Source organism: Salvelinus sp. IW2-2015, linkage group LG7, assembly GCF_002910315.2.
Source record: "Salvelinus sp. IW2-2015 linkage group LG7, ASM291031v2, whole genome shotgun sequence".
Taxonomy (NCBI): Eukaryota; Metazoa; Chordata; class Actinopteri; order Salmoniformes; family Salmonidae; genus Salvelinus; species Salvelinus sp. IW2-2015.
Window position 1 is genome coordinate 7,700,603 of NC_036847.1, and position 72,089 is coordinate 7,772,691.

General features: G+C 42.1%; 4 protein-coding genes and 2 pseudogenes across 4 annotated transcripts; 3 read left to right on the top strand and 3 right to left on the bottom strand.

Moving 5' to 3' along the window:
* The first annotated feature begins 363 nt into the window (after positions 1–363).
* Positions 364–6,236, top strand: LOC111966305 (protein-S-isoprenylcysteine O-methyltransferase). Its single transcript, XM_023990828.2, has 5 exons — positions 364–674; positions 1,052–1,140; positions 1,244–1,413; positions 3,038–3,255; positions 3,357–6,236. The coding sequence occupies exons 1-5, from the start codon at positions 456–458 to the stop codon at positions 3,540–3,542; spliced, it is 882 nt and encodes a 293-aa protein (XP_023846596.1). The 5' UTR covers positions 364–455; the 3' UTR covers positions 3,543–6,236.
* A 159-nt stretch (positions 6,237–6,395) lies between these two features.
* On the bottom strand, positions 6,396–20,501 carry rnf207b (ring finger protein 207b). The gene is made up of 18 exons (XM_023990827.2): positions 20,396–20,501; positions 19,895–20,085; positions 15,031–15,163; positions 11,398–11,542; positions 11,149–11,230; positions 10,979–11,054; positions 10,685–10,810; positions 10,243–10,289; positions 9,275–9,347; positions 9,065–9,133; positions 8,852–8,920; positions 8,380–8,504; positions 7,947–8,124; positions 7,561–7,746; positions 7,250–7,301; positions 7,043–7,160; positions 6,750–6,860; positions 6,396–6,634 (listed from the first exon to the last, which is right to left on the bottom strand). Exons 2-18 carry the CDS (start codon positions 20,083–20,085, stop codon positions 6,490–6,492), a joined length of 1,926 nt encoding a protein of 641 aa, XP_023846595.1. The 5' UTR covers positions 20,396–20,501; the 3' UTR covers positions 6,396–6,489.
* A 3,717-nt stretch (positions 20,502–24,218) lies between these two features.
* On the top strand, positions 24,219–31,221 carry LOC111966306 (large ribosomal subunit protein eL22). The gene is made up of 4 exons (XM_023990829.2): positions 24,219–24,326; positions 24,873–24,995; positions 25,754–25,878; positions 30,014–31,221. The coding sequence occupies exons 1-4, from the start codon at positions 24,315–24,317 to the stop codon at positions 30,156–30,158; spliced, it is 405 nt and encodes a 134-aa protein (XP_023846597.1). The 5' UTR covers positions 24,219–24,314; the 3' UTR covers positions 30,159–31,221.
* A 380-nt stretch (positions 31,222–31,601) lies between these two features.
* On the bottom strand, positions 31,602–47,743 carry LOC111966308 (protein RCC2 homolog). Its single transcript, XM_023990830.3, has 11 exons — positions 47,620–47,743; positions 38,521–38,966; positions 38,209–38,302; positions 37,814–37,957; positions 37,231–37,451; positions 35,389–35,503; positions 35,070–35,236; positions 34,279–34,459; positions 33,322–33,500; positions 33,088–33,165; positions 31,602–32,956 (listed from the first exon to the last, which is right to left on the bottom strand). The coding sequence occupies exons 2-11, from the start codon at positions 38,944–38,946 to the stop codon at positions 32,852–32,854; spliced, it is 1,710 nt and encodes a 569-aa protein (XP_023846598.1). The 5' UTR covers positions 38,947–38,966; positions 47,620–47,743; the 3' UTR covers positions 31,602–32,851.
* A 3,197-nt stretch (positions 47,744–50,940) lies between these two features.
* LOC111966905 (protein RCC2 homolog) lies at positions 50,941–57,495 on the bottom strand (annotated as a pseudogene).
* The window catches only part of LOC111966907 (rho guanine nucleotide exchange factor 10-like protein), a 38,923-nt pseudogene continuing 23,608 nt past the window's right edge, over positions 56,775–72,089 (top strand).

Consider the following 72,089-nt stretch of genomic DNA (forward strand, 5'->3'; position numbering starts at 1 on the left):
TTATTTCATACTGTTGATGTCTTCACTATTATTCAACAATGTAGAAAATAGTACAAATAAAGAAAACCTCTAGAATGAGTAGGTGTGTCCAAACTTTTGACTGGTACTGTCCATAGTACCTCAATTACCTCGACTAATCTGTGCCCCCGCACATTGACCCTGTATATAGCATCGTTACTGTTATTTTCTTTATTATTATTATATATATATTTTTTAACTTCAGTTTATTTTAGTAAATACACGTATTTTTCTTAAAACTGCATTGTTGGTTAAGGGCTTGTAAGTAAGCATTTCACTATAAGGTCTACAACTGTTGTATTCGGCGCATGTGACAAATACAATCTGATTTGATCATCTGCGCAGCGTCACCCCCTGGAACTGAGCCAAGATTAATGAAGAAATTCTGTGATTGTGGAAAACTCGCGAGAGCCCATAGGGAGTAACGTCACTTCATCATGGCAGGCAATAAGTTGGCATTAGAGGGAAAAATAAGTATAATAAGCTTTCTTTTAGGTCTTGGTGTTGTTATAATTCCCCTTATTAGAACATTCGCTGGACATCTTGACTGGGTATTCGACTATCTCACTGGAGTGAGGGGGAAAATAGCTATTGCGGTGTACATCGCTGTTCTCAATGGCTTCTTGCTAATCATATATAAGGGACCTCTATATAAGGTAAGCGCTACAGTAGTAGCTAGCTAGCTGGCTAACGTCTGAAATAAGATTTATGTTGTATTTGCCCATCCAAAACGTCAGTCAGCTAGCTAGGCTTAATCTAAATGATCAGTTATATTAATTGGCGCGCTTCTTTCTGACAATGTATTGTGCTAACGTTAGCTGGCTAATCCTATTAGCTGAATTGGATTGAGACAGCTGTCACCTTGATTGCCTAAAGTAGAACCCTAATTTAACGATAAGCTAGATAACACTATTGAAGTTAAGTGGGCCATGCCTAAGGTTATGTTATTGTCTTAGCTGTTGATTTGGAGCCAGCTTTGTAGTTTCACAAGTTCAAGTTAGAAAGGTTATCGAAGCATGCTCTTTTCTCCCAGGTTGCTGTGCGAGCCTGCTTCCTTGGTTTTACTTTTGGGTGTGGCTTGATCATAAGCTTTTCTCAAACTACATGGACACACTTTGGCTGGTAAGCATCCAACACCTGTACTTTCTCTGTCACACACAAAACTAACTGATGTTAGTTCGATACCTGTTTATGCATAGTTCTCAGTCAATTAATGTATTTGCAGGTACATGTGTTCCATGTCTTTCTTCCACTACTCTGAGTACTTGGTGACGGCCATCATTAACCCCCGCAGCCTGTCTCTGGACTCGTTCCTGCTCAACCACAGTGTGGAGTACACCGTGGCTGCTGTCTCCTCATGGGTGGAGTTCACTATAGAGAAGCTCTCTGTCCCAGGTCTTGCCTCATACCACACTTGTGCTCAATGGTTGCGTTCCAGCCTGACTACATTGCTGGTATTGCATTGCATCAACCAATGGTTGCGTACCACGTCATTCTGCGCAGGCAGGCACCTGCAATGTAGGCTCAATCCCAATACCCCCGTTAGCCCTCCCCTTCGTTTTTGAGTGTCCCTCATGTGGGGGTGAGTGGCACTCGAAAATGGAGCAACTAGTGGTAGGGAGATTAGGCCTAGGGAATGGGACATCACTACATCACTCGCGTCGATGACATGGATGTCGATTTAAGGGAGCCCCCCGCACCTCTGATTCAGAGGGGTTGGGTTAAATGCGGAAAGACACATTTGTTGTACAACTGGCTCGGTATCCACCTTTCCCMTTTCCCTTTCACTCGCGCATGTCAGATACTGCCAACAGATACCACACAATTAATTGACGATGAGCCAGTACTGGCTGCAGTAATAGCTTTTCTTATATTTCTCATGCAACAAATACATACTTACCATACGAGCATCAAATGAAAAACAACGTGCCTGTAATGTACCCATCCTCTGGCTGTGGTTCAATGTGGAGTAGTACTGAAGCAGGACTTTAATTCCATAGCAGTTTGACATGTAACAGTTGCGTTCCCTTCACCCAGTCCTTAACAGTGGAGGCATTGTAGCTAGAACAATTAAAATCACTGTTCTGAACAAATTTTTTAAATAATTTTTTACCAAATGTGTAAGGGTCCATACACCGATAGGCTACACATCCATAGCATACTGGTCTTTTTATCCTCCACTATACAATAAGGAAGAAAATAGTTAGCTACAGCTACGTTACCTCCATTGGCAAATATCTTCAGTCTCTGTTATGTAACTAGCTACAATTACAAGTGATTGAAGTATTATTATTATTTTTTTAATGAACAGGAAGGCAAGCTTACAAAATMGTACATAAAATTTGCAGTAGATGCTTTCGTTAGCTAGATTCTTTACATACATTGGGTTTCACAGATGACAGCCTGGTTTGCTCAGGAGTCCCTACAACATGAATTACAATTCATACAAATGTAAAACGCCTGTATAGAAAGCTAAATGTATAGCTAGTTGGCTAATGTTAGCTAGTTGTTGCTAGCTTGTTAAATAGTGATTTTTGTAAATTAACTTTATGATCAAGAAATGTGCATTATAATTGTTCTCTACATTAACTAACATATTCATCTTAACTGTAAATACTTTGCATGATTCGTTGTGAAGTTATAATGAATTACATTTCCTTCCATCCTAGTATTTTTGTCAGCCATCTTCCTGAAGCAACTTTAGAGTCTTGGGTTGCAGGACTTTATGGTAGTTTTAATAAAAACTCGATAGGAAGTCTGCATGTAGATTTTTTTCATTTGGAGGGCTGAAAAGGCACTACCCCCCCCCCCCTCGCTCGAAGTTGAATTGGAACACCACTCCGACTCAATGTGGCTCGCGGGATGGTGCAAAATGGAGGGGAGGGCTAGGGGGTATTGGGATTGAGACGTAGTCAGCCTGGAACGCAGCCAATAACTTAATGTCTCAGTTGAAATGACATGTTGTCACAGGAGGAGTAAAATGTCTCAATTGGCTGTGAACTTTTCCCCTCTGTCTCAGAGCTGAAGCAGCTGAGCTGGCTCAGCCTGGTGGGCCTGTTGATGGTGCTGTGTGGGGACTTCCTTCGTAAGTCTGCCATGCTGACGGCTGGCTCTAACTTTAACCACATCGTCCAGAACGAGAAGGCTCAGAGCCACGTGCTGGTCACCGATGGGGTCTACGCCTTCTTCAGACACCCGTCCTACGTGGGCTGGTTCTACTGGAGCATTGGCACACAGGTACATGCCTAAAATGTGAAAGTTACTAGAATTGTATTTCTTAAAAATGTTACAATCAAGCCCACTCCACTGATTTCACTTTTCCGTGTCCAATGTTCCAGGTGATGCTGTGCAACCCTGTCTGCATCGCAGGCTATACCATGGCCAGCTGGCGCTTCTTCCGTGAACGGATTGAGGAGGAGGAGGTCTCTCTCCTCCATTTCTTTGGAGAGGACTACCTGGAATACAAGAAGAAGGTGGGCACCGGCCTGCCCTTTATTTCAGGCATCCGCATCAACAGCTCCTAGGTGTGAGAGATGGGGTCCTGGATGTATGAACATGGCAGACAGACAGGCACTGTGAGGGGCAGCCCCTGTCAGCATACTGTGGATTAGCACTTGTGGTCGCCCGCCCTGGGGGGGGGGGGTCTAGAGCTCACGGAGACTGACACCTATGAGCGTGGTAAAGGGCTCCCCAAAAACCTGGGTAGACGGACTCACTCAAAAATAAACGACACCCCCCAATGTTGTATATCTATTGCACACATCCAACCGCCTCTTTGGTTTGGTTAGTTTGACTACTAGAGATGTTCTTTTGTTTTTTTCCATCTTCATCTCCAATGTCTCCCTTTTCTGTGTTTTCCATAGGGAGGAGTTGAGTTTCTTCAGTGGATGCTGAATGGATTTTTAGCTTGTGTTACTGAATCAAAGTGCTGTAATGAGCCTGGTCGAGTGTCTGCTATTCCTTGTTTGTCTGGCTTATCACTAAGTCATCATTAGTCTCTCAGCGTTTACAACAATAGTTTTACACAAGATTAGGGATGCACAATTTCATCTGCCCCCGTACATATTCTTTCCCAGTAGGTAAATCTGCGCTAAGAAGCATTTATTTCTGTTTGGCTGTTGTACATTTACAAAAATTTCCTAAAATGGTGGCAAAGTGGTTGCTTGCAACATGGTCTTTGCCCCATAAGTTAATGAACTTTTCATAAATTATAAAATGCCTTTTGATGGTAATCAAATGTCAAAATATGCCATGAGAAAATATTGGTTATAGGTTACAGCCCAGAATTTCTATAATGATGCATCCTTACCCAAAATGATTAATTTACCGGTTCAGGGAACAAAACTGTAAAATAACATTTTTAATGAACAGAAACTGAATCGGGAACGAAAGCGATCCATACTGTTCCGGAACAGAACTGTTATTTTAAAAGCATGCAAACCGGTTAATAAGATTATTTTACGTTCTAGACATTTTTTTTCTAGTCCCACAAAAGAAACGCAACAAAGCGCATGTGCAAAGCCCTCACTCTGTCACTCAAACTTATTCCAGCGTCTGCCTGCAAACTGAAAATCTTTGCCTGTGCATGTTTAGGCTACCTGCCCCTCCCCCATCTGAAGCATAGGCTACTGTACTGACCTTAGAAGTGTGAGAAGATAGGGAGAGATCTTTTTAATTAGCTAGAGAAGCGTGGATCAACTTTTTCAATGCTAGTTAAGGATACTAWAGGCCTAGTTGAGTTTCAGATTGGATTTATTAACTACAAAAAAGTAAGATGTGTGTTTAATTCTGGTGCTGCTCTTTACACACAAGCTTGTTAGCTAGCTATCTCAAAGGACATTTGAAGCCTCTCCTAGGTATAATTCTGTGAACCTAATTCAGATAATGCATGTCTTAGAGGGCCAGCGCTTCAAGCCTGCTCCTCAAACCTCTCGCTCTCTCCCCACCCATAAAATTTCAGTAGCATCTTGCGCCATAGCCTACACTGGTCTGTCCATCAGGCATGTAAACAACTAGCACGCATGTAAACAACTAGCTTGCCTGCTCTATCCGCACTGATTGCTGAAGTCATTTTAATGAGCTAAATGGTAAAAAAAAAAAAAWAATTAAAAGGGTTTCACAGGTTTCAAACCGGTTCAGAACTTTATTTTGCTGTTCGAAACAGTGGAATAGAATGAAAAAAGAAAAAAAAAGTGTTTTTTTTGTTGAGAAAATAACTTTGGTTCCAACCCCTGATTTTAAATTCACATATCCCATGTCCACTCAGGATCAAAAGGCTGTACAATCAGAAATCTTTTGCTAATTTGACAACCTGAGCAAGTTGCAGCCTGGTTCTCGGATTTCTCCAATTGGTACGGCGTAATAAATCAGAAATCTACTTTGTAAGTAATTTAAAACATAATGAATACTGACAATCCGTTCACTGTTCTATTCCAGTCTGCTGTAAGCCTTAAAATGTCCCCTGGGTGTAGACTATGAATCAGGGGTGTTGTTTCTCCATAGGGTTTTAGTAATAGGGGCACTCACTAATAGTCATCTTTTAAAATGCAATCGCTTTCACACGGTCTCTCTCTACCCCCACTTGATCATCACTCCATCTATTATTTATTTGTTCTGTGCGCTTGTCACCTCATGCTCACTGTGTATTAAAACCAACCAAAAGATGCATTCCTATGGCTAAGGGGTTCAGAGAGCTACACCCAACATGGCTTCCTTCTGAACTACCGCAGCTCGTCTCAGGTGAAAGGTCGCCTCTGCCCTCCACTCTGTATGCCCAGACTGTATGGAGTGCAAGAGGAGTATGTCTGTGAGTGAAAGAGAATTTGTGAAATTAGAACAGTCAAAAGCACTAACTGTTGTGCAAGATGAGTGTGTGTGTTAGTTTCTGAAATGAGGACAGTCTAGAGCACTGTAAAAGTGATGTGTTACATGAATCAAGATGAGATTCTGTAGATTAATTAATATAAGAGCACATTCAGTTGGCTGCAGACGTATGATAGTTTGCTGCTCCAAGCATGATACAGCTGAGCTGAAGGTGGAAAAAGCCAGTTGTGTTGCACTACAGTATAACAATACTACAGTTTATTACAGGTAAATTAAAAATGTATCATGCAAAGGGTGTACTTATCTAACTCTTGGTTGATAACTTTTTTTCACTTTACTGACATTTTCTGAATTGAATGAACACCATTGTCCTGTCAAATAAAATCAAAAGTTTATCCTAAGAAAATTGTCTTCCTCATTAGGTTGTCTTTCATGTTTTTGCCAATGTAGTCCTAATATGGATAATGGATGCATGCTTAAATTACTACAAGAAGCTAACCTGAACACAGTGACGGTGTTACCATAGCATACATTACACCTTGTTACACACAATGTGAAAATATTGGATTTTATATTCAATATAATTGACATACAGTAAGTCAAGGGTGAGCACTTTGTTGGTGAAGTCCCATGCCCCTATCCTGTTGTTTAGGGATACATCTCCTTCCAAATGGCTATCTCTGTGGTCTTCTGCTTCCCTGGCCAGTAGAAATTATTCTTGAGGGCAGCCTCATCAGAGATGTTGCTGAGAGTGTGGCTGTCATCTGTGGTAGGCTGACAGGTCAGGTCATTTCTGTTGAGGTAAAGCATAAAAGTAGAGGTTTAACAGAGACGTTGTATAGTTTTCATTGAAATCAATCAGATCAATTCTCCCAACAAGTTATTCAGTAATCTCCTCACTAGCTTACGTCAGTGTTGTTGAAATGGTTTGTTTAGTATCTGTGGCCGTAGTGGTGTCCTCATAGATCTTCAGCATGGCCTCTGTACGGTCGTCTTTCAGCTCCTTAGGCTCTTTCAGTCTGTGGGAACATTGAAAAGGGAACACTTCGTGGGAAACCATGTCTTGCACAGTCACCACGACAGAAAGAAACGTCTCAGTCTGTGACCCCTCGTCAGAGTAAATTGTACATTTGCCAAACTATCTTGTTAGTCAAGACATTGTAGTTTGTGATATTGAGTTCCAGTGACTGTGCTCCAGTACCTGGGTTCAAGGCGTTCCTTCACCTTGGCGATGGATCGGATATACGGGCCAATTTGCCTGGCGATGGTGGTCAGATAATTGTTCTCTTGCCTTAGCTGGGTCAGATCATGAAGCTGGGCTGAAACCAGAATGGACACATGCAGTATATAAAACACCAACTTGACCATATCTATCTTACAGCTAACAGAAAAACTAAATCCCCATTACCTTCATAGATTTCCTGTTCATTTGCAACCCTCTGAAAGGTTGTCTCCCAGACCTATGGTGAAGGATAACAAGATGGAAATGAGCTCTAAAAGGTAAGCCAGGTTACATTTATAAACAATGTTGTGGGAATACTTTTTCATAATCCTAATTTCTAGGGAGTTTTTCCTAGCCACCGTGCTTCTACATCTGCATTGCTTGCTGTTTGGGGTTTTAGGCTGGGTTTCTGTACAGCACTTTGTGACATCCGCTGATGTTAAAAGGGCTTTATAAATACATTTGATTGATTGATTGATTGCTTTAGTGATTCCCACCTCCTCAAACATGGCCCTCATGAGTTCCACTGCAGAGTACTCAGAGGAGATCTGTCTGTCCATCTGCACGGAGGTATCCAGGATGTCTCCCATGGTGTCTGTCTTGATGAGGGAGTGGTGCTTGGTCAGATCCCTGTGGGTCTCCTGCACCTGGTCCTTCAGCTGCTGAATGGACATCTGCAGCGTCTGGAGTCAGGAGAACACAATGTTTTTATGGTCTACATCAGGGTATAGTAATCAGGGTAGCGCCTTGATTGAAATCAATAKACCATGCATCTCTAATGTATTTCAAATACACATACCAAAACATTGTGTTTGGCTGTGAAAGTCCTCAGTAATTTCGTAAGAGTTGTACAGTAACTGAAAAGAGTCGTAGAAGCTCACACCCTGTAGCTGGTCTCATAGTTGCGACAGTGCTCGGTGAAGGGGGTCTCTCCGCCCTCAGCCAGGAGGACCTTGGTGCTGATATAGCGGTGGGGGGTGGGCTTCCGCACCACGGACGAGCCCAGGGACATGTCACTGATGGCTGGGGAGTGGCAGGGCATGGARAGGGACGATTGCAGGCTGAGGGGACAGTTACACAAAACAATGAATAAATCAATATCTTTACATAACATTTTGGGCATCAGGCACGGGGGTCCTCATATTTCCGCTGGATATTTTAGAACATGACAAGCGCATACTTGGGAAGTACAAGCATACTGTCTTGAAATTTGAGGTTTCACTCATTGGGAACACCAATAACATGCTGATGACATTTTCCCTTTGAGCGTGTAGGTCTGCACTATTTCCATATGGTAGGAGTGAAATATGACTCACAGTCCGCTGGCATTGCCCAAACTCAATCCAGTCACACTCCCAGCAATAGACACAGAGCGTCTTTGGCCCAGCAGTAACAGAGACTCAAGGCAACGAGCAAACTCGGACCGATACTCTGTGTTGATCTAAACCAGAAACATAGAATAGGGTGTATATTTGGGATGTGATATGACAAAACATCAGTTGAAAAGGCATATGACAAGAGAGGGTCTTTTCATTAACCGAAAGGTCACTAGTTCGAATCCCCGAGCTGACAAGGTGAAAAATCTGCCGATGTGCCTTTGAACGAGGCWCTTTACCCTAATTGATCCAGAGTCCCCGTTGATAATGGCCGACTCTGGCCGTGACCCCACTCTGCGAGGGTGTCTCAGGTGGAATTGGGATATTTCCAATTCACACATGCATATTAATACACACGTATACATGTGTGAAATAGGACAAATATAAGCACCCACCTAATTATTTACCTTACCTTGCTACTCTGAGCTGGTCTCAGTCTGTGTGGAAGTTTGACAATCTTCTTCAGTCTCTCCATCAGTTGCTGGATAACATATATTAAAGTCAAACACATTTGCTTCAAAACGGTATTCACAATTGCTAGTATTACATTTCATGTTTTGGTATGTGCTCTTCTGGATTCATGGAACCAGATTGGGCATGATTTATCATACTGTATTGTACATACATATCCCATGTCAAGAAACTCAAACTTGTTGGCTGAACTTAGAAAGGCTGAGCAAGTGACCAGATGAACCTAGAGACAGGAAAGGCAGAGAACATTGGCTTGAGTTGAGCATGTTACACCTGCTCAAGATGGGCCATCCGTTTGGATGACAAATACAACAGATGTATCACTACTCCAGGATAGAAAGGCYTGCCATAGACAGGACATTACCTGGAGAGTGGGTAAGAGTGCAGCCAGATGAGACAGCTGTTCTTTGAAGGCTCTCTCTTTCTCCTCATGCTGACTGTTAAAAACAAGAGAGAATCCATTTTAAATGGATCTCTTACAGTATCTAACTGGAACAACATGCATGATCTTAACCCACATGTCAATAGCAAGAATCTCATGTGAGTATCATCCTTACTCTCTAGCTTTTGCAGCATATGCAAAGCTTTTCGGGAAACATTTTTGCTACAGGGTTCAAAGTGGTGCCATGCAAGCGTGATGTAGCTAGTTTGACACATTATTATCATTAATTAGGCTTTTATCTAGATTGGTCTGCTGCCATGGATACCTTCATCTCCCAGCAGGATCTATAAATGTGGAACAGGATACATAGGCAGGCATTAGATGAGCCATTAGCCTGTTCAATATCTCTGGGTGCATCCCAAATATCCTGTATAGTGCGCTACTCTATGGACCCTGGTAAAAAGTAGTGCACTTTAAAGGGAAAAGGGTGCCATTTGGGATGCAGGTGGTGTCTGTCTGTGGAAAGACTTCCTGCCCTGAGAGTTCATTGAGTTTACAGTGATTTGTAATGGCTATATGCAACCATTGAGGCTGAATCTGTGTGTTCTGTATTCGAATGGCCCATTCAAACAATGACAGGTAAATACCAAATATTTCACAGTTTCTCTGAGCATAGGCTATACATTACATTATAGACATGATTGACTCTGCGCCCAGCAGTGGAGGCTGCTGAAGGGAGAACAGCTCATAATAATGGTCGGAACGGAGCAAATGGAATGGCATCAAACACATAGAAACCATGTGTTTGATGTATTTGATATCATTCCACTGATTCCGCTCCAGTCATTACCACGAGCCTGTTCTRTCCAATTAAGGTGCCACCAACCTCCTGTGGCACCCACCTTTACTGGTTTTCAAGCAAGGTAGCCTGAAGTAAAATTAATTCTCACCTTTGAGCTGCTTTCAGAAGAATCTTTTTTCTTTCTGCCAGTTTTTCCTTCAAAAGAGGACAATATTATCTGTGTCAAGATTAAATGATTCAATTAAATTAATTAGACTGCCCAATTAAAACTATTACAATGAAAAATTACATTCATTTCCTCTCAATGTTAAGTTTGTAAATGAAAGCACTACTTGAGCATTCCAATTTGATCCAATTTTGCTCTGATGTCATGTGCAATGTATTGAACTTTCAGCAACTTTAGGAGATAAGACACGAAGGGTGACACCTTGTGGTAGAATAAACTGCAGTCAGAAAACAAAAAAAACATTCAACAATTTTTTTAAAGAACATTGATTGATTGAAAAAAACTGTCATTGGAATGGAGGGGAATTTCCGGCTTTGAGTTGAGTTGAATGTTTTCAAAATGGCCGATGCCTGTGTCAGCTCACCTGCATGTTGTTGAACAGTGTGCTGATAGCGCTCTCCTCCTCATCCACGTTCTCTCGAACCTCCCTGATCATCGCCTTCAGCAGGATGATGGCTTCCCTGGCAGACGTTTGTAGCTCTTTTACCGCCTAGGGGTCAGGGGTCACATCATGAGAGGGCACTGGACACCACCACATACACACACACCCAACAAACTAAACTTCGCCATGTTCCCCCATATGTATTGTCTATAGGTATACTCTACAGCAATATGGAATAAGTAGATAATACAGAGTTAATGAAGAGAATGCACTCACTATGACAGCTTGGTCCAGCCTTTCACAGCCTTGCATATATGCTGTCTCAATATCAATGCAGTGTGCTCTGCTCTCCCTGGAGGACACACACAAAAAGCAATTGCTTAATGGTTGATTATTTAATTACTTAAGTGATCAAATATTGGGGATAGGAGCTGACTGTAACTCACACTTGCATGTCTCTGAAACAGTTGATACACAGCATGGACTTCTTCTCTGTGGAGAACATTATGTATAGCTCGTCATGGAGGGCTGTGGGTAGACAGACAGACAAACAGACAGGCAGAGACAATCATTACAATGTAATCTCAGAGGAGAGAATATGAGCTGGAGAGCCTTGGAAAATGTTCTGTGCACCTGCTAGTTTATTCATAAAAGGTATCTAGCTGTATTTGAAGAAGATTGGACTTTTAACACACCACACTTTTTGTGGACCTCCTTTGTGCGTTTGGCAAGGGAGACAATATCATGGCGGGCAAACATTTTGGCCTTGTGGGTTGATTCCCTGCAAGCTCCACACAACGGCTGGCTACAAGTGTTGCAATAATACATTGCTTCCACATCCTGTCAACACACAAGACCACAAACATATTCAAAAGCTTGTACTGCAGACAAAAACTACAGGTATGAACCAAAACAGTTTTTTTTTAAGGGGTGGATCAGCTTTAATATTGCGGAGATTGTTGCTTCATCAATGTAATTGATGTCATTTCCAATCCCCCATATTTTGGGGGGGTAAATATATATATCTATATACATACATACAGTGGGGCAAAAAAGTATTTAGTCAGCCACCAATTGTGCAAGTTCTCCCACTTAAAAAGATGAGAGAGGCCTGTAATTTTCATCATAGGTACACTTCAACTATGACAGACAAAACGAGAATTTTTTTCTCCAGAAAATCACATTGTAGGATTTTTTTTTTCTCCCAGTTTTCCTGGATTTAAAGGCTTTAATTGCATCAAGAAGTTCCTCCTCTGTAATTTGGCCTTCACATGAGTCTTTCTGTACAGCTGTTAATTTTACATTATTAATAGGAAAAAAATCCATACAATTAGCTTCGGTTAGTGGAGATGGAGGAATATTCTTAAAGTACTTCACTTCCTCTTTCAAAATATTGTTCGGTGAATCATGCGTGACTCCATTTGTAACAAGTTTCAATACATTTTTTTGGTAGCATTTCTATGNAAAGGATTCAGTACCAAATATTAAGTTCTGCTTTTCTGATGTATCAAATACTTATGTCTTGCAATAAAATGCTAATTAATTACTTAAAAATCATACAATGTGATTTTCGGGATTTTTGTTTTAGATTCCGTCTCTCACAGTTGAAGTGTACCTATGATAAAAATTACAGACCTCTACATGCTTTGTAAGTAGGAAAACCTGCAAAATCGGCAGTGTATCAAATACTTGTTCTCCCCACTGTATATAACATTAGATTGGTTGCATTCTATGGTACAGCTGTCAATTTTTTGGTCCTTAAATGAAATTTATATGTATTTTTATTTATCACAATTTTCATGAACCATTTTTGGTCTTTAATGCAGGGCCGACAGACAAGTTCCTTACTTTTTCCCCCTTCCACTTGCCTCTTCCATTTTTGTGGTAACGCTGCAATTAGTTGGTTGTAATTTTGGGTAGAGCAGACATTTCCATATGTATGTGTTAGCTGCTTGTGTGACATAACTCCACCAGTCCTATTTATGATATAATTTACAAAGATTATACCTTTAAAAAAAAGAATCTCGAAAAATAGTTTTTTTTAATCAATTAGTATATTTGAGTTTAACCACAATATTTGTTGTATTATTTGTTCTGTCTTTTCAGGTGGATTAAAATGAAATTGCAACCAACTTTCTAAGGCTTGTTTAAAAAATAACAATATTTTGGAGATTATTTCATTTTCAAATAACCTAAAGTGAGCAGTTGTAATCTGAATAAAGGGAAAAAGGCCATTCTTGAACATGGGGTGAGACATTCTTACTAATTTACTAGAGAACCATTTCAGATTTAAGTATACATTTTGTATGACTGATGCCTTTAGTGAGAGGTTTAATGCTTTAATATTTAATAATTTCTGCCCTCCGAATTCATATTTGTTAGGGCTTTTTAATTTTGTCTGGCTTGCCATTCCAAATAAAATTGAATATTTTTTGTTCATATAATTTAAAAAGCAGGTCTCTAAGTGTAGGCAAAAACCATAAGCAAATAGGTAAACTGTGATATGACTAAAGAGTAAATCAGGGTGATTTTTCCACAAATAGACAGGTATTTTCCTTTCCATGGTAGCAAGATCTTATCTATTTTTGCTAACTTTCTATTAAAATTGATTGGAGAGAGATAATTTCTTTCTTTCGGATATGTATCTCGAGTATGTCCACATCCCTGTCAGACCATTTTATTGGTAAACTACACGTTAATGCAAAAGACCCAATACATAATATAGTACACTTATCATCATTTGGTTTTAATCCAGAGAGGTTAGAAAAAGTATCTAGATCCTCTATGAGGCTGTGGAGGGATTCTAATTGTGGTTTTAAAAGAAAACATGAATCATCAGCGTACAATGACACCTTTGTTTTTAAGCCACAGATTTCTAATCCCTTAATATAATTGTTGGATCTGATTTTAACAGCTAACATTTCAATGTCAATAATAAATAGATATGCCGATAGTGGATAACCTTGTTTTACTCCTCTTGACAGTTTAAAACTTTCTGAGATGTAGCCATTATTTACTATTTTACACCTAGGGTTACTATACATAACTTTATCCCATTTTATAAGAGATTCTCCAAAATTGAAATATTCCAGGCATTTATATAAATTCCAGTCGTACTTTATCAAAAGCCTTTTCAAAATCAGCTATGAAAACCAGGCTTGATTTCCCCAATATTTCATACTATTCTATTGTTTCCAGTACTTGTCTTATATTATCTCCAATGTATCGTCCATGTAAAAAACCTGTCTGATTAGGATGAATAATATCTGACAATACCTTTTTAATTCTATGCGCCAAGCATTTAGCTATAATTTTTATCACAACAGTGAAGTGTAAGAGGGCTCCAAGTTTTTAAATGGACTGGATCTATATATATACCACTTGGATCCTGCTTCAGTAATAATGAAATCAGACCTTCTTGTTGCGTGTCCGTTAATCTACCGTTTATATAGGAGTGGTTAAAACATGCTAATAATGGTCCTCTGAATATATCAAAAAAGGTTTGTTATACTTCCACTGGTATGCCAACCAGCCCTGGAGTTTTCCTGGATTTAAAGGCTTTAATTGCATCAAGAAGTTCCTCCTCTGTAATTTGGCCTTCACATGAGTCTTTCTGTGCAGCTGTTAATTTTACATTTTTAATAGGAAAAAAATCCATACAATTAGCTTCGGTTAGTGGAGATGGAGGAATATTCTTAAGGTACTTCACTTCCTCTTTCAAAATATTGTTCGGTGAATCATGCGTGACTCCATTTGTAACAAGTTTCAATACATTTTTTTGGTAGCATTTCTATGTTGATGATTTAAAAATAATTTGGTGCATTTTTCCCCATATTCCATCCAGTTCGCTTTATTTTTTGAAAATATTATACTGGATCGTTCTTGAATAAGTTCCTCCATTTCTTTTTGTTTTTCCTCTAACTTATTCTGTGCCTCTATGGTGCAGTTTTTATTGCTATCTAACTGTACTCTTAGTCCTTCAATTTCCTTTGTTAATATGGTCTCTTTTGACCTAAATTGCTTTTATTTTATAGATGAGTACTGAATTGCATAAAGGCATAATTAAAAGTGTCCCATACAATAAGGGGATCTGCTGTACCTATGTTATGTCAGAAAAAGTCAGTTATAAATTATTCTGTCCTAGTTAAAAACAAGTTAAAAACAAGGCTTTGATTACACTTCCAATATCCTCGCCCACGTGGAAATTCTGTAAGAGTAATATATATATGCCAATTATGTGATGATCCAAACCWGTGTTTGTTAGGAGAATTTTTGCATACATGGCTAAGGTTCAAATAAATCATTCAGAGTTAATAAAACCTTAATACCTGCTTCTTGCACTCCAGATCACAGTTGGAACACTGAACAGTCTCCTCACAGTCAGTAGAGTTATCCACCAGGAACTTGAGCAGGCGGTCCTCCTGGGGTAAGGCACTTAGGCCTTTGACAATGGACTGTTGTCTGTACCAAAACCAAGAGTGGTTACATAAAACTTACAAATAGGATCCAACACATTTAGCTACTAACAATCTTAAAGTGAAGAGATCCCTGAAAAGTAAATGGAAACAAACTKATATATTTAAAAGTGATTGTGTTTGCAGTTTTACCCTTTGTTCTGTGTGGGTTGGATATCTTATGCTACAGCTGTTGAACTATTGTCCTCGTGTAGGCTATTGCCTCTCCCATTACCAAGTATTCACCTAGTCTTCACGGTAACACAGCCACAAATAGCATCGCTCTGAATTCTGATTACACAAGGTAATGTCAATGACAAGAATAGCAACAACGACACTGCATATTACTTTATACCAGTGTGATTTCCCATGTCATTAATTTAGTAAATGTCACAAACAAACAGTTTGCTTAAAGCAAATTTCCTTTGTTTAAAGGGGGGCTAGATTATTGACTAGGTGTGTCCTACACTTAGGTAAGGTCCATTGTAGGCTCTCACCCTTACATAAGAAGACCTCCAATGAATACTTCATCTCAAATGTACAGGCTGTCATAGAAAGCAAAGCATGTAGCCTATATTACAGAGCATGTACTAGTTGAGCTTCATGTGACTCAGGCAAAATAAACTCATAGGCATCCTGGAAATACCACCACAATCTCATCTAAACTAGTTTGTACTTACATTACCATATCCATATCCACAGTACTCCATAATGACAACACTGTTACATAATCCAGTCCTGGAGGGCACAGCAATTAACGTAATCTGAGCCTAGAGGGATCAATCATTCAAATGTCAAGGTGTCCAAATTCTCTTTATCTTCTTACTAAGAGTTGCCAGCTATCTAGGACCAAGCTGTTCTCAATGCCAGGCAGGATGAAACAAAGGCAGGATTTACACTGCAGCTGTCTATTCCCCCCATATAATCCCGTAAAACTTTCATTCTGGCACTGCTAACTGGAGAGGCTATGTTGTTCTATGTATATTTTAGTGAACACGCATCGATGATAAATACTTCAGCCCTTCCAATGACATCAGGCATGATGGAGAAAATGGAGTTGAAGAGCCAATGGGACATTTCACTACAAAAGCTATTGATATGATAAAGTAAGCCTAAAACAAGTTAGCCTTGTCCAAGCCAGAACTGCCCATAGGGGCAGGAGCCTATCTCCTGTTTCTGTAGCGTGAGGCAGCTTAAACTACCGTACAGTGCTTTGCAAAAGTATTCATTCTCCTTGGCGTTTTTCCTATTTTGTTGCATTACAACCTGTAATTTAAATAGATTTTTATTTGGATTTCATGTAATGGACATACACAAAATAGTCCAAATTGGTGAGGTGAAATGAAAAAAATTACAGAAAAGTGATGCTTGCATATGTATTCACCCCCTATCCATGAAGCCCCTAAATAAGATCTGGTGCAAACAATTACCTTCAGAAGTCACATAATTAGTTAAATAATGTCCACTTGTGTGCAATCTAAGTGTCACATGATCTGTCACATGATCTCAGTATATATACACCTGTTATACACCCAGAGTTTGCAACACCACTAAGCAAGGGGCACCCCCAAGCAAGCGGCACCATGAAGACCAATTAGCTCTCCAAACAGCTCAGGGACAAAGTTGTGGAGAAGTACAGATCAGGGTTGGGTTATAAAGAAATATCTGAAACTTTGAACATCCCACAGAGCACCATTAAATCCATATTTTAAAAAATTGAAAGAATATGGCACCACAACAAACCTGCCAAGAGAGGGCCACCCACAAAACTCACAGACCAGGTAAGGAGGGCATTAATCAGAGAGGCAACAAAGAGACCAAAGATAACTCTGAAGGAGCTGCAAAGCTCCACAGTGGAGATTGGAGTATCTGTCCATAGGACCACTTTAAGCCGTACACTCCAAAGAGCTGGGCTTTACGGAAGAGTGGCCAGAAAAAAGGCATTTCTTAAAGAAAAAAATAAGCAAACACTTTTGGTGTTCGCCAAAAGGCATGTGGGAGACTCCCCAAACATTTGGAAGAAGGTACTCTGGTCAGATGAGTCTAAAATTGAGCTTTTTAGCCATCAAGGAAAACGCTATGTCTGGTGCAAACCCAACACCTCTCATCACCCTGAGAACACCATCCCCACAGTGAAGCATGGTGGTGGCAGCATCATGCTGTGGGGATGTTTTTCATCAGCAGGGACTGGGCAACTGGTCAGAATTGAAGGAATGATGGATGGCGCTAAATACYGCGAAATCATTTAGGGAAACCTGTTTCAGTCTTCCAGAGATTTGAGACTGGGACGGAGGTTCACCTTCCAGCAGGACAATGACCCTAAGCATACTGCTAAAGCAACACTCGAGTGGTTTAAGGGGAAAATGTAAATGTCTTGGAACGGCCTAGTCAAAGCCCAGACCTCAATCCAATTTAGAATCTGTGATATGACTTAAAGATTGCTGTACACCAGCGGAACCCATCCAACCTGAAGGGGCTGGAGAAGTTTTGCCTTGAAGAATGGGCAAAAATCCCAGTGGCTAGATGTGCCAAGCTTATAGAGACATACCCCAAGAGACTTGCAGCTGTAATTTCTGCAAAAGGTGGCTCTACAAAGTATTGACTTTGGGGGGTGAATAGTTACACACGCTCAAGTTCAGTTTTTTTGTCTTATTTTTTGTTTGTTTCACAAGAAAAAATATTTTGCATCTTCAAAGTGGTAGGCATGTTCTGTAAATGAAATGATACAAACCCCCAGAAAATCCACATTAATTCCAGGTTGTAAGGCAATAAAATAGGAAAAATGCCAAGGGGGGTGAATACTTTCGCAAGCCACTGTACATGTACATGCTCTGGACGCTAGTCTGTTCCAGGGCCATCCCCCCAATCCATCTCCTTAATGCTGAGTGCCAAGCAGTGAGGCATCAGGTCCCATTGGGACAGTCCTTGGTATGACTCGACCGTGGAACAAACCCCCAACTTTCCAATCCCAGGGCTTAAAATTTAACCACAAAGCCACTGAGTTGGTCATTGATATGATAAATCAAAGGTAATTTGTTCCATAGGAAATTAAAATACCTACAGTACCAGACAAAAGTCTGGACACACATACGCATTCAAGGGTTTTTCTTTATTTTTACTATTTTCTACATTGTAGAATAATAGTGAAGACATCAAAACTATGAAATAACACATATGGAGTAATGTAGTAACCATAAAAGTGTTAAACAAATCAAAATATATTTTATATTTGAGATTCTTCCAAGTAGCCACCCTTTGCCTTGATGACAGCTTGCACACGCTTGGCATTCTCTCAACCAGCTTCATGAGGAAGTCACCTGGAATGCGTTTCAATTAACAGGTGTGCCTTAAGTTAATTTGTGGAATTTCTTTCCTTCTTAATGCGTTTCAGCCAATCAGTTGTGCTGTGACAAAGTAGGGGTGGTAAAAACCACTACTTAAGGACACCAAGAAGAAGAGACTTGCTTGGGCCAAGAAACATGAACAATGAACATTAGACCGGTGGAAATCTGTCCTTAGGTCTGATGAGTCCAAATTTGAGATTTTGGTTGCAACCGCCTGTCACACACTGATCTGTTTCACCTGTCTTTGTGCTTGTCTCCACCCCCCTCCAGGTGTCGCTCATTTTCCCCATTATCCCCAGTGTATTTATACCTGTGTTGTCTGTCTGTTGCCAGTTCGTTTTGTCCATCAAGCCTACCAGCGTTTTCCCCCTTGCTCCTGTCTTTTTCTAGTTCCTGTTTTCAAATTTTCCCAGTTTTGACCATTCTGCCTGCCCTGACCCTGCCGTTCTGTACCTTGTCACACCGCTCTGGATTATTGACGCCTGCCTGCCCTGACCCTGAGACTGCCTGCAGTTCTGTACCTTTGACTCTGATCTGGATTACTGACCTGCCCTTGACCTGTCGTTTTTCCTGCCCCTATTCTAGTAATAAACTTTTGTTACTTTGACACTGCATCCGGGTCTTCCCTAAAACGCGATACCGCTGTGTCTTTGTGAGACACAGAGTAGGTGAACGGATGATCTCCGCATGTGTGGTTTCCACCGTGAAGCATGGAGGAGGAGGTGTGATGGTGTGGGGGTGCTTTGCTGGTGATACTGTCAGTGATTTATTTATTATTTAAGGCACACTTAACCAGCCTGGCTACCACAGTATTCTGCAGCGATACGCCATCACATCTGGTTTGGCTTAGTGGGACTATCATTTGTTTTTCAACAGGACAATGACCCAACACACCTCCATGCTGTGTAAGGGCTATTTGACCAAGAAGGAGAGTGATGGAGTGCTGCATCAGATGACTTGGCCTCCACAATCACCTGACCTCAACCCAATTMAGATGGTTTGGGATGAGTTGGACCGCAGAGTGAAGGAAAAGCAGCCAGCAAGTGCTCAGCATATGTGGAAACTCCTTCAAGACGGTTAGAAAAGCATTCCAGGTGAAGCTGGTTGAGAAAATGCCTAGGGTGTGCAAAGCTGTCATCAAGGCAAAGGGTGGCTACTTTGAAGAATCTAAAATCTAAAATATATTTTGATTTGCTTAACACTTTTTGGTTACTACATGATTCCATATGTGTTATTTCATTGTGTTGATATCTTCACTATRATTCTACAATATTGAAAATATAAAAAATAAAGAAAAACCCTTGAATGAGTAGGTTTGTCCAAACTTTTGACTGGTACTGTATATCATGATTTATGCCATCCAGTAAATCAATGGAATGCTCATGCTTACTTACCCACAGAGGGGGCAGGAGAGTCTGCCTTCCACTGCCCTGCCACGCAGACAACTGGCGCAGAATGTGTGGTAACAGTCCAGTAGACAGGGGTGTTCGTACTGCTCATGGCACAAGTGGCATACCAAGGGGTGGCAGTTGGCACTGTCTGGGTCATATAGGTTCTCCAAAGGGCAGAAGATTCCTCCAGACATCTGAAAAAACACATACAGGAAAGCCCATCAGAGTGATGCTGATCTATGTTAGTGACATTTGAGCAAATTGGTGAAAATGCACGTTTCATCAGACACCCTAATCATTCCATGATGTATCAACTGTGGTATACTGTTACAAACAAATATAATTGAAAGTATTCCAGGGAAGTCAATAATCAATCAGTACTCCCAACCTTCAACTCGATGGAAGTACATTAAAGTACATTCCTTTTAAGCATATACTTAATGAATAAGTCAAGAAGCAGATACTTAATAATATAAGAATATGGGAGTAAAGCTGAAACATTACCTTACTGCTTGCTGTCTTAGCTGCTGTCCCAAGCAGGAATGACAGATATGTGGAGGGTCTTTGAGTATGCCTGGAGGGGATGAAGTGCCGGCCCTGACGTCAAAACCAAAGTCAGGGTACTCAGTGGGTATTGGAGGAGGTGTGACCACAGCACAGCAGTACTGGATGACAAAAGAGTAACCAGACACCACTCATCTGTCAACAGGTGACCAAAATACATTACTCTCTCTAATCCCTCTATTTCCCCCACTGCAGCCTCCAATGACTCCTTTCAAACGTCATGCATTGGTTGCTAATTCAGAATGGAACAATAAAGGGGACAATTGAGCAAAGAATATTAGTTTTGGAAATAGCATACAGTTGAAGTCAGAAGTTTACATACACTTAGGTTGGAGTCATTAAAACTCATTTTTCAACCACTCCACAAATTTCTTGTTAACAACCTAGTGTTTTGGCAAGTCGGTTAGGACATCTACTTGTGCATGACACAAGTAATTTTTACAACATTTGTTTACAGACAGATTATTTCACTTATATTCACTGTATCACAATTCCAGTGGGTCAGAAGTTTACATACACTAAGTTGACTGTGCCTTTAAACAGCTTGGAAAATTCCAGAAAATGATGGCATGGCTTTAGAAGCTTCTGATAGGCTAATTTACATAATTTGAGTCAATTGGAGGTGTAACTGTGGATGTATTTCAAGGTCTACCTTAAAACTCAGTGCCTCTTTGCTTGACATCATAGAAAAATCAAAAGAAATCAGCCAGACCTCAGAAAAAAACTTGTAGACCTCCACAAGTCTGTTTCATCCCTGGGATTAATTTCCAAACGCCAAGGTACCACGTTCATCTGTACAAATGACAGTACGCAAGTATAAACACCATGGGACCACACCAGCCTCATACCACTCAGGAAGGACATGCGTTCTATTCTCTAGAAATGAACGTACTTTGGTGGGAAAAGTGCAAATCAAATCCAGAACAACCAACAGCAAAGGACCTTGTGAAGATGCTGGAGGAAACAGGTACAAAGTATCTATATCCACAGTAAACGAGTCCTATATCGACATAACCTGAAAGGCCGATCATCAGGAAGAAGCCACTGCTCCAAACCCGCCAATAAAAGCCAGACTACGGTTTGCAACTGCACATGGTGACAAAGATCGTACTTTTTTGGAGAAATGTCTCTGGTCTGATGGATAAAATATAACTGTTTTGCCATAATGACCATCGTTATGTTTGGAGGTTAAAGGGGAGGCTTGCAAGCTGAAGAACACCATCCCAACCGTGGTGGCACAGGTGGCACAGGTGGTACAGGGGTGGCAGCATCATGTTGTTGGGGTGCTTTCCTGCAGGAGAGACTGGTGCACTTCACAAAATAGATGGCTTCACGAGGACGGAAAATGATGTGGATATATTGAAGCAACATCTCAAGACATCAGTCAGGAAGTTAAAGCTTGGTTGCAAATGGGTCTTCCAAATGGACAATGACCCCAAGCATACTTCCAAAGTTGTGGAAAAATGGCTTKAGGACAACAAAGTCAAGGTATTGGAATGTCCATCACAAAGCCCTGARCTCAATCCTATAGAAAATTTGTGGGCAGAACTGAAAAAGCATGTACGAGCAAGGAGGCCTAAAAACCTGACTCAGTTACACCAGCTCTGTCAGGAGGAATGAGCCAAAACTCACCCAACGTATTGTGGGAAGCTTGTGGAAGGCTACCCGAAACATTTGACCCAAGTTAAACTATTTAAACGCAARGCTAACAAATACTAATTGAGTGTATGTAAACTTATGACACACTGGGAATGTGATGAAAGAAATAGAAACTGAAATAAATCATTCTCTTTACTATTATTCTGACATTTCACACTCTTAAAATAAAGTGGTGATCCTAATTGACCTAAAACAGAGAATTTTTACTATGATTAAATATCAGGAATTGTGAAAAATGGAATTTAAATGTATTTGGCTAAGGTGTATGTAAACTTCCGACTTCAAATGTATCTTTTAATTTGTCAAAGGTTATGTCACCTTGTTGTCTGCCTCCCTGCTCACTATGCCAGAGTTCATTACATAACTTTTGGCAAGGAACTATAGCCCAGTATGGGTTGATTGTAATGAACAATGGGAAAGCAAGGTTTTGACAATTATGAAGGGACCAATCAGAGAGCAGGGTTATGACGACGTCATAATGAAAGGACCAATCAGAGAGCAGGATTATGACAATGTCATTATTAAAGGAACAATCAGAGAGCAGGTTTTAAGATATTATTATGAAGGGACCAATCAGASYGCAAGATCATGACYCTGTTGTAATGAAGGGACCAATCAGAGAGCTGGGTTATGATGATGTCATTATGAAAGTACCAATCAGAGAGCAAGGTTATGACATGAAGCTATCATAATTAAGGGAGTAATCAGAGAGCAACGTTATGAAGGACCAATGAGCGAGCAGGGTTATGACCATGTCATTATGAAGCACCAATCAGAGAGCAGAGTTTTGACAGTCATTATGATGGACCAATCATAATTTGCACTATGATACATATTAAACTGAGGGGCTTCGCCCCTGCGCCCAGGTATTTTGCACCTGGTGAAKGTTGATTGCATTGATGAGCCAGGTGCCCCCAAAACAAAAGTGACTTAATTAAGCAAGAGGAGTAATGAGTAAGATTCTGTGTTTATACTTTCAAAAGTGATTGCTATTGATAAACGGTGTATCTGCCTTCCCAATGAAAACTAGTTTGAAAATTCAAACATATATTTTATGGAAAAGAGATTATGCATGTTTCTGGACGATGTACCATGCTGCCATGTTGACAACATGACCGAGTGGCGCAAATTAATGTTCGATTTGAGAAGGTGCTCCTCCCTTGCCGCTTTTGTCCGTTCCAGTCACGGGCCATAGACCAYTGACCCGCGGGTCAGCTTAATGGATCCGCCCATTGACGAGGGTCAAGTCCTCTTCTCAGACGTTGAATGAATCAACCAATGGTTGCATGACACGTCATCGACTGGCAATCGGGCACCAGATAGTGCCAGTTCACGTGCTAGTTGGAACTAAGAAACTCGGAAATGTCCGACTTGCTAACTGATTGAACGCAGCAGGTGTATAACTACAACCAATTAGCAAGTCGGAAATTTCCGAGTTTCCTAGTTCCGACTAGCACCTCAACGCGGTACTTCATACAGCCGTTAGGCCWACACCTTAGCTTAGCTAGTGGAAAGCCGTTGTAGCAATATTGTATGTGTCCAGTTGCAGGTGGAACTCCAAAAAAAKTAATATTGAATCCACTTTTTGTTTCCATTGAGAAATGCCTCTTGCATGTGTGTAGATCTTTGTTCTGGTCGCACAGTCACTTCTACAATTTGGCCGCGTCGTATAGAAATGACTAGTTCCTACAAATATCAAATACGTTGGGAAATGCAATGTCTGGAAASTAAAATGACGATAACTTGTCTCTCTGAATATTCTCTGGTTTTTGGAGTACCACCTGCAATTGGACAGGATGTTAATAGAGACAAGTTTATTTCAGAGAGAAGGTTTGCTAAGATGTAACAGCTGTATGGAGGCATTCAAATACTGTATCACCGTAGCGTGTAGCTTAATTGTATAACTACCTTTCAAAAGTCTTTGCATGTAAAACGCTGTAGGTTTTAGTCATTTAGCAGATGCTCTTATCCAGGGTGTTTGTATGTTATGTTGTTACAATTTGTAGAATGATGTATTGTTTCTATTGTACTAATTAATCTTTCAAATTGTACGGAATTTAAATAAAATAATGTTTGTTGAAAACAATAGTAATCGAACTCTGATTCAGTGATTCTATCGACTCAATCAGCGATTGATTTAACAGGTCGAAATGTAACGCACGCGCAAACCTAGTTCTTCCTTTCTGCTAAATTCTTCGCCATGGCTCCTGTGGTGGGTACAATCGCGTGTGAACAAGTTTACAAATATATACATGTTTCACACTTCAAACGACTGTACTTGATTTGTGTCATATTCGTATGAATAGGGGCATATTCGGAGGGGGGGCTTATGTCTTCGTTAATACTGCATTGGGTTTTGTTATTCACGAGGCCTGCTAATTTAGCTAGCGTAGAGATCCACCACGTTGTAGCTAGCTACAGAAAACTAGCTCAACGTTTTCCAGTTCGTTTTATAGTCAGCAGTAGTTAAGTGATAAAAGTATAGGCCTGGTTAGCTAACTGACTAAAGCTTCCTCTGAATTGGGAATTAACTGACGATAGACAGATCGCTAATTTAGTTGATGTCTGAGCGGTTGTAGCGCGTATGTTTGAACTAGAAGCCTAGCTAGTTAGATTCTAGACAGCTACCTAGCTTGGTTACTAGAACTAGCAGGATGGCCTTTTAGAGCGATAGCTAGCTAATGACCTAGACAGGTAGCTAATCGGAGAAGCGTTGGTGGACGGTCTCATTTTATTTGTCTGTTAATCTGATTTGCAGAAGAAACAGAGCAACAAAAGCAACAAAGGCTCCAAGGGTGGCAAGAAGAAGAAGCAGGTCCTGAAGTTCACTCTGGACTGCACCCACCCTGTTGAAGATGGCATCATGGATGCTGCCAACTTTGTAAGTAGTTTTATACCTGTGCCTGGTTGCAGTGAAAATGAATACTTTWAAAAAAGTTTCACAAACACCCTTATTCGAGTCCCCTTTACTTTAGCCACAATCTTGAATTGTGTTTCAGCCTGTCCCTGGCAGTGGCACCCCTACCACTTGATTTAGTAAAAAGGACTGACTTTGGGAAACCCAGGACTCATGTTGGGCAGCTGTCAATCTTTTGTTTTTGGGAAATTAGAAGTATATTTATTTTTTATTTTATTTATCCGTTATTTTACCAGGTAAGTTGACTGAGAACACGTTCTCATTTGCAGCAACGACCTGGGGAATAGTTACAGGGGAGAGGAGGGGGATGAATGAGCCAATTGTAAACTGGGGATTATTAGGTGACCGTGATGGTTGAGGGCCAGATTGGGAATTTAGCCAGGACACCGGGGTTAACACCCCTACTCTTACGATAAGTGCCATGGGATCTTTAATGACCTCAGAGAGTCAGGACACCCGTTTAACGTCCCATCCGAAAGACGGCACCCTACACAGAGCAGTGTCCCCAATCACTGCCCTGGGGCATTGGGATCTTTGTTTAGACCAGAGGAAAGAGTGCCTCCTACTGGCCCTCCAACACCACTTCCAGCAGCATCTGGTCTCCCATCCAGGGCCTGACCAGGACCAACCCTGCTTAGCTTCAGAAGCAAGCCAGCAGTGGTATGCAGGGTGGTATGCTGCTGGCTACAATATGCTTACACAGTATGTCTTAATGGTTATAGGAGCAGTTCCTTCAGGAGCGCATCAAGGTGAACGGGAAAGCTGGCAATCTGGGTGGCGGTGTGGTGTCTATTGAGAGGAGCAAGAGCAAGATCACTGTGTCCTCTGAGGTCCCCTTTTCCAAAAGGTATGGTAACTGCACTGGCAACTCAGCACTGGAGTAATGAATATTGCAATGCAAACAGAATTTGCATATTCATTCTTATTATTTAAAAAAAACACGATTTATAAAATGTTTCTTTCACCCAAGAAGTTTTGTTTTCATGTTTATGCTACAAAAACTTTCCTAAATGCTTACATCATGACAAAATAATTACTCATAAATTCATTACTTACACTTTCGCACTGCTTACAATGGATACATGAGTTAATTTTGCTGGACCCCAGGAAGAGTAATGGGGATCAATAATAAATACATATATCTGTAATCTTTGTCTAGGTTGATGCCAATGTTGACTTTTGGTTATGTAGAATAAAACGATTAATAATTCCACTTAAGGCATAACATACGGGGGTTGTTTATCTGCTGCTTCTGACATGCACCAGTAACATCATGTGRATTAATATACACTGAGTATACCAAACATTAACACCTTCCTAATATTGAGTTTTTTTGTCTCCAGGCTTAAAAATCATTTTTTAACCTGTTTCCTCCCCTTCATCTACACTGAAAATGTTAATTTGATTTTAGTGGATTTAACAAGTGACATCAAGAGCAGGTGTTCTTATTGTTTTGTATACTSAGTGAAAGAGTTTTCTCTCAGACTTTCCTGTTCAGTTTACCCACCCCTGCCGATGACTCCCCTAACTGCACGTTTAGAGTCCTGCACGGGTGTTGTTTGGAGCCGCACTCACCCAACGCGGGTCACACAAATTCCCGAGCTCCACCTGTTCAGATTTTCCCCGCAACCCAACCCGCCTGAATATAATTGTTCCGAGGGCTGATCCGTGACCTGCCGAATAACATCAATTTATTGTATAATTTGTATGACTCCAGAGTAGTAGCCTAGGCTATTATTCCATTCCCTGCATGAATTGGTCTGCATGTCTATTCAACATTTGGATAAAAGGAAACAATGCCATGAACGACAATTTTATTTTCACAATGAAATGCGGCACATTGACAACTGAAATCACTCTGGGGGAAAATGGCCTTCTAATTAGCCTTCTTACCGAATGAAAGACTATAGCTGACAAAGCTTTACATTCAATATTGTTTATTGTTTAGATAATCAAATGGTTTAATTGAAATAAACAAATCGCAGAATCTAGGCTGCAAAAAGGCATTTTAGTAGGCTATACTCAAACATTTACCAGCCACACCGGTTTAAACTTGATATGGCCCAAATCAGTGGTCACCAACCAAAGTCAATATCACTTTCGCAGTCAAAAAGCAATCTAGGATCTACTGCTCAGATTTTAAAACTTTAACCTCATACAAACAGTTTTGTAGGAATGYGGTTTGGGCAGTAGGCCTAATGCATTATCAGAGCATATTGGCTATATGATTGGCCTGCCAATGTTGTTAATCAGACCATATTATATTTCAAAACTCAAGCTTTGATAACAAAATAGATCAGTTTCAGCACTTGTAAGGCACTGTGGAGCATGAATTGAAATAATTGTCTTTTTTATTTTACTGGACTGATGGTACCTGCATCTGATGGTCAACGACGTCAAATCACCACGTCAGTGATCTTCAGGTGGAAAAGTCGGAGCTCTAGAAAGATGCCKGAGTTTCCGACTTGGAATTCCGAGTTGGATGACCATTCAAAAACGATTTTTCCCATCTGCCTCTCACGGTCCCTGCTCTCTCCTTCCTTTCCTTCGGTGAGATTGACCAGAGGGGACACCGTCTTCTACCTCATGCACAAATTTATGTTGTTCCTATGACCAGAGAAAGTTAAATATTCCTTAATATTAAAATTGGCACGACGAGCTGCTAATAATAATAAAATGCAGGGCTATCAATACTTGGTTACTCATTCATTGCAGCTGCAGCCCGAGCGGAAGTACGGAGAAGCYCGTTTTGTAATAGGTAATAGTTTAATAAAAACAGGGACAGTGCTGAATATAAACTTAAACATGAACTCACTCATAAAAACAGCAGCTCTTTGCTGTATTCGTTGACCGTCTGTAGTCATGGTTTTAAAAGTTATTAAATCTTACATAGGCTAGTAGTCTATTCGACTTGGCTGTGGCCAGGCTCATGGAAGCTCTGTAGCCACGGTGATTTGAGCTATCCGATTGGGCAGCGCAGTAGGTGCACTCGATTTAGTCACAGATTTGCCGGTCCACCGGGTAGGTGGAGTTTGTCTCATGGGAACACTTTGCTTACCRGGAGCGCCTGACTTTTGAGTCAAGTGCACCTATCGCGATCGACTGGTTGGTGACCACTGGTCTAAATGAATGAAAGACTGATTTAACGTTATACTAATTTGATAATAGGCTTATATAGTTTATCGTAAACAAATACCTTCTTGCACTTTTTGCATCCATCTACCGGGTTGTTGTCCTTGTCCACAATGACTCCAAAATCCTTCCAAACTGGGAATTTCACTTGCGCAGCACCTGTTTCCAAGATGGTGTATTTCATAACCTTTCTTTTTATACATACATACATACATACATACAGTACCAGTCAAAAGTTTGGACACCTACTCATTCAAGAGTTTTTTTTAAGTTTTTTTTTTTTAGAATAATAGTGAAGACATCAAAACTATTAAATAACACATGGAATCATGTAGTAACCAAAAAAGTGTTAAACAAATCAAAATATATTTTAGATTCTTCAAAGTAACCACCCTTTGCCTTGATGACAGCTTTGTACATTCTTGGCAATCTTTCAACCAGCTTCACCTGGAATGCTTTTCCAAAAGTCTTGAAGGAGTTCCCACATATGCTGAGCACTTGTTGGCTGCTTTTCCTTAACTCTACGGTCTAACTCATCAACCCAAACTCATTCTCAATTGGGTTGAGGTCGGGTGATTTGTGGAGGCCAGGTCATTGACGCAGCACTCCATACTTCTTGGTCAAATAGCCCTTACACAGCCTGGAGGTGTGTTGGGTCATTGTCCTGTTCGGAAAACAACATGAAGTCCCACTAAGTGCAAACCAGATTGGGATGGTCATATCGCTGCTAGAATGCTGTGGTAAGCCATGCTGGGTTAAGTGTGCTTGAATTCTAAATAAATCACATACAGTGTTCCCAGCAAAGGCACCCGCACTACAATAATACCCTCCCCTAGTTTTCACAGTGGGGAACCACACCAATGCAGAGATCATCCGTTCACCTACTCTGTGTCTATAAAGACACGGCGTTGGAACCAAAAATCTCAAATTTGGACTCATCAGACCAAAGGACATATTTCCACCGGTCTAATGTTCATTGCTTTTTTGTTTCTTGCCCAAGCAAGTCTCTTCTTCTTATTGGTGTCCTTTAGTAGTGTTTTTTTTGCAACAATTCCAACCATGAAAGACTGATTCACGGAGTCTCGTCGGGGACAGTTTGATGTTGACGTGTTCCTGTTACTTGAACTCTGTGAAAGCATTTTATTTGGGACTGCAGTCTGAGGCTGGTAACTCAATCGAAACTTTATCCTTGCAGCAGAGGTACTCTGGGTCTTCCTTTCCCGTGGCGGTCCTACATGAAAGCAGTTCATCATAGCGCTTGAATGGTTTTTGCCGACTGCACCTTAAGTTTTCTCCAGATTGACTGACCTTTCATGTCTTAAAGTAATGTAGGACTGTTCCCGTTTTTCTTTTGCTTATTTGAGCTGTTCTTGCCATAATATGGACTTGTCTTTTACCAAATAGGGCCATCTTCTGTATATCTCCCTACCTTGTCACAACACAAACTGAATTGGCTCAAAACGGCATTAAGAAGGAAAGAATTCTACAACTTAACTTTTAACATGACCTCATGAAGCTGGTTGAGAGAATGTCCCAAGAGTGTGCAAAGCTTCATCAAGGCAAGGGGTGGCTACTTTGAAGAATCTCAAATATTAAATACATTTTTGCTTTGTTTAAAAAACAATTGGTTACTACATTATCCATATGTGTTATTTCATAGTTTTGATGTCTTTACTATAATGTCTACAATGTAGAAAATATTTAAAAATAAAAACCCCCGGATGAGTCGTGTCATATTTTGTCTGGTACTGTGTGTATATATTTTTTTCTTTACTAAGTTAGTATGTGTATTGCATTGGGGAAAAAGCCCAACCTCTCACATCTGAATGCCATCTGTCTCCTGTCTGCAGATATCTGAAATATCTGACCAAGAAGTACTTGAAGAAGAACAACCTTCGCGACTGGCTGCGTGTTGTGGCCAACACCAAGGAGAGCTACGAGCTGCGTTACTTCCAGATCAACCAGGATGAGGAGGAGGAAGAGGATGAGGATTAAACTTTGTCTGCTGGATTTTGTACATTCAATAAATTCTTAGAGTACTCCTGTTTTTTTTTGTTTTTTTCTCTATGGTGACGAGACATGGAACTGGTATATTTACTAGGAAGCAAAAGGTCTAAAACAGGGAGGGACCTAGCTGAATTTGTCCAACAAGAAACACATTTTCATTGCAAAACGTTTTGCTGCGGTGTGCACTCCTGAATACACACTGTGGGTGACGATCACTCAACCTTGTGACAATGCAGTACAGTGCCTAGAGAAAGTATTCAGACCCCTGGACTTATTCCACATTTTGTTACATCCTGAATTCAAAATAGATTAAATATACTTTTTCTCTCACCCATATACACACATTACACCATAAGGACTAAGTGAAAACAGGTTTTTAGACATCTTTGCAAATTTATTGAGAAAGAAATACTAAAATAGGTCATTTACATAAGTATTCACACCCCTGAGTCAAAACTTTGTAGTAGTCTTTCTGGTTAAGTCTAAGAGCTTTCCACACCTGGGTTGTGACATTTGCCCATTCTTTAAATTCATCCAGCTCTGTCAAATTAGCAGAGAATTGCTAGACAACCATTTTRAGGTCTTGCCATAGATTTTCAAGCAGATTTAAGTCAATAACTCGGCCACCACTGTTTTCTTGGTAAATTACTAGTGTAGATTTAGCCTTGTTTTAGGCTTTTGTCCTGCTGAAAGGTGAATTCAACTTCCAGAAAGCAGACAACCAGGTTTCTTCTTGTGCTTAGCTCCTATGTTTCATTTTTTTATCCTGAAAAACTCCAGTACTTAATGACTACAAGCATACCCATAACATGATGCAGCCACCACTATGCTTGAAAATATGGAGAGTGGTACTCGGTAAAGTGCTGTTWTMGATTTGKCACAAACATAACACTTTGTATTTAGTGCCTTGATGCAAACAGMATGCATGTTTTGGAATATTCTGTACAGGCTTCCTTTTCACCCTGTCAACWAGGTTAGTATTGTAAGTAACAATGTTGTTGATCCATCCTCCATTATCTCCTATCACAGCCATTAAACAGCTTTAAAATCACCATTGGCCTCATGGGGAAATCTACGGTTTCCTTCCTCTCCGGCAACTGAGTTYGGAAGGACGCCTGTATCTTTGTAGTGACTGGTGTATTGATACAGCATTCAGTGTCATTAACTTATCCATGCTCAAAGGGATATTCAATGTCAGATTTATCCATCTACCAATAGGTGCCCTTTACGAGGCATTGGAAAACCTCCCTGGTCTTTAATTGAAATTCATTGCTCAACTGAGTGACCTTAGATAATTGTATGTGTGGGGTACAGAGATGAGGCAGTCATTAAAGAATCATGTTATACATAACTTGTGACTTAAGCACATTTTTACTCCTGAACTTATTTAGGATTCCCATAAAAGGGGTGGAATTCTTATGAATCAAGACATTTAAGCTTCTCATTTTTATTTAATTTGTAKAAATTTAAACAATTCTGACATTATGGGGTGTTTGTATACAAGTGTAAAAAAACWATGTAATACATTTTACATTCAGGCTGAAACAACTGTGTGAACAGGTATGAATACTTTCTGAAGGCACTAGATTCAGCWAGCCATAACTCCCAAAATGCAGACAACAGTCAACCTTCCACAATGTTAATCCAGCATAACCATCTGTAAATCATGAATCTCAAGTATTTGGCAGCTCAGAACCTMTGTACGGTGTGATATGCTCATTTGTAAATGGGGAAATTTGCCTGTCAGAATTAGTTAAATCAGATTGGTGCTAGAAGTATGACCCGAAATCAAGCCATGGCGTGCACATCATCGGTATGTACAAGAAACTTGCCCATCTGTACGATCCCAGTCATCTACTAGCTCATCCAAAATACGGTGGATGATTGGTCAGCAGATGGATGCATACTAACTGCTACATACAGTGGTCAAAACCAGGCTGTTGACAAGATTTACTGGCCAACAATAGCTTTTAACCCCTCTTGAAGCGGGGGGAAGGCAATGTCAGAACAGACTGAACAAAATCAACCAATTTAATTAACCTTTACCATTTCCACATTTGAAATGTAAAAAACATGCAGGCCTTCTGACCCAGACACCAAAACAAATTAAGAAAAACAACCAGTCTTGATTTAAAACTAGGATAACCACACCCTGTTAACCATTTGCACTAAAAGAGAGTCGCAAAACCACATTCATGCTGGTTTTCATTGCCAAGATTGCAGTGCCCACACCTGGATTCCCAGGCTAAAAGGAGTCACTGAGGTGAAYAAAGTCTGGAATGACAAGCAGATACTGGCCTGAGGGACAGTTYCGCATCCTCAACACCAACATTTAATCATACAAGTGAAGAGATTAACCAAAGAATGTAACATAAGTCAATGGCCGGAGAGCATCAACTTGATGGCACAATGTCTCAGATCCCGATTGTGTTCTGACAATGCATACAGATCGACCTGACAAAGAGTAATACTGCCATGGACTTCATGAACAAAGAAAATGTAATTGGTCTTTGGGAACAAACACAAAAAGAACTGACTTGTTTTTTGAAGTGTTTGCATACATATTCATAAGAGCCCACCCTCCCCAGCCATCCATCAAGCCTTACAAAGGTGACCTAAAGGGGAGGTGCATTCTGGAGAGAATCTGTTGACAAAWGGTYAGGRWGCTGGATGGTGCCCTATCAGAGCGTGCGTGGGTTGTACTCTGGCAGCTTCTTGAGCTTCTCTTGTTCCTGTGGAGTATCCTGTCTGGCGATGACCAGGCAGTGTGCGTATCCCATCACCACCTGCAACCACAAACACCCAAATGTTTCAGCCCAAAGAGTGAACATGCACCTAAATGCAGTTCCCATCTACAGATTACATAAGTGGGAATTCAAATTCATCACTGTTTTCATTCTCTGTTGCTGCTCCACACCTGTTCAGTGTAAACTCCATCCAGGGTCTTCACCTCCTGAGCAGTAGTGGAGGACTTGGCCTTGTTGTCTCCGTATCCCTGTAACAAATCACAAAACCCATGTCATAACAGGTAGAGAAGCCAGAAGAGGTGTGCCAATTCAGCAGTCTTTCGAGCACACAAGTACATTTCTATAATGGTACAGCACTTTGGGTGCGAGAAGTCTGCTTTATAAATACACCAATTAAAACTGACCAGTTCCCCAAAGGTGGGGGAGGGTCCCCAGCTGATGGTGCTGTCGTCTGCAGCGATAACMATACTGCTTTTCCCGCACGCCAGACTGCGGACCTTCCAGCCACACAGGTCCTGCACGGACTTGGGGTACATGGTAGACTCCCGCGAGGTYTTGGTGACCCCCCAGAAAAACAGCCCTCCTGRACYCAAAATGTTAATATTGTAGCTTCCTTATCAAAAAACACTAGCAAAATTTGTCCAACTCTTGGCGTAATGTTTAGACTGACAGATGCTAGGTTCACAGTTGGGATACGCCCTGAAATCACTACAACATACACAACAAAACATTAAGAACACCTTCCTAATATTGACTTGCACCACCTTTTGCCCTCAGAACAGCCTCAGTTCTTCTGGGCATYGACTCTACAAGATGTCGAAAGCGTTCCACAGGGCTGCTGGKCAATATTGACTGCAAAGTTTCCCACAGTTGTGTCAAGTTGGCTGGATGTCCTTTGGGTGGTGGACCATTCTTGATACACATGGGAAACTGTTGAGCGTGAAAAACCCATCAGCATTGCAGTTCTTGACACACTCAAACCGTTGCGCCTGGCACCTATTACCATAACCTGTTCAAAGGCACTTAAATATTTTGTCTTGCACATACACACAGTCCTTGTCTCAATTGTCTCAAGGCTTAAAAATCCTTCTTTAACCAGACCTCATCATCTACACTGATTGAAGTGGATTTAACAGGTGACATCAATAAGAGATCGCAGCTTTCACCTGGTCAGTCTGTCATGGAAAGAGACATGTTTTGTACAGAGTGTATATCAGGTAGAGCAACAGACTTGGGGAAGTAACAGTAGTATTCTTGGTTTACAGTGGTATAAATTGATAATAGGGGTGATAAATAAAATAATTCTAAAGAGATTTACTCATCAGTGCGACATTCAAGGGGTTAAGCATTGTGTCCCATACCCATCTCATTTATAGCGAAGGAGCACTGATAGCCAGTGTAGATTTGGGATGCCCCGCGCCTGGGGAAGTCAAAGAGCTTCACCAGTCTGGGCACCATCTCGTCCTTCTGCTCCGTGTGACCCAGCCGTCCATAACCACCAAAGCCCCAGGAAAACACCCGCTTCTGGGAGTCCAATATCAGCCTGGACAACACAGTTATACATACCTCAGCTAACAAAAAAGTGAGAAGAAAAAAACCTAATTTGCAAATCAACTACAGCCAATATAAGTGAAAACTCATACTTTAGAGTGACTATCCCTTTTAAAACACGGCTGTGCCAAATGTTATCAGACCGCTCGAGCTCCCTATAGTGTCCAAGATTAAGGACCAGAATAAGAGGTCTCCATCTTGCCAGGTTATTCAACTTAATACATGAAGGGAACACTGTAGCTGATCTGGATAACGAGCGTATGTTGAATGACTCAAATGTATGTTCTTCATTCAGTGATTATGCAAAGGTTGGGGGATGGGTCATCACTAATATATACCAACACTATTCGTGAGATGCCAAGACGTTCTATATCATTCTTTGATTTCTGTTTCTAAAATGCAAATTTCTGCTCACAGGTATTTGTGGCAGTAGGTATCAGAAGCCCATATTCATAAAAGCGCCTCAGAGTTAGGTCTGCTAATCTAGGATCAGGTTCTCCATGTACAGTCATTTTATTTCATTAATGCTAAAATGCAAACTGATCCTAGGTCAGCATTCTTATCGCAAGACTGAATACAGGTCCTGGTCTTCCCTCCTCACCGTGTGATTGCCTCCGCAGGCGACGTCTCGGACCACCACGTTAGGTACAGGCGTCACCTGGCCGTCCTTACTCTTCTYGATGAAGATGGCCACGCGGCGTGCAATGGTCTCACAGTCAAACTCGATGCGCTGAGCSCGGGCAATGAACTTGCCATCAGAGTTGTGTCCTGTGACCCAAAACACAAGACAAAAATAAGTGCAACGCCAGTGTTTGATCTAGAATGATTTTTGAAGGGGTCGTTGTGACTCTTCAAATGTGTCATTAGAGAAACCTTTTTTAGAAGTTTAAATCTGTCCTGCTCGTTAGTTGTGGACATACCTAGCTGGCCATACTCTGGGCACCCGAACGAGTAGAGGATTCCTTTGCAGTCCACCACCATGCTGAACTCTGCCCCACACGCCACCTTGACCAAGGGCTGCCCATTGTACTGGATCTGAGAGGGGATAGGAGAAGCTTTGATAAGCACAGGCTCAGGATGTGGCCATATTAAACCTATAATAAATCAGCCACAATAATGAGGCAGATGAATAGGGAGGTTGATGTTGCTTCCAGTGCATGCATTATAAAATTGGCTGAAATAGTACTCACACACAACTATTTCATGTTTCTAAATCATTACTTTATTCAGACGAAGGGTACTTCTATGGGATCCCCTATGGCTCCTAACTATGCTAATTTGTATGTGGGTTACATGGAGAAACAGTCTATTTTCAATCCTCTCAAACATGTTTTCTTGCCTAACATAATTATTTGGAAACGGTACATTGATGATATTTTTGTTCTATGGAGGGGTGATGCAAAACAGCTCCAGGATTTTCTTAACTCTCGTTCTGAGCACCTGAGATTTATTATGCAATCTGACACACGTCAAATCAGTTTCCTTGATCTTCTGATTTTGTGTTAGGATAATGTTCTATACACTGATCTTTACAGGTAACCTACTGATCGTAACAGTTTGTTGAGGGCTGATAGTTGTCACCTGCTTCCCTTGAAAAACAGTTTCCCTACAGCCAATTCTGTCAAATCAAAAGAATTTGCAAAAAACAATCAGATTGACCGAAATATGGCTTAGACGCAAAGAAAATTCAAGGAGAGGGGGTACAAAAACGGTCATATTAATACTGCCATTGAGRAAATCCTAAATAAATCGAGACATGATCTCTTTCAAGGACAGTCTCCCAAAAATAAGCATTCTTGTGTTCTTACTACCCGCTATTCAAAGTGCTCTGAACAAATTAAGGGAATCGTTCAAACATTGGCACATTCTAAGATCCGATGACAGTATCAGTCATGTGTTTTTGGACCCTCCCTTGGTCGTATTCTCGCGGGGAAGAAATCTCAGAGATCAATTGCTAAACTCTGATTTACCACCACAAAATATCTCTGCACAACGTCTATTTGTGCCTCTACCAGATGGAAACTACAAGTGTAGTGGCTGCGCTCAATGCAATGGCACTTACAAATGTAGATCCTTCAAACAACCCCAAACAGGGAAACAAATCAAAGGTGTGATTACGTGCTCCACTAGACATTTATTTATCTTATAACTTGTCCTTGTGGTAAAAAGTATGTGGGTAAAACGATGTGTGAATTAAAACTACGAAGTATCGTAGCACCATTAGGTGCAAAAATTCGACGTACCCAGTTGCGGCCCACTTTTTTGGAAGCGAACCACTCGATTTCGTCCCTACTTTATATCGGCATCGAACACGTCACCCTCCCTACGAGAGGGGGTGACCCCGACAATTTATTGTTAAAACGAGAGGCTGCCTGGATCTTTCATTTAAAGACCCTTTCTCCCTTCGGTCTCAACGTAGACGTTGATCTGAAGCCATTATGATTTTGCCATTCATTGTAAATCTTTTTAGGCCTATGTAGCCAAATTGTATCTATGATCGCATGCTATCCATTTATGTTTTTTTATATGTTCTATTTATATCTGTAAATTAACCAACGATATCAAGCCACACCCGGCCATGACTACAGACACTTGTGTGTGTCCTTTGACACTATATAAACTAGTTACCGCAGTGTTTGTCATTATACCCTGATAAAGACAGCTTGTCTGTCGAAACGTTGGTTATTAGGTAATTMAATTATGGGATCTGAGCTCCTAGAGCGTGCGGCTCTCCTTTCTTTTTCAAGGTTTATGTTGCTTACCAGGGCTGGACTGAGGACTGCATCTGTTTGGTTGCCCTGGCCCAGCTGGCCCAGTTTGTTCTCTCCAAACGAGTAGGCGGTGCCACCCTCWGTCAATGCCAGGGTGTGGTTRCGTCCACAGGCTGCAGCCACCACCACTTCGTCTGCGAGGGCCTCAATCAGCTTTGGGGCCTCCAGGCGCTTGGTGTCCCCGTGACCCAGCTGACCCTTTTCATTTCGACCTGACAAAGAGAGAAAGAAGTCAATTAAGTTTGACAATTTCTTCTGGACTCAAGCTAGAATGATTACATCTTGAGACATATACACTACCGTTCAAGAGTTTGTGGTCACTTAGAAATGTCTTGTTTTTTTAAAGAAAAGCAATTTTTTGTCCATTAAAATAACATCAAATTGATCATAAATACAGTGTAGACATTGTTAATGTTGTAAATGACTATTGTAGCTGGAAACGGCAGATTTTTTATGGAATATCTTTTTTGCTTTTCTTTCATAAACCAAGGTCATTTCTAAGTGACCCAAACTTTTGAACGGTAGTGTATATGCAAGTATAAACTATGAGCTATTTACGGTAATATATTCCTACCCCAGCTCCAGAGCTTGCCCTCAGTGGTGATTAGGAGGCTGTGGGCAGCACAGGGCCCAGACACCACACTGCTGACCTGCACGTCACTCAGGCTGCCGTAGCGGTGAGGACCCCACAAGTTCTGGCCTAGGTTCCTGAAGGCCACTGAGAGACCACACACACACACACAGCACAATTTTAACGTAAAGTCTGTTGCAATTTTAAATGCACTTTAACGTTTGACTTGATAAGAAACAGGAACAGTTCAATACTGCAGTCAATTATGAGGATTGCTTCAAGATTGTCAGTAGAAAGACAGGAAAAACTACTTTCAAAGTTGGTGACACAAGTGCTATTAAGGGACAACTGAGTGGAGTATTGCATACAGCAACGTASAGGACTGGGCAGGGTTATACCTTGTGCTTTTGGCACCTCTTTCCTTCCGATGAGATCCCAGTTGGTGGCTCCGAAAATGAGCAGTTGACCTTTGACTTTAGGTAAGTCAAGTTTCTATAGAAATGACAATACAGGGATCAGCTTTATCTTAACGTTTMTCCTGATGTTTTGTTCTAGCACTGCATAAGCACCCTTGATTTACAAGTGACTAATAACATGTTGTTACATTCTCTATTCACATTAACCACAATTCTATATAGTCACATCACAAACCCCTTCCCTTGATTAACTGAACAATGTTCGACAACCTTATGCAGGTCAGGAGGACTTACTATTTTTTCCTTGATATTGTCCGCGACAGTGACTGCTTGAAGGCCTGACTTGGTGATCTTAGGCGTGTGTGCGGCTGCTCGGCCATGGAAACCCATTTCATGAAGCTCCCGACGAACAGTTCTTGTGCTGACCTTGCTTCCAGAGGCTGTTTGGAACTCAGTTGTGAGTGTTGCAACAGAGGACGGACGATTTGTACATGCTACATGCTTCAGCACTTGGCGGTCCCATTCTGTGAGCTTGTGTGGTCTACCACTTCGCGGCTGCGCTGTTGTTGCTCCTAGACGTTTCCACTTCACAATAACAGCACTTACAGTTGACCTGGGCAGCTCTAGCATGGCAGAAATTTGACGAACTGACTTGTTGGAAAGGTGGCATCCTATGACGGTACCACGTTGAAAGTCACTGAGCTCTTTAGTACGGACCATTCTACTGCCAATGTTTGTCACTGGAGAAAAGTTGGGGCGAAAACAAAACAGACATGCATTGTGATATCAATACAACCATAACCAAAGTCTTCTTCCTCAACTGCTGACCACGCATTTTGCAATGATCAGGTCCATATACACAAAAATAGCGACTCGCGCTAGTAACGTCATAGCACTTATAAGAAATCCCACTAGGCCCTCAGACGAACCATCAAACAAGCAAAGTGTGAATACAGGATTAAAATTGAATCCTACTACACCGGCTCTGACACTCGAAGGATGTTGCAGGGCTTGAAAACTATTACGGACTACAAAGAGAAACCCAGACGCGAGCTGCCCAGTGATGCGAGCCTACTAGACGAGCTAAATGCCTTTTATGCTTGCTTCGAGGCAAGCGACACTGAAGCATGCATGAGAGCACCAGCTGTTATGGACGACTGTGTGATAACGCTCTCGGTAGCCAACGTGAGCAAGACCGTAAAACAGGTCAACATCTCACAAAGCCGTGGGGCAGACAGATTACCAGGACATGTACTCAAAGCATGCACGGACCAACTGGCAAGTGTCTTCACTGACATTTTCAACCTCTCCCTGACCGAGTCTGTAATAACTACAAGTTTCAAGCAGACCAYCATAGTCCCTGTGCTCAAGGAAGCAAAGGTAACCTGCCTAAATGATTACTGCCCCGTAGCACTCACATCGGTAGCCATGAAGTGCTTTGAAAGGCTGGTCATGGCTCATATCAACAGCATCCTCCCGGATACCCTAGACCCACTCCAATTCGCATACCGCCCCAACAGATGACGCAATCTCAATCGCACTCCACACTGCCCTTTCCCACCTGGACAAAAGGAACACCTATGTGAGAATGCTGTTCATTGACTACAGCTCAGCGTTCAACACTATAGTGCCCACAAACCCCATCACTAAGCTAAGGACCCTGGGACTAAACCCCTCCCTCTGCAACTGGATCCTGGACTTCCTGACGGGCCGCCCCCAGGTGGCAAGGGTAGGCAACAACACGTCTGCCACGCTGAACCTCAACCCTCAACACTGGGGCCCCTCAGGGGTGTGTACTTAGTCCCCTCCTGTACTCCCTGTTCACCCACAACTGCATGACCAAACACGACTCCAACACCATCATTAAGTTTACTGACGACACAACAGTGGTAGGCCTGATCACAGACGAGACAGACTATAGGGAAGAGGTCAGAGATGATCGTGGACTACAGGAAAAGGCCCATTAACATCGACGGGGCTGTAGTGGAGCGGGTCGAGAGTTTCAAGTTCCTTGGTGTCCAAATCACCAAAAAACTATCATAGTCCAAACACACCAAGACAGTCGTTAAAAGGGCACTACAACACCTTTTCCCCCTCAGGAGACTGAAAAGATTTGGCATGGGTCCCCAGATCCTCAAAACGTTCTACAGCTGCACCATCAAGAGTATCCTGACCGGTTGCCTGGTATGGCAACTGCTCGGCATCTGACCGTAAGGCGCTACATTACGGCCCATCACTGGGGCCAAGCTTCCCGCCATCCAAGACCTATATACTAGGCAGTGTCAGAGGAAAGCCCCAAAAAATGTCAGACTCCAGTCGCTGTTTTCTCTGCTACTGCACGGCAAGCGGTACCGGAGCGCCAAGTCTAGGACGAAAAGGCTCCTTAACAGCCTCTACGCCCAAGCCATAAGACTGCTGAATAATTCATCAAATGGCCACTGGACTATTTACATTGACCCCCCCCCCCCCCATTTGTTTTGTACACTGCTGATACTCTCTGTTTATTATCTATGCATCGTCACTTCACCCCTACCTACATGTACAAATTGCCTCGACTAACCTGTACATTGACTCGGTACCGGCACCCCCTTTATATGGCCTCGTTATTTTTATATTATTGTGTTACTTTTTAGTTAATTTTTTACTTTAGTTTATTTGGTAAATATTTTCTTAACTCTTTCTTGAACTGCACTGTTGGTTCAGGGCTTGTAAGTAAGCATTTCACAGTAAGGTCTACACCTGTTGTATTCGGTGCATGTGACAAAAAGTTTGATTTGATTTTTATTAGCTAGTAATGGATTCTAGCACTCAGTCTTCTCCGCATTTCTTTGTCGTCATGCTAGCATAATCAATGGCTACTACCTATCTGACAACTATTAAACTCCGGAAAAATATGAAAATAGCCACACAATGCACGGTTTTTACTACCAGCTACTAAGGCCAGCTAGTGTATGCTATCGATTTCTAAACAAAGACACATCTTGAGTAAAGTTAGCTAGCTAATTCACAGATGAAAAACGTTATCTTTCCCCAACTAAAAGTTGAAGGTGAGATGAAAACGTTGCTAAATCTCTTGGCTTCAGATTTTCTTCTGTGGATTTTATATGGCAGTTGGCAACCAATTTTAAGATGCATTACCGCCACCAACTGGACTGGAGTGTGGACCAGAGACAGTTAAAGTCTCAATCCTACCCAAGATTCTCGTCTATCTAAGGAAACGAAATACATAAGGAATTACTATATCCCCTGAAGATTTCCCCAGCAGTTCACTGAATCCTGGCTCTTCAATCCCATTATTTTAAATTATTTTATTTAACTAGGCAAGTCTGTTAAGAACAAATTCTTATTTACAATGATGGCCTAGGAACAGTGGGTTAACTGCCTTGTCTAGGGGCAGAACGACAGATTTTTACCTTGTCAGCTCGGGGATTCGATTTAGCAACCTTTTGGTTACTGGCCCAACACTSTAACCACTAGGCTACCTGCCACCCCAAATTACTGCCACCCTCAAATCTAATAACAATCACTCCCTTTCCCTCCCGTATTTCTGGCACTAAAATAGAACATTTTCCACTGTCTCCATCTCCTCCTGACAATGATCACACCTCCTAGTCAGATGTTTCCCCACCAATTTCAATGTACTATTGAGCCTTGTGATTACACTTCCCTCCCTGCTCTCTCGGCCTGAGGACCTCCCTGCCACCACCTTTTCCTGGATCTTAAACAGGCGTCTTCCCTTCCTCTCCCTGTTCCACAACTCTTGCCATTTGTTTTTAACCACTGTTCTTATTAAACCGCTTGGCTTCTGCTTTACTGATTGACAATTCCATCTCAACATTAGGATGTTAAAGAGCCTGCTTGGTGACAACATCCACCTACCTCCTCATTCCCCTCTACTCCCACTGGAGCTGGTACCCAGAGGAACATCACAAATACCCCCAACCTGTTTCACCCTATACAAGTACTGCAAAACCTCATCATTTGCATCTCATAGCAGACAGGATGTATTAAGCTAGGCTCATCAGTGCTGCACAGGAGTCAGAGCAGAAGACTACTCCTCCTCCACCCACTCTGGCCAACAACTCCATTGTGCAAACAGATAAATTATCCGTTGCTCTTTTTGTCACTGCCACCTTAAACTCAGGAACACTAAAAGTTGCACCTGTCCTCCCTGCACCTCTTACCCTCGCAATCAACCCTAGATCAATCACTGGCTGAGGTAGAAACCAAGGTGGGATAGTAGGAAGAACCACAGAGGGGCCCAACTTCCTCCCAAACAACCCCATCTCTCTCGCCATGCCATTGCCTATCCACCCAACGATTGTATTCAGATTTCGTTAATGTTCTAGGAGTACATTTTTTGTAGCGTGGGTAACCTTATGTCCTTGTCCTATTGGGTATAGGTCATGTATAGCTGTCTTCTTAACTTTAAACAACATCTCTCCCAACTCTACCTGCATCGCTGCCACCGGAAAGGTCTTGAGTGCTTCACGACATATTCTTAGGGCTTGAAGCTGGATWACATCTAGCTTTTTTAAAGATGTCTGAGCTGCTGATCCATATGCCATACTTCCATAATCCCGTGATGACTTTAACAGCACTATATATATCATTTGACACCATTCTATCTGCCCCCCACTCCATTCCTGACAAGCAATGTATCACATTCAATATTTTCTTTCCTTTGACAAGTACTCTGTTAATATGCTCTGCCCACGTCACTTGAGTGTCAAACCAGACCCCCAGGAACCTAAACCCCTCCCACCCTCTCCAGATTCCTTCCATACAACTTCAAGTATTTTTACTCCCCAACCTTCCTTCTAGAAAGAAACACAGTCTGTTTTCTCAACTGAAAACATGAAGAGCTACCTGAGGGACCACTGCTCTACTTCACTAATCACTTCTTGAACTCTTCCGACTGTATGGGTAATATTTCTCCCTCTCTTCGACAGTGCCCCATCATCCGCAATTAATGACCTCCCAATATCAGGTCTCACCTGGGAGAATGCATCATCAATCATAATAGAGAACAACAAAGGACTAATGACACTTCCCGGAATGTACCATTATCTACCTTATAGCTTTCTGACAGAGCTCCCCACSCTCACTTGTATTGATTGCCCAAAAAKAAAATACATGATCCAGTTAAAAACCCTTCCTCCAAACCCCATGTTATCCAGCTTGATGAGTAGGCCTTCCTTCCACATCATAAGCCTTTTCTACATCAAAGACAACGGCTACCACCACCTCCTTTTTGCCTGTACCTTCCGTATGACTGACTCAAGGCACAGTACAGGATCCTGCCTTTCCTGAACCCACTTTGATCTGGTGACATTAGTCTTCTACACTCCAGAAAGTAAGTCAGCCTTTCCCATTTCATCCTTTCCATAAGTTCAAATACATGAGATGTCAACGCTATCGGCCTATAGCTTAAAAGGACTCTTTCCCTGGTTTCCGTATCGGCACCACTACAGCCTGCTTCCAACTCCCAGGCAGTTTCTCTTCCTGCCACACCTTATTGTAAAGGCCCAATACTTTCTTCACTGCAGTGTCGCTGAGATGAGCCATCATGATGTAACACGCCTCATCCTTCCCAGGAGATGTTACCCCAGCTTTAGCTAATGCTCTCTTCATCCCAGCCAACGGAAAAGGGGCATTCAATGCACCCCCCACCATCTCCCTCTGATCCAGGACCGCAGGATGTTCTCCTCCGACGCCGCCGTCACGTTATTTTAACAATGCACCTTAAATGCCTGGGATAACATATCAGCCATCTCCATATCTCCCCACAGCACAGGGAGATCCCGATCCCATCTGACCCCACTCATCCTCTTAATCATCCCCCATAGGAGTGGTCCTGCCTATGTATCCACAGAACCGGTGCCAATACTCCCTCTTAGCTGTCCTAATAATCCTCCTTACTAGTGCTTGTGCTTGTTTATACTGAATCAGGTGCTGGTGATTATGTGACCATTTCAACATTCTGAAAGCCCTGTTGCTACTCTTCACTGCTTCTCTACACTCTTCACTCCACCAGGGGACTGCGTTACTCTTTCTCCCCCCTGTACCCGTAGGAATCACCTGCCTTGTCGCCCCTACTGCATCTCCTCTTACTGCATCATTAACTCTTTCTATATCCGAATTGAGATCAACCTTAGGCAGCTCCTGTTTACTCAACTCCTGAAACTAAGCCCACTCCGCTTTCCCCAAATATCCATCTCCTCAATCCATTTCCTACTGAATCTTCCTCCCTCAATCCTACAGTACACCTGATAGGATAGTGATCCGTACCCCCTGTAGATTCCTCCAAAACCTCCCAACTACATCTGCCTGCCATTGAACTTGAGATCAAAGTAAGATCCAGAGCAGATTCCTTTCCAGTTACTGGGTCAATCCTGATTCCCCCGGCCGGCATTAAGACTCACAAGCCCTTTCTCATCCAGTAGTTCCTCCAACACTTGTCCATGTACATCAGTCCGTAATCCTCCCCAGAGTGTACTATGAGCACTAACATCCCCACACCACATTACCCGTCTCCTATCTTGAGCTTCTACATTCCCAAGGGCCATCAACTCTAGTCTCTTACACGGGTTGTAAAAGTTCACTATTACCATATTCTCCCCCACTGCCAACCACACCTCTAACACTACATACTCCTGTTCAACTCCCACACACCTATATGGGATCCCCCTGCTTTATAAAGGAAGCACACCCTCTTCCTCCCCTGCCACCCTCTCTCTACAGTCTGCAACATGACCTTGTAATACAAAAATTGAGAGTAGGTTTAAACCAGGTCACCTGGAGACATATCACATCAGGTTTGGCTGGTAACTCCTCAAGACACCATTAGCCATCAAACTTCTGGCATTYCATTGAAGGATTAACGCCATTATGAAAATTAACCAATACATGATTCCTGGCTGSACTGATAATCTTATGGAGGTCATCCTGTACATTTTCCCATGTCAGTCCTGTGATCCCAAGTTACACTACATAACTAAAAGTATGTGGACACCTGCTCGTCAAACATCTCATTCCAAAATCATGGGCATTAATATGGAGTTGGTCCCCTCTTTGCTGCTATAACAGCCTTCACTCTTCTTCTGGGAAGGCTTTCCACTACATGTTGGAACATTGCTGTGGGGACTTGCTTCCATTCAGCCACAAGAGCATTAGTGGCACTGATGTTGGGAGATTAGGCCTGGCTCACAGTCGGCGTTCCAATTCATACCAAAGGGTGTTTGATGGAGTTTATGTCAGGGCTCTGTGCTGGCCAGGCAAGTTCTTCCACAACGATCTCGACAAACCATTTCTGTATGGACCTCGCTTTGTGCATGGGGGCATTATCATGCTGAAACAGGAAAGGGCCTGACCCTGCCACTTTGTTTGCTAAACTACTAAATTTAAGATGAGGCTTAGGGGTAACCACTCTGAAATTCAGAATGCCTGAAGGTCAATTAGACTGACATGATCGTTGGAAACATATTTGGAGCTATACATTTAGACTAATTGTATACAAAAAATGGGGCAAAAAACCCAAACTGTTGCCACAAAGTTGGAAGCCCAAAATCGTCTAGAATGCGATTGTATACTGTAGCGTTAAGATTTCCCTTCACTGGAACTAAGGGCCCGAACCATGAACAACAGTCCCAGACCATTATTCCTCCTCCACTAAACTTTACAGTTTGCAGTGGCACTATGCAGTCGGGCAGGTAGCGTTCTGCTGGCATCCGCCAAACATAGCTTCGTCCGATGGACTGCCATATGGTGAAGCATAATTCATTACGCCAGACAAAGCGTTTCCACTGCTCCAGAGTCCAATGGCGGCGAGTTTTACACCACTCCAGCCGATGCTTGGCATTGCGCACGACAATCTTAGGCTTGTGTGGCGCCTGCTCGGCCATGGAAACCCATTTTATGAGGCTCCCGACGAACAGTTATTGTGCTGACATTGCTTCCAGAGGCAGTTTTGAAGTTGGTAGTGAGTGTGTGCAAACGAGGACAGATGACAGATGATTTTTACCAGCACTTTAACTGGACCCCATCTCCACATGCATGTTCTCCCCCACACATCTCTCCCCCCACATCACAGCATCATGGCAAAAACTATTGTCCAGTCTTTCAGTTTATACCCTCAGGATGCTGAATAGCCCACCACTAGTCAGCTACCTGCTCCCCCTCCCATGCTACTCCCTGTATGGACCTTCCCCCGCTACCCCCCCCCCACCATAATAACATTCATCACTGTTGCAGTTGTTAATATGTATATTATAACTTTTTTGTTTTTATTTCACTCAATGATCATGCTATGGTCATTCCAACTCCAATAAAAAATCTCGCTTTCTTCAAGTCCATAGAGTACAAAGAGCGTATTATTCCAGCATTAAAAACATGACAGCAGAATACACCATACACAGCGGACCCACGGCTGTCCCAGATCCACAATACCGTAGGAGCGGACAATGCGGAGCGCAGTCACATTAAGAGGATGATCAGCCTCAATACGTCCTTACTCTGCCTCCACCCCAATAGAAATGTATTTATTCATCACTGCCACCTTTGTTATTATGCATATTGGTTATTTTACCATTTTCATGATTTTTTTCACTAGTCCTGCATGTTGGAGCTCGAATCCTAAGATTTCCACTGTACCCTGTAATCACACCTGCAACCTGTACCTGTGACTATTAAATCATCTGAATATGGTCCTTAAATTTCACCAACACCTTGAACGCCACTTCTCTCAGTACAACACTGCGAACCCAACCTCCGTCATCACTACTCTCCCCCCACAAGACCTGCAAAGGCTCCTCAGGCGTACTCTTCTTCTTAACCTTTTACTACTCTACCTCCACCTTTTTTCCACTCCATCACGTCCTCATCAACTCCTAACCTGCCTACCTTTTCATCCATCTCTGTTCCAGTCACAGCCCAGTGTTGCTCAACCACCTCCACCGGATTTATTCACGTTTCGTCAATACAAAAACCGATTCGAAATTATATCTTTATAGAAAAAAAATAAAAACGACTCTTCGTCGTTACAAATGCACACCCACTACTCTAAATCTGTTCAGATTCCTGTGTAACAAGCTCATTGAACTATATAGGAACCAGTCTTCCGATTATCTTCATTCTAATTCTGTGAGTAATTAACACGTCTGCAGAGGGGTTTCCTTCTCTCTTGCATGTCCATCTTCAGGTTAATAAAAAATTAACAAAAGAATCTGCAGTCTCCGGCTCGATGAAACCACATGGGTACTGCCTATGTTTATAATTAACTACAGTCGTAAAATGCAAAAAGCTATAACTCGTAAAATACGTACAACTTTCCCTTATGTATATTAACGTTACAGCCTGTGATGCAAGTTGTAACACATATGTTTCAATGTTTACCTGGGATTCGTTTGCTGTGGATGTCTGGCCTATAAATCTTTTGATTGATGTTCTGCTTTATCGCTATGATCCCTCCCCCTTTGTCGTCTGTCTTTTTTGTTAAAATATAAATATGTGCAGAGACGTGACATGCCGGCCCGGTTGGTACTACAAAATAAAAATGGACTTGGAAAATGTAAAGAAAACTACAACCCATGAAGCTACCAAAGTATCATGTCGCCCTCTTGTGACGGGGATGTGCATACCATCCAAGAGTGGACTTTTTTACAAATGCAAATTCGAGATTATTTAGGCTGGAGCCAAAAATGAAAGGGGAAATCCTTGACTAGAACTCATTGCCAAATGTCAGTGAATTACATACTTTGAAAGTGTTCATTTCAACAGCCTGACCCTGCCACTTTGTTTGCTAAACTACTAAATTTAGGATGAGGCTTAGGGGTAACCACTCTGAAATTCAGAATGCCTGAAGGTCAATTAGACTGACATGATCGTTGGAAACATATTTGGAGCTATACATTGGAGATAATGTATACAAAAAATGGGGCAAAAAACTTATAGATTTGTATGATAGGGTAAGGTAAAACAATAAAAATACAAATATTTTTCAAGAATCAGTGGGTATCATCAAGTAATTGACACTTGAACAGTGGTAATCTTAATGTGACTTCAATAGTATAAGAGTTGATACATTGTGCCAGTGTTACTTAGTAAAGGCCTATAGGTGCCAGTCTTGCCTCTGACAATGCTCTCTCCTTATCCCAGCCCACGTTTTGAGAATGAGGTGCCAGGATTCACACAAAGCTGTGATTGTGGAAATGCTGAACCTATGCTCCTGATTGGCTGATGGGGTGTTGTGAGTATTTGTACCCCCAGTAGTGTTTGACTGCGCCTGTTAATGCACTGCAGGGAGAGAGGGAAAACAGAGGGAGAGCGCTAAACCATAGAGAGAGGATCGTTTCCTGATCCTAGTGTGGGAGCAGCAACTAGTGACAGCCTTTGTGTGGTTAGAGCCAGGAGCTCAGGGCTAACCGTGTTTGTGTGAGAGTGGAGCCGCACAAAGGACATCTACAGCCCCTGGGCATGCTGTGACTGTCCATTACTCTCTGTATCATCGCATTGCAACAAAGCCTGGACCCCAATAGGAAGGATGGGGAAGGTATGGGGGTGGGGTGACCTCCATATTTTAGGAAAGTGACTTGATAGGCTTACAGAGCAAGCCTTAGTAAGTCAAACTTGGTCCCCAGTTTCAAAACAACATTCTTTGTGTGCTGCAAGATGCACATTTGGTTCATGTTTATCAACACAACTTTTGGGGTGAATTTTTGGGTGAAAAACGAAATTTTATATATATTGTATGTTTTTACTTGCTGCAGTGAGGCAATGTTGTTTACGACATACATCCAGAACCAGGATAGAGGTTTTGATTGAGTAATGTCCTTGGTGTGGGAGTATAGAGCCAGCCACTGACTGGGATTCCCTTCGGCCAAACAATCCATGCACTGTTCTGACTGACCGTAGATCACGTAGGCTTCTCCCTGCTGGGTCTAATCATAAGACCACTCCATCTATGGCCATCTTTCTCCCAAAAGCCTTGAGTTATTCATAAGAAATGCCTTCCAAAATTGCACCATATTCCTACATTAGTGCACTACTTTGGCCTGAGCTCAGGAATGACCCTCACCGAGTTTGAGAGCTAAAGTGTAATATGCCCCCTCAAACAGCACACTGGTACCACTTTCATTTATCAGAACATTTGCATTTCTGCTACAGCCGTTTTGTTGCTAAGCGTTCTGAGATAAAGACCTTTGAACACAGTAATACTCTGGGCGTGTCTTTAGAAATAGAAAGTCCACCGTTGTTGGGAGCCATTTTGATTGTAAGAGTATTAGTTGCCATGATTTGTCATGCGTGAGAGGATAGGAATCCTGTGTTGTGTGTTTGAGGTTCCCTGCCTGCGGGATCAGTCTGTACTACATATCTGGATCTGCCACACACCCCTGAAGAATGTAACACACCCAGGTAGCATATGGCAGAAGTGTCAATGGCGAGAATGCAAGGAACTGTCACCAAGTGTAAGCGTGTGTGGTGTGAAGACTTCTTCCTACCCCTGTGACATGGTCCCTACTAGACTACTAAAGAGGTTATGCATACTGTTGGGCCTCAACATTCTGTCTGACCTCTGGCTCTGGTCCAAACCTCTCATTAAAAAGCGCAATCTAGATCCCTCCTCACTGCATAATTATAGACCTACTCTCTAAGCTTCCAAAGCAAAAAAACAGGTTCAGAAAGTTTAGCAAACGTATAAAAAAAATAGAAATACCTTATATTTTACATAAATATTCAGACTCTTTGCTTATGAGACTCAAAATTGAACTCAGTGTGCATCCATTGATCGTCGTTGAGATGTTTCGACAACTTGGTCCCCCTGTGGAAATTCAAATGAATTGGACATGATTTGGAAAAGGCACACACCATGTTTAAGGTTCCCACAGTTGACCATGCACAATCAGAGCAAAAACCATGCCATGAGGTCGAAGGAATTGTCTGTAGAGCTCGAGACGGTTTGGTCGAGGCACAGATCTGGGGAAAGGTACCAAAAAAGTCTGCAGCATTGAAGGTCCCCAAGAACTCAGTGGCCTCCATTCTGAAATGGAAGAAGTTTGGAACCACCAAGACTCTTCCTAGAGCTGGCCGCCCGGCCAAACTGAGCAAGCGGGAAAAAGGGCCTTGGTCAGGTAGGTGACCAAGAACCCGATGGTCACTCTGACAGAGTTCCAGAGTTGCTCTGTGGAGATGGGAGAACCTTCCAGAAGGACAACCATCTTCTGCAGCACTCTACCAATCAGGCCTTTATGGTAGAGTGGCCAGACTGAAGCCACTCCTCAGTAAAAGGCACATGACAGCCCAGTCGGGAGTTTCCCCAAAAGGCACCTAAAGGACTCTCAGACCATGAGAAACAAGATTTCTCTGGTCTGATGGAACCAAGATTGAAGTCTTTGGCCTGAATGCAAGCGTCACGTTTGGAGAAACCTGGCACCATCCCTACGGTGAAGCATGGTGGAGGCAGACCTAGGACGATCAAGGGAAAGAGTTGAACGTAGCAAAGTAGAGATCCCTTGATTGAAAACCTACTCTAAAGCTCTCAGACCTCTGACTGGGTGAAAGTTCTCCTCCAACAGAGAGAACCGACCTAGCCACACAGCCAAGACAACACAGAGTTGGCTTTGGGACAAGTCCTCAGAATGTCCTTGAGAAAAGGAATGGCCCAGCCAGAAGCCCAGACTTGAACCCGATCGAACATCTCTGGAGGGACGCTGAAAATTAGTTGTGGCAGCGACGCTCCCCACCAACCTGAAAAGCATGAGAGGATGCTGCAGAGAATGAGAGAGAACCCCCAAATACAGTGTGCCAAAGCTATGTGGCGTCATTCCCAAACTCGGGCTGTAATTGCTTCCAAAGGTGCTTCACCAAAGTACTAGTAAAGGATCTGAAGTACTTATGTAAATTTAAGATTTTTGAGTTTAAAAAATTATTAATGGGCAATAATGTCAACCTGTATTACGCTTGTCATTATGTGGTGTAGTGTGTAGATTGCAGGGAAATAAAACCATTTAATCAATTTTTGGAATAAAAATTTGAACCTAAATGTTGAAAAAGGGGTCTTGAATTACTTTCCGAATGACCGTAACAACGCTTTTTTTTGTTCTCACGCTAGATTACTGTAACTGAGCCAGATCGGACAGACCGAAACGGGAAAAAAAAATAAGGCATTTTCCTACCAGTGGCCTGTCCACTAGTAAATGGGGAAACCAAGGCTTTCTGAAGCAGTGGCGCATTCACCAAATTGGCCCAGAAACTGATCAATACTCAGGCCTTCATGTTTCTGTGACATAATTCAAAATTAGGGCCAGGCATAATAGTAGCATTTGATTATCAGATTTTTGCATCAAAACTCCATTTGCAACAGCAAGTAGGTTGTTGCTTTAGTAGCCAATACATAATTTGTAATACCAGGGTAGCATCTTACATCATGTCCCCCCCCCTTCAAATTCACGATAAATTCATAATTAACATAATCTTATTGGGCAATTATTTAGGATGCTCAACACAGGAGTTTATGAAAATAAAGAATTTTAACAGCAGTTGCAGATTCACACTAAAACAGAGGCACACAACTTCAAGTCCTCCCAAAATCAAATTCATGCTGGTTTTCATTCATTCCCATAAGACTGCAGTGTCCACAGCTGGTTTCCCAGGCTAAAAAGTTAATAGGGGCGGAAAAAATCAAACAGAATATCAGGAATGACAACAAAAAGCAGACAGTGGCCTTTGAAGGGACAGTTGCGCATTCCTCAACGGCCAACGATTTAATCATACACAGTGAGAGAAACCCAAAGAAATTGCTTAACAGTAAAGTCAAATGGCCGGAAGCATTTCAACTTGTGACACAAATGTCTCAATGCCCGATTGTGTTCTGACTAATGCATTACAGATCGACCTGACAAAGACTAATACTGCCTATGGACCTCATGAACAAATTAAACTAAAATTCAAGGCAATTGGTCTTTGGGAAAAACAACAAAGAAACATTTACTCCATGACCCCAAACGTACAATTTTAAAAGGCATGGAGTGTTGGTCTTGAAGTTGATTCCCTCCACTTGGAAATGAATCTGCCCAAAGAGGACTGATGTAGCACCTGGTTATGGTGAGGGAGAGGACTTATGATAGTTCAACAGAAGATGAAAAGACTTCATTGGAGAAATATAGTGAACTCTTCAGTGGAGTTGCATGATTTTGGGGTAGGAGTAGAAACCCAGGAGAGAGAATAAGTGCTTGGAGAGTTGAGTGGTAGAGTTCGTCTACTGCCAGCTGTATGAAATCTGAACAAGCGTTGGTGAGGCAGGATGGTATTCTGTGCGCAGTGATTTGTTTCAGTCTTAGTGTTGTGGCGCCATTGTTTTTCATGTTAGCCTTCTGAACTCTATGGCCATCAGGACCTGACTTGGTTTTTCAAAGTGTATGCATACATATTCATGGAAGCCCACCCTCCCCCAGCCATCCATCATGGCTGTCAAAGGTGACATAAAGGGCAGGTGCATTCTGGAGAATCGGTTGTCTCTGGAGTAAAAAAATAAAGGGATGAGGCCGCTGGATTGGTGCCCTATCAGCAGAGCGTGCGTGGTTGTACTTGGCAGGTTCTTGAGCTTCTCGCTGTTCTCTGCTGGAGTATGCCTGTCTGGCGATGTACCAGGCAGTGTGCGTATCCCATCACCAACCTGCAACCACAAACACCGCAAACTGTTTCAGCCCAAGAGAGTGAGACATGCACCATAAATGCAGTTCCCATCTACAGATTACATAAGTGGGATTCAAATTCATCACTGTTTTCATTTTCTCTGTTGCTGCTCCAACCGTTCAGGTGTAACTCCATCCAGGGTCTTTCACCTCCTAGGCAGTAGTGGGAAGGATGTGGCCTTGTTGTCTCCGTTATCCTGTAACAAATCACGAACCATGGTCATAAGGTAGAGAAGCCAGGAAGTAGGTGTGCCAATTCCAGCAGGTTTTCGAGCACACAAGTACATTTCTATAAGGGTCACAGGCACTTTGGGTGCGCAAGAAGCTCTGCCGTTGTATAATGACCCATGGCCAGATTCAAACTTACCAGTTCCCCAGAAGGTTGGGGGAGTGGTCCGCCAGCTGATGTGCTGGTGCGTCTGGCAGCGATAACTGATACTGCTTTTCCCGACGGCCAGAACTCGCGGGACCTTCCAGCCACACAGGTCCTGCACGGGATTGGGGGTACAGGGTAGGACTCCCCGAGGTAATTTGACCCCCCCAGAAAACAGCCCTCCTGCACACAAAATGTTAATATTGTAGCTTCTATAAAAAAAACACCAGCAAATTTGTTCCACCTCTTTGGCGTAATGGCTACATTGTTTTAGACTGACAGATGTTAGGTTCAAAATCAGTTGACATACCGCGTTGAAAATCACTACAAATACTCAGTGTTACAAACATTAAGAACAGCCTCCTAATATTGACTTGCACCACCTTTTGCCCTCAGAACAGCCTCAGTTCGTTGTGGGCATGGACTCGTACAAGGTGTTGAAAGCGTTCCACAGGGTTGCGCTGGCCCATGTTGACTCCAATGCTTCCCACAGTTGTTGTCAAGTGTGGCTAGATGTCCTTTGGTAGTGGACCATTCTTGACACACACGAGAAACAGTTGAGCGTGAAAACCCCCAGCAGCATTGCAGTTCTTGACACACTCAAACCGGGTGCGCCTAGCACCTACTACCATACCCCGTTCAGCAGCAACATTTTTGTCTTGCCCATTCACCCTCTGCAGAGCACACACACACAATCCACATGTCAATTGTCTCAAGGCTTAAAAATCCTTCTTTAACCAGACCTCCCCATCATCTACACTGATTTAAAGTGGAGTTAACAGGTGACATCAATAAGAGATCGCGAGCTTTCACATGGTCAGTCTGTCATGGAAAGAGACATGCTGTTTTGTACCAGTGTATAGGTAGGGAGAGCAACAGACTTGGGGAAGTAACAGTAGTATTCTTGGTTTATAGTGGTATAAATTGATAATAGGGGTGATAAATAAAATAATTTCTAAAAAGATTTACTTCATCAGTGCGACATTCAAGGGGTTAAAGCATCTGTGTCCATACCCATCTCATTTTTATAGCGAAGGAGCACTGATAGCCAGTGTAGATCTTGGGATGCCCGCCGCCCGGGGAAGTCAAAGAGCGTTCACCAGTCTGGGCACCATCTCGTCCTTCTGCTCCGTGTGACCCAGCCGTCCATAACCACCAAAGCCCCAGGAAAACACCCGCTTCTGGGAGTCCAATATCAGCTGGAAACACACACCTCATTGCTAACATCACTAATAATACAGCCAACACTATTGCCGAGACAAAGCTTTATACCATTGCTGATGATTTCTATTTCTAAAATGCACATTTCTGGCTCAAGGGGTATTTTGTGACAGTAGGGAATCAAGCCCGTTAATTATAAAGTGTCTCAGAGTAGGAGTGCTGATCTAGAATCAGGTCCCCCAAGTACATGTCATGTTTATTCATTATGATCTAAAAAGGCCAAACTGATCGTTTTCCCAAGACTGAATACAGGTCCTGGTCTTCCCTCCACACCGTGTGATTGCCTCCTGCAGGGGCGGAGGCGACGTCTCGGACCACCACGTTAGGTACAGGCGTCACCTGGCCGTCCTTACTCTTCTCGATGAAGATGGCCACGCGGCGTGCAATGGTCTCACAGTCAAACTCGATGCCGCCTGAGGCCGGCGGGCAATGAACTTGCCATCAGAGTTGTGTCCTGTGACCCAAAACACAAGACAGAAAATAAGTGCAACGCCAGTGTTGATCTGAGAATGAATTTTTGAAGGGGTCATTGTGACTCTTTAAAATGTGTCATTAGAGAAACATTTTTACATTTTAAATCTGTCCAGTCCTGCTCTTTAGTTGTGTGTACATAACCTAGGCTGGCCATACTCTGGGCACGCCGAACGAGGTTAGAGGTTTCCTTTGCAGTCCACCAGCCATGCTGAACCTCTGCCCCACATGCCACCTTGACCAACGGCTGCCCATTGTACTGGATCTGAGAGGGGAAGGGAAAGCTTTGATAAGCCACAGGCTCAGGAGTGGCCCATATTAAACCTATAATGAAATCAGCCACAATAATGAGGCGATGAATAGGGGAGGTTTATGTTGCTTACCAGGCTGGACTGAGGACTGCATCTGTTTGGTTGCCTGGCCCAGCTGGCCCAGTTTGTTCTCTCCAAACGAGTAGGCGGTGCCACCCTCTGTCAATGCAGGGTGTGGTTGCGGTCCACAGGCTGGCAGCCACCACCACTGTCGTCTGGCGAGGGCTCAATCAGCTTTGGGGCCTCCAGGCGCTTGGTGTCGCCCGTGACCCAGCTGACCCTTTTCATTTCGACCTGCAAAGAGGAGAAAGAAGTCAATATTGGATCCTTTCTCCTGGACTCAAACAAGCTAGAATGATTACATCTATGAGACATATACATACAAGGTATAAACTATGAGCTATTACAGTATACATTCCTACCCCAGCTCCAGAGCTTGCCCTCAGTGGTGATTAGGAGGCTGTGGGCAGCACAGGGCCCAGACACCACACTGCTGACCTGCACGTCACTCAGGCTGCCGTAGCGGTGAGGACCCCACAAGTTCTGGCCTAGGTTCCTGAAGGCCACTGAGAGACCACACACACACACACAGCACAATTTTAACGTAAAGTCGGTTGCATTTTTAAATGCACTTTAACGTTTGATTTGATAAGAAACAGGAACAGTTCAATACTGCAGTCAATTATGAGGATTGCTTCAAGATTGTCAGTAGAAAGACAGGAAAAACTACTTTCAAAGTTGGTGACACAAGTGCTATTAAGGGACAACTGAGTGGAGTATTGCATACAGCAACGTACAGGACTGGGCAGGGTTATACCTTGTGCTTTTGGCACCTCTTTCCTTCCGATGAGATCCCAGTTGGTGGCTCCGAAAATGAGCAGTTGACCTTTGACTTTAGGTAAGTCAAGTTTCTATAGAAATAACAATACAGGGATCAGCTTYATCTTAACGTTTCTCCTGATGTTTTGTTCTAGCACTGCATAAGCACCCTTGATTTACAAGTGACTAATAACATGTTGTTACATTCTCCGTTCACATTAACCACAATTCTATATAGTCACATCACAAACCCCCTCCCTTGATTACCTGAACAATGTTCGACAACCTCATGCAGGTCAGGAGGACTTACTATTTTTTCCTTGATATCGTCCGCGACAGTGACTGGTTGAAGGCCTGACTTTGTAGCAGGCTTGCCAGGTTTCTTTGTGTTTTCCTGCTCTTCATAATCGTCAAACTCATCATCACTGCTGAACTCCCTTTCCTTTTTTTTGCCTCCTGCCCGCTTCCTCTTGATCCCACCATTCCCTGAGACTTCTGTTACCTTCTTGCGTGGCATGTTTGTCAAAATATCTATTAAAGTGGGGGTGAAAACACAGACATGCATTTGGATATCAATACAACCGAAACCAAACTATTATTGCTGACAACGCAATGCTCTTGAGAGGAAAGACATGTAAACAGTCAAAGGAAAACTAAGCGTAAATGGCTTGTCATTTACACGTTAAATTGAAGTCCAAGTACACACAAGTTAGAAAGCCACCTATTTTGGGCACGATTAACATAGCAACTCGCGCTAGTAATGAATTCTAGCACTCAGTTGTCCGCATTTTTGTCTTTGTGCTAACATAATCTGAGGCTACTACCTACTGAACAACAGACAACTATTAAACTACGGAAAAATACGAAAATAGCCACACAGCGCACGGTTTCACTTGATAAAAAAATGAATTAGTTAGCTAGCTAATCTAGCTAGCCAGCTAACGTCACTAACTAAGGCCAGCTAGTGTAAGCTATCGATATCTAAACAAAGACACAAACCTTGAGTAACGTTAACTAACGTTAGCTAGCTAATACACCGATGAAAAACTTTCGCTTCTCCAACTAAAAGTTGCTAAACCTCTTGATTTCAGATTATTTTACTTCTAATTCGGTGACTAATTAACGCCTGCAGAAGGATTTCCTGATTCTCTAGTGTCTGTCCGTCTTCCTCGTTTTTTGATGGATTTTTTTGAACAAAAGAATCTGCAGTCTCCGGCTCGATGAAACCACGTGAGTACTGCCTACATTTATAATTAACTACAGTTGGATAATGCAAAAAGCCATAACTCTCCCTTATGTATACGTTACAGCTTGTGATAAAAGTTGTAACATATACACTGAGCCAAAATATAAATGCAACATGTAAAGTGTTGGTTCCATGTTTCATGAGCTGAAATAAAATATCCCAGAAATGTTCCATAGGCACAAACTTGTTTACATCCTTGTTAGTGAACATTTCTCTTTTGCCAAAATAATAAATCCACCTGACAGGTGTGGCATATCAAGAAGCTGATTAAACAGCATGATCATTACATAGGTACACCTTGTGCTGGGGACAATAAAAGGCCACTCTAAAATGTGCTGTGTGTGCATGCTGTGTGCATGTATGTGCATAATGACTGCAAGAATGTCCACCAGAGCTGTTTCCAGAAAATTGTATGTTTATTTCTCTACCATAAGCCGCCTCCAACGTCACAGCCACAGACCATGTGTATGGCGTCGTGTGGGCGAGCGGTTTGCTTGTGTCAACGTTGTGAACAGAGTGCCCCATGGTGGTGGTGGGGTTATGGTATGGGCAGGCATAAACTACGGACAACGAACACAATTGCATTTTATCGATGGCAATTTGAATGCACAGAGGTATCGTGACGAGATCCTGAGGCCCATTGTTGTGCCAGTCATACGTCGCCATCACCTCATGTTTCAGCATAATGCATGGCCCCATTTCGGAAGGATCTGTACACAATTACTGGAAACTGAAAATGTCCCACTTCTTCCATAGCCTGCATACTCACCAGACATCACCACCCATTGAGCAAGTTTGGGATGCTCTGGATCAACGTGTACGACAGCGTGTTCCAGTTCCCGCCAATATCCAGCAACTTGGCACACATTGAAGAGGAGTGGGACAACATTCCACAGCCCACAATCAACAGCCTGATCAACTCTATGCGAAGGAGATATGTAGCATGCACTGCATGCATGAGGAAAATGGTGGTCACACCAGATACTGACTGGTTTTCTGATCCACACCGCTAACTTTTTTTTAAGGTATCTGTGACCAACAGATGCATTTCTGTGTTACCAGTCATGTGAAATCCATATATTAGGGCCTAATGAATTTATGAACTGTAACTCACTCAAATATTTTTAATTGTTGCATGTTGCGTTTATATTTTTGTTCAGTATATGTTTCAATGTTTACCTGGGATTCGTTTGCTGTGGATGTCTGGCCTATAAGTCTTTTGATTGATGGTCTGCTTTATCGCTATGAGCCCTCCCCCTTTGCCTTTGTCTTTTTTGTTAAAATGTGAATATGTGCTGAGACGTGACATGCCGGCCTGGCGGGTACTACAACATAGAAATACATGGTACTTGGAAAATGTAAAGAAAACTACAACCCATGAAGCGACCAAAGTATCATGTCGCCCTCTTGTGACGARGATGTGCATACCATCCAAAAGCACATTTTTGTATTATCTAGGCTAGAGCCACAGATGAAAGGGGACATTTTTGACCAGAGCTCATTGCTAAATGTCAGTGAATTACATACTTGAAAGTGTTCATTTCAACAGCCTGACCCTTCCACTTTGTTTGGTAAGCTAGTACGCTTAGGGATGGGACTTAGCTAACCACTCTGAAATTCAGAATGCCTGAAGGTCAATTAGACTGACATGATCGTTTAAAACATATTTGGTGCTATACATTGTAGACAATGTAAAAACAAAATGGGGCAAAACAGCCTTAGATTTGTATGATAGGGTAAGCTGAGTTGCACTAAGTTCATGAAGCTAAAACTGTCTTTACCGAGAACAAGGAGCTGAGACCTCATTGTCTGTGGCTGTMCATTACTCTCTGTATCATCACATTGCAATAGAGCCTGGACCCCACTAGTGAGTGGAGGGGAGGATGGCTCATAATAATGGCTGGAAGGGGGTGAATGGAATGGCATCAAACACATGAAAACCATTCCCATGAGCCTGTTCTGCCCAATTAAAGTGCAACCAACTGTCACGCCCTGACCTTAGAGATCCTTTTTATGTCTCTATTTTGGTTTGGTCAGGGCGTGAGTTGGGGTGGGCATTCTATGTTTTGTGTTCTATGTTTTCTATTTCTGTGTGTTTGGCCGGGTGTGGTTCTCAATCAGAGGCAGCTGTCTATCGTTGTCTCTGATTGAGAACCATACTTAGGTAGCCTTTTCCCACCTGTGTTTTGTGGATAGTTGTTTTCTGTTTAGTTTGGTTACCTTACAGAACTGTTTGTGTGTCTCTTTGTTATTTTTGTTCGTAGTGTTCTGAGTTAAATAAAAAATCATGAACACGTACCACGCTGCGCTTTGGTCCACTCCCCATTCTTCATCAGACGGCCGTTACACCAACCTCCTGTGGTGTGGTGGGGGGTGACCTCCAGATTTCAGGAGAGTGACCTGATGCATTTGATAGGCTTACAGAGCAACCCATTGTGAGATGTGCATTCTGAAAAGGATGTAGATAACAAAGAGGAAAAACATAATTCTGCAATACTGCAGAGGGTCTCCAATTTTTTTTTTGCTAACTTCCTGACTGATGTCTTGAGATGTTGCTTCAATATATCCACATAATTTTCCCTCCTCATGATGCCATCTATTTTGGGAAGTGCACCAGTCCCTCCTGCAGCAAAGCACCCCGACAACATGATGCTGCCACCCCCATGCTTCACGGTTGGGATGGTGTTCTTCGGCTTGCAAGCATCCACTTTTTCCTCCAAACATAACGATAGTCATTACGGCCAAACAGTTCTATTTTTGTTTCATCAGACCAGAGGACATTTCTCCAATAAGTGCGATCTTTGTCCCTATGTGCAGTTGCAAACCGTAGTCTGGCTTTTTTATGGCGGTTTTGGAGCAGTGGCTTCTTCCTTGCTGAGCGGCCTTTCAGGTTATGTCGATATATGACTCGTTTTACTGTGGATATAGATACTTTTGTACCTGTTTCCTCCAGCATCTTCATAGGGTCTTTTGCTGTTGTTCTGGGTTTGATTTGCACTTTTTGCACCAAAGTACATTCTCTAGGAGACAGAACACTTCTCCTTCCTGAGTGGTATGACAGCTGTGTGGTCCCATGGTGTTTATACTTGCGTACTATTGTTTGTACAGATGAACGTGGTACCTTCAGGTGTTTGGATATTGCTCCCAAGGATGAACCAGACTTCTGGTCTACAATTCTTTTTCTGAGGTCTTGGCTGATTTCTTTAGATTTTTCAATGATGTCAAGCAAATAGGCACTGAGTTTGAAGGTAGGCCTTGAAATAGATCCACAGGTACACCTCCAATTGACTCAAATTATATAAATTCGCCTATCAGAAGCTTCTAAAGCCATGACATCATTTTCTGGAATTTTCCAAGCTGTTTAAAGGCAGTCAACTTAGTGTATGTAAACTTCTGACCCACTGGAATTGTGATACAGTGAATTATAAGTGAAATAATCTGTCTGTATGTAACGTCGTTCGTCTGAGGAAGAAGGAGTAGACCAAAGCGCAGCGTGGTACGTGTTCATGATGTTTTAATATAGCCTGAACACTGAAACAAAAAACAAAAGTGGAACAAAACGCAACTCACACAAAACAGAAAACAACTACCCACAACACACAGGTGGAAAAAGGCTACCTAAGTATGGTTCTCAATCAGAGACAACGATAGACAGCTGCCTCTGATTGAGAACCACACCCGGCCAAACACACAGAAAAGAAAACATAGAACACAAGACATAGAATGCCCACCCCAACTCACGCCCTGACCAAACCAAAATAGAGACATAAAAAGGATCTCTAAGGTCAGGGCGTGACACTGTAAATAATTGTTGGGAAAATTACTTGTGTCATGCACAAAGTAGATGTCCTAACTGACTTGCCAAAACTATAGTTTGTTAACAAGAAATTTGTGGAGTGGTTGAAAAACGAGTTTTAATGACTCCAACCTAAGTGTTTGTAACTTCCGACTTCAACTGTATGTTAACGTACAGTACCAGTCAAAAGTTTGGACACACCTACTCATTCCAGGGTTTTTCTTTATTTTTACTTTTTTCTACATTGTAGAATAATAGTGAAGACATCAACACTATAAAATAACACATATGGATTCATTTAGTAACCAAAAAAAGTGTTAAACAAATCAAAATATATTTTATATTTGAGATTCTTCAAAGTAGTTGCCTTGATGACAGCTTTACACACTCTTGTAATGTCATGGGCTGTGACATCAATTACTGCTCAAATTACATTTTATGTTGGTCTGATGCTGTATTCTCCCCTTAATGAACCATCCATGGAAGCAATGTCACTCCCAGATGTTTTGATTCCCATATTTATTGTCAATGTTTCAGCCGCTCTGAGCTGGGAGTGTCAGGACAGACCGAGAGCTCCGGGAGAAGAAATAACATTTCTGAAAGTAAGGGACACTATCTACTGTATAATATGGTTATATTCAGAATTAACATTAAAATGTTCCTTGTTGTTCATGGTTTATTGGGGCAAAACCTTCCCTTGCAATTTAGCATTGTGTGATGCAATGCTGTAAGCCAGTACACATTGTTATGTTTACCCAATATCTAGCCTTGTCTCTGTCAATGTCATATCCTGCAGGTTCTGTGAATGAGTGCTAGTACACCCCTGTCTTTAAAAAAGGCTGACCGCATAGACACTCAGACAGGTTTGTGACAATCTTACAGCAGGGCTGTGGTGGCACAAATTGGGCATTCCCCTACTTTTACAATCATACAGATTTACAAGCAGCACAATCACAAAAACAGCATGGCATCAGCACTGCCTGGGACACCAGCCCAGAATCACACTGAACAAATCAAACCAGGACTAATCAGATCCTCATCAAGCCAATGGAAATTAATGCCTTACCAATCAAATGCAGACAAATCAAAGCTGTATCAACCAAATGCAGACATATCAAAGCTGTATCAATTAAGTACAGACTAATCATTGCTCTAAAACAGGAAACATCTATTTAAATATAATAGTACATGACAGGCTACAAATCCCATTTAGAACACAGCGGGGTCTCTCTCTCAGCCGTGCGTGTGCATCAGTGGAGGCTGCTGAGGGGAGGACGGCTCATAATGTCTGGAATGGAGTCAATGGAATGGTATCAAACACATGTAAACCACGTCTTTGATGTGGTAGATACCACTCCATTGACTCCATTCGATAATATTATGAGCCGTCCTCCCCTCAGCAGCCTCCACTGGTGTGCATGTCTATGAGAATCTCAGTTACATGTGTGATCTCAGTCATGCGGGAGTGTGTGCGTGCATGCTGCTGTGTTTCCTCACAGTAGCGTGTGCATTATTTGTTCAGTTCAAGCACCGTACAGAGCCACCTCAGCCAAGGAGTGGTTCAGTGTGGTGTCAGAGCTCACTCTGCGACTGCATAAACGTTTCTAAACCCCAGACTAGTCTAGCCACCCTACGTGATCCACAGTCCTGAGGTCCTCTAGTATAAGCCACCTGTCCCTGTCACTATCATCTCAACCTCAATCCTACACAGTATAGCAAAATCATACCCAATGTAGGCCTTGCTAAATTCATTTAGAAAATAATTGACCATTGTTATTGTTAAGTAACTTTGTGAAATTGGGAATTAACAATAGTCTTTCTTGGTGGGTAAAGGAGCAAACCTCATTACTATCATGCCTCAGGATATAACCCAGATGCAGACACAGGAGGCGGATAGTACAGTTCTCAGATTATTTATTGTAAACACAGGGCAGGCAAAGGGCAGGTCGAGGACAGGCAGGGATTCGTGAGTCAAACAGGTACAGGACGGCAGGCAGGCTCGGGGTCAGGGCAGGCAGAATAGTCAGAACCAAGAAAACTAGGAAACAGAACTTGACAAAAAGGAAGATGGGAAAGCCCCCTGGTAAGACCTGACAATACAAAACAAACTGGCAACAGACAAACAGAGAACACGGGTATAAATACACAGGGGATAATGGGAAGATGGGCAACACCTGGAGGGGGGTGGAGACAAGCACAAAGACAGGTGAAACAGATCAGGGTGTGACAATTATTGGATATTTGACATATTACACCCCTTTGCAAATGGAATACTCCCTKATATAGATACAAAACATGCAAGTACTATAGAGCTACAGATGTAGGATCTTAATTTGAGCCACTGTGCTACAATAGGAAAAATAATTCAGCAGCAACAGGAAATGTGAATTATTCAGTGGATTATAATTAATTAATATTTTTGTTGGGGTTGATACATTTTTCATTTGGGCAAATCAAGTCTGAATTTTCAGTTGAAATTACCAACTTTRGAAGCCTTTTTAAAACTCAGATACACTACAAGTTTGCATTTCCTGCAGTGCAGGATCATTCTCCGCAACAAAAGAGTGATCAAATTAAGATCCTACATATGGAGAGATACAACATGATTTCCTATAGGGGCAAGAGACAGCTGTCACCTTCACCTCTGTAATAGGAGTGCATTTATTGACCATGCTATATTGACCAGGACATGAACCCTATTCTTCAGCGATAGGGCAGACTTTTCCACATGGAAACAGRCTTTCTCTCAACCCTGAGGGGCCCAAAGCTAATTCGCTCCACACTAGTCAGGGCTGTAGGAATAGTTTTGATTTTCACCATCTCCTGCCTGTAAGTGCTCTTGATGCTGGGTAGAAATTCCCACGATACCCATTGCAGTGGAAAATCCAGTGGGATTGTACACGAGATTGACCTTGCATTGGTAATCTTGTAGTAACCTTGAAAGTCATCTATTGACCTGCAACCCACAATTTGTGTCTGTTTACTTAGCTAGTCACCCATGGCTAAAAACCCTGGGGAGTGGTAGTAGTGTCCAATGTAGCATGCTCTAACTCAGGGGTAGGCAACTAGATTCAGCCGCGGGACGATTTCTGTCGGAGCAGATGGTCTGGGGGCTGGAACATAATTCTGATCATTTATACACTGCAAATAGACAACAACTAAGCCCGAAAGGAGATTGATTGTATTGAAAATAATAATTTCCTACCTTGATTACACGATCACGTCTSTTTTATTCGTGGGAATGGTGAACAGATTCCCTAAATTAAACTAAGTTTTAGCTGAATTTATGATAATTGTAGTCTTTGCTTTACCAAAAACTAAAATCACCAAAATGTAACGACTTTTTGACAATGGCCCGAAAGAGCGCCTGTTGCTGACCCCTGATCTGAATGTCTTCAAACCAATTAACTGAGGTTGGAATGATGCACTGCTCTCTTGCAGGGAAACCTYCCCCACGCTTGATGTAGGAGGTCCAGGTGATGCAGCAAGTTCTGAAAATGAAAAGGTGTCTAGTCCGGAGGGCCTGCAAAGTCCAGATGGTATGGCCTGCACAGACAGCCCACCTGGCCCCACTAGCCCCGATAATGTCATCACAACCAATCCAACCAGCCGCTATGACATCCTGAATAGCCCGACCAGCCCTGATGGCATCTACATGACCAGTCCAGACGTCATCTTCAGGACCAGTCGTCCAGAGGTCAACTATGATGACGTGCCCTGTGAGAGCCTCCTCTCTCCTGTGGAAGGTGTGTGCGTGTGTATATGTGTGTGTGTAAGTGCACGCCTGTGTGCATGCATGTGTGTGTGTGTGTGCATCTGCAGATGCATGTGTGCGAGAAAATAATGTATGTGATTAATGTCTCCCCGGTTGTGTGTTAGATTGCATCTATGAGAACGTTGAGGCCAGAGAACCATCATGGCACCAACAACGGCTGGAGCGGCAGTGAATTTGAGCGCTATGATGAGTAGGCAGACAGCGAGACCAAAGTCAAGACCCTGCATGGCCCACAGCAGTAGTAAGATAGGGAGGGCTCTTATTTTGTATACTCAGCTGCTTTTGCAATCTCTATATTTTTTGTATTTGTTATTCAGACCTTGATACTATACATAACTTGGTGCTACAATTATTTAATGACACCCAAGGATGCCTGTTGCATCAATGTAAGCATTGTGTCTGTGTTTGTTGAATGGAGATGTATAGAGGACTCTARTGCCCAAAATCCTGTTTTAGCATGGGCAGCGCCATTGAGRACTTTCACCATTTTGAAGTAGTCAACTGGGTGGAACTTCCTATGGGTTAAGGAAGGATCAYATTATTCCATCCGGGTCATCAGGATGGATCAACCAATTAATAATATTCGTGAGCAAACATTCCATAAMTGCAGGTAGCAGTAAATCGCCAAATCTTGGCATTATACCTGTTCAAACAACACACTACAGGTGGCAGTATGTACCCTTTCAKCTAACTACTTCAAAATGGTACTACCTGTGCGCTCGCACASRACATAATGGAACAGTTACAATATTGCAATCTCTATCAGTGGAGGCTGCAGAGGGGAGGACGGCTCATAATAATGGCTGGAATGGAGTGTAATGGCTGGAATGGAGTGTTTGATACCGTTCCATTCACTCCATTCCGGACAATATTATGAGCCGTCCTCCCTCTCAGCAGCCTCCACTGTCTCTATGGTATGTTGCTATGTTTTTTCCAAAATATAGCAGTACTATGTAGGCTCAAATATCATATGAAAAGCATATTATGAAGTCAAATGCACATCACTTTTTTGGTTGTAGTAGCATTTTAGTATGYATGCCCAACTTTACTAGTAGCCCTATGGTGTAATATGCTAACACTTGACTATACAAACCACAGGAGGTTGGTGGCACCTTAATTGGGGAGGACGGGCACGTGGTAATGGCTGGAGCGGAATAGGTGGAAAGGTATCAACAACATCAAACACATGGWTTCCCTTCCAGCCATTATTATGAGACGTCCTCCCTTCAGCAGCCTCCACTGAAAAGGTATGAGTGTTTAATTCAACTACAGTTGGGTTAATAAACACACACTCATCCTATACTGAGGAGCACATGTACACAGCTAGTTTAAATGTACTGCCTTGCTGTGTGTTTAGTGGTTTTGTCAGCAGTCTCTCTTGGTTCCTCTTCTTCCTCTCTGGGACCTTATCTACACATTGCTGCTCCTCCTACTGCTGCTGCTAAAGTTGATTTCTCCTCTGAGTCTGTGTTGGTTATGATCAGGCAGGAGTATGGTTTCTATAATATGAGGTATCGATGATATGCATGTTTTTAAACCTTTTTTTATGTTTACAAATACGTTTAATTTGAGTTCTGAAACTATATATACTGTATATAAATGTTTTGTGGGTTAGGCTTAGGAGCAAGGGGAAATGGTCTATTGTAAAGGAGGGCAACACAAATGGCTTGTCTTTGCTTGCTGAATGAAAGACAATTCAAAATATATATTTTCCTGAATACCATGGAACCAAAGTAGGTCCAATGTCTTGATATAATGACTATCTAAGGAGAACGATAGGAAGGTGTACATTTGAGCTTCTCTGCACTTTCTAAAACAAATCAACCTCCAATTGACATCATTTCGTCAACCCTGTTTGCATCTTGTGATTTCACTGGCTGCATCTCTTGCTTCTACCCTGACTCTATCCTACTCTTTCCTCTCTCTTTCCTTCTAGCTATTCCGCCCGCTCACCTGTTCTTCCAACTTGCATGTGGGATCGTGAGTCATTGGCATGGCTATGACTTTAGCTTTCTCAGGACTTGCGGTGACTGAGGAGCGCTGTGCCAAGACCAAGCAGGATCTGTCCATGTGCAGCTGTGACTTCAAGGCACCGCATCATCGTAGAGTACAGAAAGACAGCAGCTGTGTCCCATTTTTCCTAAATGGTTCCTTTACTGTATCTTACCTGCCTTGACCACTGATATGTGAAAAGACTAGTATCCGTTTATACACTGGCAACCCATCATTGAAGGCCTGTTTTGAGCTCCACATTTTTAGCAAAAATAAATAAAAATAATATACTGTATATACACTACCGTTCAAAAGGTTGAGGTCACTTAGAAATGGCCTTGTTTTTGAAAGATAAAAAAAAAAAAAAGTCCATAACATCAAATTGATCAGAAATACAGTGTAGACATTGTTAATGTTGTAAATTACTATTGTAGCTGGAAACGGCTGATTTTTTTATGGAATATCTACATAGGCGTACAGATGTTCGTTATCAGAAACCATCACTCCTGTGTTCCAATGGCACGTTGTGTTAGCTTATCCAAGTTTATCATTTTAAAAGGTTAATTGATCATTAGAAAACCCTTTTGCAAGTATGAAAACTGTTGGTCTGATAAAGAAGCAATAAAACCAGCCTTCTTTAGACTAGTTGAGTATCTGGAGCATCAGCATTTGTGGGTTCGATTACAGGCTCAAAATGGCCAGAAACAAAGTTCTTTCTTCTGAAACTCATCTATTCTTGTTCTGAGAAATKAAGGCTATTCCATGCAAGAAATTGCCAAGAAACTGAAGATCTTGTACAATGCTGTGTACTACTCCCTTCACATAACATCGCAAACTGGCTCTAACCAGAATAGAAAGAGGAGTGGGAGGCCCCGGTGCACAACTGAACAAGAGGGATGCTGGCCTTCTAGGCAACAGTGAAGAGGCAGGCAACAGTGAAGAGGCCYCTTCACTGTTGCCTAGAAGGCCARCATCCCTCAGCATCCCTCTTGCTCAGTTGTGCACCGGGGCCTCCCACTCCTCTTTGAGACTGGTGTTTTGCGGGTACTATTTAATGAAGCTGCCAGTTGAGGACTTGTGAGGCGTCTGTTTCTCAAACTAGACACTCTAATGTACTTGTCCTCTTGCTCAGTTGTGCACCGGGGCCTCCCACTCCTCTTTCTATTCTGGTTAGAGCCAGTTTGCACTGTTCTGTGAAGGGAGTAGTACACAGCGTTCTACAAGATCTTCCGTTTCTTGGCAATTTCTCGTGCCATTGTAGCCCAAGAGTGATAGTTGCTGATAATGGGCCTATGTAGATATTCTATTTTAAAAATCGTCGTTTCCAGCTACAATGGTAATTTACAACATTAACAATGTATAGACTGTATTTCTGATCAATTTGATGTTATTTTAATGGACGTAGCTTTTCTTTCAAAATCAAGGACATTTCTAAGTGACCCCAAACTTTTGATCGGTAGTGTATATATTTTTTTTGGGGGGGGCTTGCCTGTTTTGCATGTTATTTTCACATTACTACGTGTCACATATCAGTTTTAAAACAATGTAAAAAATATAATTGAGTTAATTAAACCGCATACAAACATGGTATCTTTTTTGTTTTCTTGAGTAAGGGCGCTCCAAAATGCAGGTGTTTCAGCCTAGCTCGGTGCTTTCTGTGGTGGTGGGGCAAGCCAGCAGTTCTGTCACTCATACAAATCATTAAAATCCAGACGGAAAATATTTACACAAGAAGCAACCTAATATCACACAGTCAAACTCTTCAGTCATTCTATGTCACCGCCAAGTCTAAGGGTAGACTTAGAAAATTCTAGCCTCTTGGGTGCTGCCATAGAGTTACATTAGAAGTTCCCATCCAATAAGGCTCAAGGTCATTGGCCACAGATAAAATTATGTCAAATCACATTATATCTACAGTAGCTTTGACCGGACTGATCATGTCAACATCATACTTTCAAAATCTTAGCTAGCAGTCATCATCATGAATCAAGTCGACAATATACTGGCAGATCCTTTTTAATCCTTGTCATATGAAGTGAAATAAGGAAGAGAAATTATAATTAAAACGTATCGGTGCTCATCGGCCATTGGACATAAACATTACACAACAAGTTGGAAATCGCAAATTYAACAATGAGTGGTTTGRAAGGAATCTAAAGCTAACTGTGAGTTCAAGACAACTGGGAACTCAGGAAAAACAAACTACGACTGGGAAAATACRTTTTGAACTTTCATCCAACTCGGAATTGTAAATCRAAAACTCTGGCCTCTTTCTAGAGCTACGAAGATCACAGACGACATCATGATTCAACCTWTTTTTCCCCCAGAGTTCCCAGTTGTCTTGAAAGCACCATAAAYCCAGAGAATGCCGGACTTTGATGACAAAATTTTCCCACTAAGGACCGCCACGTCACCTTCCTGTTCAAGTGAGCACAGCACAACAAGGTGAGTCCAAAAATGTCTTCTTTGCTRCTGCATAAATGATGTAATATGCCAGRGAGATATGTATACTATACAGTCCCGAAAGTGATACTAAGTGTATGTTGTGTAGTAAGCTGTTAGTAGCCCATGTGCCTCACCCTAATAATTTGGTCTATTTTCACCTCTTAATTTCTTCTGTTTTTGAGAAATGTAATATATTGTAAGAGTTTTCATTGTCTGCTTATATGCCTCCCTTAATCCAGCTAGCCAGATACTAGTGAGCATCACTCTGATTGGTTATCCTTCTCACTGTTCCCAGGAGTACCAGAAGCCCTTGTTGGAGCCGGAGGCCCGTCAGATACCCCTGGCATCTCGCGTGGCCGAGTGGGACCTCAGTGAGAAGATCAGAGACCTCTTTGTGGCCTCGGTCAGTATGGAGGATGGCTCTATTCAAATGTAGGGACCAGGTTCGTGTTTATTAGGTCCAACGAAAATGAGGGTTTGTATTCCTGTTTCAGTCWGTTTTCTTTTGTTTGGTACCTGGGTCATTCCACCAATTCGGTGCGTTGAGAAGTGTAACTTTCTGTCATAAAGAGCACATGTTCAACTTCATAAAAAACGACTAAGTGCCTAGTTTTTAATAGGTGCCAAGTGAAGTAACAGGGTTGACCGTAACAGGGTTGATGATTTCTTCTTAAATCAGCCATAAATCCACTTGTGACATGGAATGGAAACTTGTGTGCAACAGGCAGTGGCAATTGAATGCAAAAAATGATAAAACATTTCTAGCCTATCTATCTATGGKTAACAAGGTTGACATGTTTTCCACCAGAAAATGGCCAAAAAGAGTAGAACCAGTTCACCTGCATTTACTCTATGATTTGACTATTAGATGTGCAACGTTTCTTTTGAAAAAATATTTGAAAAGGAATAGTTTCACCATATTAAAACGAGAGTTCAGTTCACATAACAGGATTGACCTTACAATTAGGGATAGACGAAGTAAATAATGTTCAGAAATTACTTTGACAAAGCAACAAAATAACTAGGCTTTACAATGATGGTGAAACGTGGAGAAATGATGGTAATAAGTGGGTTAAAATCTTCTTAGAAGTGACACAGGGTTGACGGAGAATGTTGGCACATTAGAAACATTTTGATTTATTGAATTCTCCATGTGGTCTATATTAAAGGACTATTTATTTAATATAATAGGCTTTCAATATTGGTGGACAATTTCTACTTAAAATGTCAAAGGGACGCAGAGGCACTCATTTTGGAATACTTTGAAAATGCATCCTCCCCCCACCCCTTCCATCCATGTATCCTTCCACTGATTTTATAGTACATGACTGGATTTTGAATCCATTTTTCTCTCCACAGTTTTCCAGGTCAATCGTACTAGACGTGTACAGCAATTGTGTCAACAACTTCACTAACGCTCTCATGAAGAAAGCCTGCATTTCCAAGACAGCTTTCCTGGAGTTTCTGTAGGTGGGCTACGCTTTCCTATTTGATCAGTCTGTTTACAATGAATTAGTCTTCTTTCCTCTCTCAAGGCTGTAGAAATGTTTGCTGATACAGTATATCTATTCGCATTCATAGCTCAGTATCTATTTGCATTCCTCGTTTTCTAGTAGCATTTGGTGAAACAGTCAGTCAGATTGCCTCCAGCCGTACAAGGTTCATCCTGCATTTTAATTTTTGAGCTTCTCAAAACATGTATTTGGAAACATATAAGCAGTGGTGGAAAAAGGTACCCAATTGTCATACTTGAGTAAAAGTAAAGAATTCTTAATAGAAAATGACTCACGTAAAAGTGAAAGTCACACAGTAAAATACTACTTGAGTAAAAGACAAAGTATTTGGTTTTAAATATACTTAAATATCAAAAGTAAAAGTATAAATCATTTCAAATCGCTTATATTAAGCAAACCAGACGGCACCATTTTCTTGTTATTGTAATGTATGGTGAGCCAGGGGCACACTCCAACAGGCAGACATTTACAAACAAAGCATTTGTGTTTAGTGAGTCCACCAGATCAGAGGCAGTAGAGATGACCAGAGATGTTCTCTTGATTTGTGCGTGAATTGGACCATTTTCCTGTTCTGCTAAACATTCAAAATATGAGTACTTTTAGGTGTCAGGGAAATGTATGGAGTAATAAGTACATTATTTTCATTACGAATGTAGTGAAGTAAAAGTTGTCAAAAATAAAAAATAGTGAAGTAAAGTACAGATATCCCAAAAAACTACTTAAGTAGTACTTTAAAGTATTTTACTTAAGTACTTTCCACCACTGCATATAAGGGCCATAGTATACAGTAGCTTGCTCTGTTAAGCATGTCAGGTGGAAACCCAGATCTCTTGGGGGAATCCTTTGTGTAAATAATAGGTTTAATGTCCCCTGACAGGTTCTCTCTCTCTCCCTCCCTTTTCTCTCTCTCACTTACTCATTTTGTTCCTGTGTCTATCTCCTCCTCTCACCCTACCCCCCCAGGACATCAAGGACATGCTGAAGAACACTCYCCAGGCCCACCCTGACCGTATGCCCCTGCAGTTGGCCCTCACTGAGCTGGAGACGTTAGCCGAGAGGCTAAACGAGCAGAAACGAGTAGCAGACCAGGTCGCTGAAATCCAGCAGCTGGCACTCAGAGTTGGTGACCGCCAACTGAGCAAGGTCTGTGCATCTGTGTCTTTCTCAAAATATATTTTAAGGTCAATAAGATTTTTAAAGTTTTTTTGTT

Coding starts and splice junctions, on each gene's coding strand:
- LOC111966305 (XM_023990828.2), top strand. CDS start 456: ATGGCAGGCAATAAGTTGGCATTAGAGGGAAAAATAAGTATAATAAGC. Junction 675..1,051: donor ATAAGGGACCTCTATATAAG/GTAAGCGCTACA, acceptor CTTTTCTCCCAG/GTTGCTGTGCGAGCCTGCTT. Junction 1,141..1,243: donor ACATGGACACACTTTGGCTG/GTAAGCATCCAA, acceptor ATGTATTTGCAG/GTACATGTGTTCCATGTCTT.
- LOC111966306 (XM_023990829.2), top strand. Junction 24,996..25,753: donor TCATGGATGCTGCCAACTTT/GTAAGTAGTTTT, acceptor TAATGGTTATAG/GAGCAGTTCCTTCAGGAGCG. Junction 25,879..30,013: donor GAGGTCCCCTTTTCCAAAAG/GTATGGTAACTG, acceptor TCCTGTCTGCAG/ATATCTGAAATATCTGACCA.